The following is a 72,089-nucleotide window of genomic DNA, read 5'->3' on the forward strand; positions in this document are numbered from 1 at the left end:
ATTTCTTATATCGTTACATAATGTTGGGGCCATTTAAATATATTCTTACATAATAATATGATAATTTGCATAAAATTCATGCAAGTTTAGAGAAAAATATTGGGGTAGATGTATTTTAAACAAAATTCAGGCATTGAATGTTAAACGGAAAATATTCTTCATTGTTCTGTTGTAATCTTCAAGTGGTGAGTTATTATTATATCCTGAATTAGCGTGCGATTTCAAAAATTTCTCTAAGGTCTTATATTACCAGACAAGTATATTTATCTTTTTAAAACGTATACAAGTTGCCTAAAAAAATTATATATTAGCCTTGTTTTGAATAATTTGTATGCTATTTTAGACTAAGTTATTTTTTTTTCATGCACAATGATTGCATAGTAATTATGTAAAAACTACCTACGGGGAGAATATCATTTTAGCCTTAACATATAAGTGTAAAAAATTAACCAGATCCATTTTTTTAAATGTTTTTTGTAGATGCAAATTATAAGATAATTGATTTATATACATTAAATATGACAGCCTAAAAGGATCTAAGCTATAAAAAAACAGATTCATCTCAAAATAAATAGAAAGACGAGTAGACGCATAAAAATATATAAATCCTGTATTTGTAATAAATCATTTTTGTTCTTATTTTAATATGTGTAAGCCATATTATAAAAAAAAAATACAAATTGGGAATCGTACTTGCAAAAAAAAACAAACTTTTTATTCTTTTTTAGTTTAATGAAGTTATCTAGAAGATTTTCATTAGAATGCAATTTTTTTTAATCTTAGATTTTATAACAGTCGCGAAATGCATTTTCATGATAATTTGATTTTCTTTGCATACTAGATACAGTCTTTGTTCAAATGTTTTTCTCTTACTATACTACATTTATATCTTATACTTTACTGATTGTTTGATCTTATTTTAATTTTTTTTACAAAAAAATACCGCCTATATTTTCTAAAAATTGTTTTCTTTATTGTTATAATATGTGTATTCTACGTAATAAATCATGACTCATGCATATATACAGGATTAATTATTATGAAATAAAATATCACGCAAAAAACTGAGTATATCAATTTTTTTATTTATAATTATTATTTAAGTGAAATTTATATTGTATTCAATTTTATATGTTTTATATGTAGCTAAATACTTATCCATCAAAGCAATTATATTATTTGGTTATGATTTTACTCAATAAATGTTCAAGGCTAAAATAAATTAAAAAAATTATATTTACAAGAACACAGAATTAATAGAAAAAAAGAAAAGGCACACAAACAAACTATTTCATCCTGTAAAAATTTATACTATTAAGGTATAAAAAAAGAGTTTCTCATATAAGCAAGAATCTCAGTGTTAGTTTGAAGTGTTTATAGAATAGTTATAAGAATTTTTTTCGTTTCATAGATATAGACTCATACAATAGATTTTAGCACAACTATTAAAGCTGCAAATTATTTTTAAGATTGTTTTAAATTTAGAATACGCAGAACAACATTATGTTTGGGCTTGTGTGTCTAACAATTTTATACATTAGATTGAAATTTGTATTTTATAGCGTATTATTAGGAATTGAAAGCTTTATGATGCAAAATTTAGATTTAAAATATATTGTAATTAAATCCAAAATTCACCATAAAGATATGTAATGAGTAAAATATTTTTTTTGTTTATATTTAAAAAAAAATCATTTCTTCGCCATCTGTATGAATGAAAAACACTAAAATGTGTTTAGATGGGATAGAACATATATGATGAAAATCGCAATATCTCAATAAGTAAAAAATATTTCTTTACATTTAGAATAGCTTTGATTTTCTGCTTTGCAAATACAATATTAGATTCAACTATTATTGTTTTTTTTTAAAATTGATTTGTAAGCTGTTTGAACTAAAAATATAATTTATTGGTATAAAACACTTGAAATTTTATAAATACTGAAAATAAGGTTTTTTTAATAATTGTATTACTTAAAATGGGATTTTTTTATAGCGTCAAAAGACAATAATTTCAAATTTTATATAAAATCATGATAAAATAAATATATATGGTGACCTGCATTTAGACTACGAGTTCTCGAGCAAAAACTATATGAATGACAAATAAAATACAGTCTTGGTTTTTTGAACTGCAATATATAGATTAGAATCTTTTTTATCATTAGACATTCCCAGTAAAAAACGATAAACTGATTAATTAGTATAGAGATGTTTTTTGAAGCAGTATAAAAATATAATAATCAGCATATATTGTTTTTTTACTATGTATATTAATGCAATTTGCATATTCATCAGAACAGATTATAATTAATATTACCAAACGTATTCTAATATATCAGAAAGAAAATATCTTTATATAGCTGTGTTAATATGATTACTTTTATTTTATATGATTATCATAATTTTTAACCACAGATAAGATTTATCCCCTAGAATAATTTATGTTTTTGACATAAATTGCAATGCATATTTAGTCTAATATGTAAAAGAATATAGATGATCTTTACAGTAAAAGAGATTTAAGTACTAATATTGCTTTAATTATACATTAGATGTATAGATAATATTTTAAATGACTATTTATACGTAAAAATGAGCATTTCGTATATTATATATTATAAAAAATTGAAATCGATTTTATATTCTTATATAAATACTAAATTTTTTTTTTAAAATAAACGAAGAAATATGCTCCGACATCTTTATATAGCTTGAATAAATGATCATCATTTCATAAATTAACACAAAATATGAATTATAGCTGATGAAGCAAAAAATGTGACTATGAAAATTAAAAAAAAAGCTTGGAGTTAAACACTAAGAAACGCAGAAATAAAAAATATAATATAATATTCAAATTCATGTCGTAAAAATCTAAATATATAAGGTTTAAGTTCTTTATTTACTATCTTAAACATCTCAATTCTTTTATAGAAACTACGATTACGATTTAGAAATTAAGTTATAATATAAAGAAAAAAAATATGTGTTTTCCGTAATATAAAACATTTGAGAAAATATAGAATTTACAGGTACTGCTATTTTTATAGATTCTTTTAGATTAAAAACAATACAGTACTATGTATCTTTACTTAAAATAATAACACTGTTACAAAGTATCACTTAAAGATTATAAAACTTTCCACCCGATAAGTATCTTTTTGGTTTCAATATTATTACCTATTCTTATAGATTTAATGTCTCAAGCAGCATGATTTCTTTGTATTTATAATCATATTTGCATAAAAAAAGAAATGAAAAAAGTCTTTATATTTAAATTCGCAGGTGTATATTTTTGTCTCATGAAAAAAATAACCAATTATACTCATGTACTAATAAATGAAATTTAGCGAGAAAAAAGCATTTGACTCTATATTAGTTGTATGTTGATCTGACATACCATCATAAAAAATTTATATTTTATAATATCTAAGAAGGAATGGAAAAGGCTGCATTTATACGATTTAAATATAATTTATAGCTTTTATAACAAAAAAAATAATATTTTGATATATATCTGTTAACTTTTATATATTAGATTAATACTTTTTATGGGATAGAACTAAGAGTCACCAATGATCACAAACAATGTGTCCGTTATATATTGCAAAAAAAATAAAATATGCAATTATTGAGCTTAAAATTACATAAATTTATTATTGTATATGAAAATTCAATCATGTATAGCTGATATTTTACAGATTATAAATGATTTCGTTATCTAAGGTTGAGGCAAGGTTTATAGCATATTTAAGTTTCGCGCAGGAAATAATCTTTTACGAAAAACTGTAAGACTTAAATGTTACTTTGTTATCATAAACAGCCAAAAAGATACTTGAAATATCCGTATAAAATGAATAAAATATTAAAATATATTCAAAGTGCATATTTAACTTAAAAAATTGAAAAGAAAATTTCGATTGCTGTATTTATATGAAGAAGTGGATTTTATCAATTTATTTGATATTTTTACAGCTTAACATTGTAGGAAACGAAATAGAAAAATTTTTTTATCCCAAGAATAAAGCTAACCATACATTGAAATTATTTATAAAGTGAAATCACAGTAGCATACTCTGGTAACCAAAAAAAAATAGATTCCAATCAGCGAAGATTACATATAGAGTGCTTATATGCAATCATGTACTTTATTTAAAATATTTTATTAATCTATAACAAAAATTTTTCAATTTTATTTTTTTTTATTAAAGAAATTGATATTCACATATATCAACAGCTTTTATCTTATATAATAACTTTAAATTGGTAACGAGGCTGTAACTTTTGAATTTTAGCTAGATAATTGCGTAAAAAGCCAGGAAATTATTTATATGAACGCGATAATCTACCTCCTTATAGCTAAAAAATAAACTGTAGAAAGAATTATCTCCTAGCCAAATCTACATATCTAATAATACATTTGAAGTGAATATTATCTTATCTGTATATATGTAATACATAAGAAATCGATTTTTTGTTCATGATATTTTTGAATTTATACGAAATTTTTTTTTGAGGATAACTGTGATAATAGTTGTATTATGCTTTTAGTGGCATATATATAAAGTTATTATAATCATTCAAAAGAATACCTTTTATGTAACCGTTAAAAATGCTTTTAAATCTAAATTCATTTCTATTTTTTTTTGTGATTTGTAAACATTTTTCATATCGCATTCAACACAAAATGTTGTATACATTATTTTTCGATCTTTGAAATTACATTTAGCGATTAAATAATGATACCAAGTTGCAAAAACATAAAATGTATATATTTAATATCATTTTGTTATATTAGAAACTGCCTCTGCCTTCTTTAAGTCATTTGAACACAAAAATAGCGCTGTATTAAGCTTTATCATTTGAAGGTTATTTTTATAATGTATTAACCAATTTTGACATAGAAAGAACCTTTGATTTCCATTAAATGAAAAGACTTTCGAATAAATATTTTGACTGGTAAACATCTTACAGACAGCCTTCGGGTTTAAAAGATCGTAATTTATGTGATTTTATGAAGAAGAAATTAGCTTTCCAAAATTTACGTCTTTTATAGATTCCATAGGTATAAACATAAAAACTGTGAATCATCGGTAAATATTTGTTTATTATTGTAGAATAAAACTGTTGTTATGCAGTTTTATATGGCATAAATCTCTCAAACGTCGTATTTTTTAAATAGTGAAGAGTTTGTAATGATACAACGTCAGAAAACCGGAATATATAAATGTCAAAATTTGATATTTTAATAAAAAAATTAAACATAATTTCTTGGATTTAATATGTAAGTTTGATAATAAGCTGATATTTTAGGAAATTTTAACACTGATTTTTAGTACACATTCAATTGGCGCAAAAAATTCTACCAATGTACAATATTGAAAATTAAACGATGCGATTAAAAATCTATATAAAATCCTCCTGTTAAATAGAAAGATTAATAATTTATCTGTGATTTCACTTCTATACAACAATGAGTTTTTATAATCATACAAAATACTTAATTACCTTTTTATGCGCCACCTAACAAAGAAGCACAAACAGAAGTCTAAAAATATCACATCTGTATCTAAAAAAATAAATTTTAAGCTACCCTGAAATATTTTATAAAAATAAATAAATGCATAATTTCATGCTGAAACGTAAGATTCAAAGTATAAGATATTTTAAGTCAAAATTTTTGATTCATTCTTAAATGATGTATAATAAAAAAAATTGCGTTTCTTGCGGTCAATTCACTATTGTTGTATAATATATATAAATCAACTGCTCTTATGAAAGCAATAAATATATTTAAGACAAAATATGACCTATAAAGCATATTAAAATATTCGCTCTTTAGGGAATTATATCCAATAAAAAATATGACTAATTGATCGTTAAAATGGTTATTTTTTCTGTATGTAAATTATGCTTTAATAATGATATTTTGCTAAGTTTAATATATAAATCAATCAAATCGATGTATTTTCGCTTATGTAACCGAATCAAGTTCGATGCACTATTCATTATTGTTGTGGAAATCCTAAAAAGCATACAGAACAGTAGAATATTTCCCAATAATTAAATTCAACATTACATTAATATTATTTTTTTGGATTTGAAGACGACAACTTAAAAAATATATATGAGAAATATAGCAGTTAATGAAGACCGATCAGAAAAGGCGTCATGATATGTATCAAAGACTTGTGAAACTTACGCAGAGCTTCATTAATATAAACTGACAAATTGATAGGAATAGCCGCAACGAAACATATAAAAATTACTGTAACACAACAACGAAATTTGAAACAAATTTTCGAATTTGTTTTTTACAAATTTTAAAATAAAATATCACACATATAAATTAAAGCAAAGGAATTTTCGATATTAAAAGTATAAGAGATTTTATTAAAAACACAATATTATCCTTAGTTATATAAGCACGAATAATAAATAAAGTATACTGCAGATCATAACTTGTTAGTCGATCATCGCATCTTTTTATGCATAGAATTTAGATTTTGTTTGATTCTTTACACACAAAATGTTTTAGCTAAATAGAAATTTTATCTTTTTCCTATACTATGGATACTGGACATGAACTTTTTAACACATAAAAAATATTTGATAACATTTCGAATATAATTCACATAGGAATGCAAACATTAATTTTATGATACAAGCTAAAAACTGTTTTTTTATTATACTTCAATTTAGTAGCTATAATTTGCCATATTGTACATATTTTGTTTTTTAGCAAATAATTTATGCCATAAAAAAAAGAGGATGCGTTTTTCAAATACGCTCTACATTCTGTCACATTATGATCAGAATGGTCGCCATATAAGATACATAAAACATCTATTACGATTTTTTATGTAATTACAAATAATATAATCATCAATGTTATCTATCTTTTTACATTGGCGAATAATATTTCTTTATGGATATAGTTTATGTTTGATATTTTAAGTCAATTAGACAAAAAAGTAGAGTTCCAACCGATTCTTCTATATTTTAATTTACCTTAGTTTGATAACGCATTAATTTTTTGACTTAATAGATGAACAATGTTTCTAAGAAATTAGGAAAATAGATAACTTATAATTCGAACATTAATGGTCAGTTGAAGACTTAGAAAATAATACATAAGCGCCATAAGGTAGTATTAACATGTATACTTTTTTAGAAACATTATATGGAATACTAATGTCTTTTTTTTGTTTGGCTTTCGTCTCCGAGAACTATAATTCAAAATATATTTTTAAACTATATAAATTCAAGATTAGTGCTATTTCAGTCGAAGAAAATATTCTTTTGATATGTAAAGTTTACTTATTATACATTCGTTTTATGACTCGAATTTTTTCTTTATATGTAAAAGAATATGCTAAAAATTATGCTTATGTATATAGAGTTTAATTTTAGTATTTTTTTCAATCAAAGAATGTCCTATAAACAAATAACATTAAATTTTTTTTTCTAACATAAAAAAAATTTGTTAATGATACTTCCCTAATAACTTTAGACAAAAAAAACAAGCTAAAAATAAGAAATAAAACCTTTTCTCTCCGTTTTTTATTCTTTTGATCAACAAAAGATTTATATTTATTTTTTTGTATATGTTTGTGCAAAGGAGAAAATAACTTCATAGCGCCTTGACGTAATTTTTTCTATTCGTTATGAATTATCGTAAAAAGTAGATTTGATAGTATTTTGCAACAATTCTCGACATGTCAGCACAAAAATTTCGTTTAATAAGTATAATATAATATATATTTTCACTGTAAAAACCCAATTTGAAATATGAATTTGTGTGCTTGCATACATAAACTCTAACATTTATTAAATGATGATCTTCGCTGTAGCAATTAAAGCTAGACTGTAAATTACATCCTTAAATTGATGGTTTTTTTTCGTGAAAATAGGTAATAAAACGGCACAATATCAAATATATAAATCTTATATACGATGTGTAAATTGCAATTCGAATGATTTAAATCGGCTGCTATAGAATAGATATTTGCTCCCATACACATTAAGTGAGCTCATATTAACCGCGTCTATACGAGACATCATAAAAACTATTGTATGATATTAAAACGTTTTGCCAGGATATTTATAACTTGGATATCTAAACTTAAGATGATAACGCTTTATGTTATTTTAGTTTACAAAACCGATATCAAAAAAGACAGCGCCATTTTAAATAATGTTGAAGATTTTTTTGCAAGTAAAAAAGATATGTGATTTTTTTATTTAATTCTTATTTAAATTTAGTAATTTCATATGTTTTCTTACAAAAAAAAATACCGCCTCATTCGAAGATCTAAAAGAGCAAAAATATATTTTCAGGATTGCAAGTCTACAAGAATTTATCTGCTCATAACTAGCATATTTTGAAATGTTGAAATATGTTTAGATTTGTAAATAACGCAAAATATGATAGTTTACGTGTTAAATTTCCGCAAAACTAGGGTAAAATCTTATAAGTTTTTCAGAATATGTGTGGTTAGGAATAAAAAGCTGCATATAGTTTTACTTGGAATTTTGAAAATTTTAACCATGTTTTTTTACATCTTAAGGGTTCCTTTATTTAATTTCATTTAAAGATATACATTTTATATCAGTTCGCGGGAATAACGATATTAGAACACATGTTTATGATCAAACCTTTATAAAACAAATTATTAACATGTTTCACGTCAAATTAGTATATTTAATGTCGGCCCCATAAGTCAGTTAAACGTAAACATAAAGATTACGAACCGTAAAATTGGCGAAATAAATATAGTGTAACGCCGGAAAGAACCCATATGACAATATTCTTTCTTATAAAAATGTTACGTTTATCCAAAAAAAACACCAGCGTTTAGATTTTTATCAGATAAATTTTTGCCTGCTGATTAAATAAAAAAAAATAATATATTAAATATACTGTAATGATACATTATCATATATGAAATTTTATGATAAACAATGCAATATATTGAGAAAAAAGATTTTATATCAATAAATGTTTTTCGTATGTTTGTAAACTTTATGCCTAGACTATCATTTATAAACACAAAAAACTTAAAAAATGTTTGACCAACCCTGTGAATTGGAATTTTTGGAGTTTACTCTTATTTTAGCGGATATTTATTGTTAATTGCACACTATATAATATGAAGGGATAACAGGGGAATTATATCATTTGATAGGGTAATTTAGGTGATTTTGTATATACCAATGTGTATTATTGTATTCTTTATGCATAAAAAAATGATGACATGTTAAAATGTATATTTAATTTCTTGATGCTATACTTTTATCATTTATACTTATTGCAAATACAAGTAATATCATACTAATAGATTTATCTAATATAAAGCTCTATGATGACAGAAGATGTTATTTTATATGATGTTCATTTTATAGGCGCAGATTATGCTTTGGTCGTGGGTATAAATAGTATTTTTAATATATTATGTATATTACTTGTAGCTTTGTCGAACATAAAAAACAGTTTATATAACAATACTCTATATATTATTTCTTTGACACGGCTAGAAAAGATTCCAATGACTATTTCTATCATGGTAACAGCAATTTATATTTTTTTTCCTAAAGAAGTGATTGTATTTTGCCTTTTTATCTTATAGTAAAGTATGTTTTTTTTTGTGCAAATATAGCCTTATTTAAATTTTATATTATAAGTGTTTAAAAATACTAAAATATTGCGTTTAAAATTTCATTCAATTAAAAAATGAATGTAATTATTTTTTCATCCATTACTTTAGTATAAAACAAAAAAACGATCTTTTAATTTTTTTTCATATAGAAAATTTTAGTTCGCTATGACACTAACAACAATTACATAAATTCATTATAGATGAGAATTATTTAAAAAAATAAGAATAAGCTGTAAAAATTTTTTGATTCATGTAAGGCATAATTTTTTGTAATTTTAAATACATTATATAATATTTAATTTGAAATTATTCCATATGTTATAACATGGGACGGTGTGGTTACACGATATCATAGAAGGTACCTGAAGGAACTAGATGTCACGAACCAGGTTGAGGCATATATTCAAACATTGAGATTGAGAAAAACCCTTGAATTAATAGGTCTCGAACGAAGAAGGGGTATTGAAGAAGACTTTGGAGAGGAGAAGATAGCCTAAAGTATAAATACACTGTGTGTACAGAGTATCAAGCAAGCTGTGCCTGAGAACAAAAACTAAAATTACGACTATAAATATAGCCCATAAATAAAATTACTTAATATATAATTTGAAATTATAGAAATTTTTTTTATTAATGATTTTTAAGCCGATAAATCCTCGATAAATAAAAAAGAAAGATTATTTCTTCCTATACATGACGAGGTAAAATTTTTGTTTAATTCATTTATTCTATTAATCACTAATTCTTCTAGGACTGAATACTTCTCATATTCAAACTTTCTCAAATATTTTCTTATTTTTTCATCATATTCTTTTTTTGTTAAAAATCGAAGTGGAATGCTATCCTTGTCTACCAAAGCCTTAATATGGAGATCATAATTTTCTATTCTTGGACAAATTTGATTATTTTTGTCATAGAAATCATTATCCAGAACCAAGTCAAAGCTTCCCTTAACTAAATCATATTTTAAGTTGGAAATATTAAGAACACTGGCATTTTCAATATTTGCCTTTTCATTCCCAAAATATATTATCGTAGCACTAAGTTCACTTATAGTTTTCATTTTTGCATAATGAATAAAATCATTCAAATCATTTCTCAATTCTAAACTTTTCTGGTTGGTGTCACCTAGAAATATTTCAATTTCTGGATGATGGTTATGATGATATATCGGATTATCATCTTCGGCTTTATATGGCACACCTGCAGCAAAATATTCGAATTTTTTGTAATTCCTTCGAAGACAACTTCTTATTGAAGGATTTTCGCCTTTGTAATATTGATTTTCGAATAACTCAAATTTATTGATATTACCTTTTTCGACTTTATCGAGGCTATTAATAATATTATATATCCAATCCAATTCATTTTCATCTACATCATACTCACAATATTTTATTTTATCCTTATAATCATCTTTGTTTAAATTAACTTTAACATCTTCATCATCGCTATCGCTGCCTAGGACAATATCATTAATATTCGATTCGGTTTTTTCATACTTTTCTCGTCCTTTTTTTAGAGCATCTAATACATATGCAATTGCGTCTTTATTATTGCAGTAAGAATTTCCATATGAGTTGACCGCAGGACAGAAAGGCAATGATCCCATGAAATTGTTTATACTGGATGTAGTAGGATTAGTCAATGCCATATATGCAAAATCAAATGTAGAAAAAACAAAAACTAAATTCATCTAAAGATAGATTTTACACACTATAAATAGCTTGATGTCACAAAAGTATTTTCCTGAATTGTTAAAAATGGTGATAACATGTCAAAGATATTTACCAAATGTCTTCAAAATATATATTGCCAATATTTTAAAAAAGCACTCACCTGTCAACAATATAATATCATTTGTTTCAAAAAAAATTTTTTGTTTAATCTTTCAAATAATTTAAATTATAAAATTTACATTGTTTATCGCGAAAATATAATTTTAATTATTTATGGGTTAATTTTCTTATTATCTATTAAGACGTGGTCAGCCTATTGGAAATATTGCACAACTACTTGATGGATCTTTTGACACCTTCCCCTAATATATCTTCAACAACTGCTCTTCTTCTCTCAAATGGTATGAGTTCAAGTGTCTTGCGATTATGAGAAATAAGATATATTTCCATTAAATATATTTTACATATCCAATAGATTAAATTCAACCCCCAATTTCTAAATAGGATGAGTGAATTAAAAATTCATGAAAAAAAACTATTAAAAAAAAGTAAATTACAACTAATATAAACACAATAATACAACAAGAGAACAAAAAATATCATCTTACTGATAGAAACCAATATTACATCTATAATTGAATTATCGAAAGATACGCCGTCTGGCAGCCACATTTTCTAATCTAAAAGATAAGAGCCAACAAAGTTAAGCAAGAACGTAATTTGGTAAAAATATTTTACAAGATGGCCCATTTATATTTAAAAAATTTATTGTTTTAGCAAGATTTCAGTATCTTCGATTTGTATAAGAAGACTTCCATAGTTCATGGTAAAATCTAAAATAGTAGAGCATATGTGCGCAGTAATAACTTTTATAGAACAGGTAGATGTTAGAATTACCACAATAATATTGCCGACCTCAATATTCTAGTTATAGGTCGGATGGAAGACTTTGTTAGATGGATGGACGAATCTTAACCAAAATTAACAATGCGCATGATGATTAAGATATATTAAATATTGCATTGAATTTATTTAGTATTTATTAAAAATGTCATAACTTAAATTAAAATAAATAACTTAAGCTGTATCATAATCACAAACAATAGGATTGAGGAATACCCCCGTGCTAATAAGTCTTGAGAGAACAAGATGCATCGATTAAGATTGTAAAGACGATGGGGCAAAAAGAAGTATCAGTCAAATATTTTCTATAGAGCAATCACAAGTTTTGTTTGAACAATTACAAATAGCTAAAAATTAAAACAGCCCAAAAATCAACATTGATAAATTTTATAAATATATGTTTTTAGAATAGCCAGAAGCTTTGATTGGATAATTCTAAATAGCTTAAACCAAAATCACCGAATTTTGTATTTATTTAAAATTGGATATATTTATTTTTTTGTGTAATAATAAGCTTTGATTGAACAAATTTATAAATGATAAAAATCGGAAAATACCCAAGTTTGAATATGATTAAAATCAAAAAAACATAATAAACGAAAAAGCTTTCGTTTTCTGTACAAGAAACAAACTCTTTTTATGAAAATTAGATAGGAAAAAGGATCGACAAAAAAAAATATTTAAATATTAGACAATGTGGAATTTGAGAAAAAATAGTAATATATTTTCATTTTATTTTAGATTTAATTTTATTTTGGTGACATAATAAAAGAATATAAACAGAAATTGAATTTGGCATTCCAAAAAATTTAATAAATTATACTAAACGGTATTATCGACATCAACAGATAAACAAATCAATACCTAATTTCTCCCAAACATAATTTTCCCATTTCTAGAGCACTAAAAATATATTTGAGATGGAAAACTTATTTATATCATTTTAAAGTGTAAGATATGTATTAATAGTCTAATAATAGAATCTGAATCCCAAAGTACTTCCTATTATCTGTTTTATAAAAGCTTTCGCTAACTTTTGCTTTTTTAAGAATATCACGAATCAAAATAAGACATACCTATAAATAAAACCTCATTTTGAATTATGTATCTTTTTTCAAACAACGCAAAAAATTAATAATTATGTGTTATTTATAGAAAAATACAAGTAAACACATAGTATTATCAATATCTTTTTTTACTTAATGTTTAAAATATATATATGTGTGTACCTTATGAAAAAAAATATTTAAAAATATTGATACAACAATATCGTGTCTTTACATGTAATATTCAAAAATAAATATTAATGTTTTCTCCTGAGAAACACGTAAAATCACTTTGGATCACAAATAAATAATTTTTAATGTATGCTTTTTACAATTTTTAATTTGTTTTGCGATTAAAAAAATTTTCAATCATTAAAACAATATCAGGTCTTCTTCATTTTTTAATTTATCACAATTTTTTAAACAATTCAGTCTATTTACTTATTGATTACAGAATAACTGAAATCGCCTATATATTTTAAATTAAAAAATTATGAAAAAAAAATACAACTTTTTTGCTTCTACATATAAGCTTCATGCAAATTTTTTGTACAACCTAATTTTCCTGTTTTATTTCTCATAAATCATAATCAAATTTTTTTTATCTTTATTTTTTAGCTATTTATTCATAGTTTATATGTATTTTGAACTAGTTTAATTCAATCTATATACGTAGAAAACAAAGATTATTATTTTTTTGCTGAGACACTAAGTTTCTTTACTTAATAATACCACACTAAAATAATTTTTCTATTCATAATGTTCCGAAGCAGAAAAAATATTACTTGGATTCATGTTATGTTAAAAACATATTTGGTTCGAGGGAAAAAAATACAAAATTTAGTAAATTTATAAAGATAACTTATGATTTGCTTCATTTCGTATTATGTCAAAATGACACTTTGAATACAGAATGAAAAAAAAATTGTAAATTTATTATTGATATCTTTAATACATTTTCTTTTTATAAAAAAAAATGATATAAAATGATATATTAGATTTAAAAAGTGTCTATCAAAGGAAAAATTCAATTGTTTCTGCATTATAAGTCCAAAGAAGAATGAAACTATCCATAAATAGAAATGTCTATGCTGTTCTTGTTATAAACCCAAAAAATTACTTAGAATTTTGAATTTACAAAAAAAAAAGCACATTCCATATACGGTATTGTATGTGAATACATATATGTGATATTCTGAAATATGAAAATAAATTTCTTTATCTTATATATAAGAACTGTCAGTAAATTGAAATATCAGTATTTTTTGTTGCTCTTATTTAATGTTAATTGTTCATCACTATAGGTAATCTTTTTTCGCGAAAAATTTTTTGTATAATTGCCTAGTGCGCAGAAAAAATGTTGCCCTGATTGTAAAGAACTTACTTATACACCGAAAATTTTGATTTAGGGAATATTAGATACTTTAATGATATTGTGTGATTTTTAAAATAAAATTTTTTAACAACACATATTTCAACTTTATTCTATAATAAAGTTAAAAATGGATTGTGCTTAAATCGAGAAATTTAGTTCTACAAAATAAAATATAAATTCTAGACAATATATTATATTATATGTTCAAATCATGTATATGTCACGCAGAAAATTTATTTTCATGCCAATAATTCGCAAAAAACGGCATTGGCTAATTATAGTTTATTTTTTAGAAATAATATTTATGATACAAAATTTACATATAAATTTATTTCTTTTTCTATACATCCATACTATTACTATGCTGTGCTAGTTAGTTTTTTTAAATCAGTCACATTTCACTTATTTTAAATTCCATAAGTTATTCTGGTATAATAAAAAAAGTTTCTATAGATGGTCTGTTATGATGGAATAACTACAAAACTAATGCGAAATTTTTTTTTATATTATTTGGTTTGTGCTTCTTATCATGATATTCAAAGGCATATTTATCAATAAAAATATAAAATTTAAATTTTACAAAGTGAAAATTTATGGTCTTGTTAGATTTGACTCCGTATAGCCCAAAGTTATTGATATATGTTATTTTGCAATGTTTGAAACTATTACAACACATGCTTTAGAAGGTATTTTTTATAGCTGAACATTATTTTATTAGGATTAAAGCTTTACATTAATACCTATTTGTTTTTTTATATTTGCTGTAGAAACCTTTTCCCTCATTGCCATATGTATTTTAATAACCCATGCATGACACAAATTTGAAAAATATATGAGAATATGCGAAATTTTTATAGAAATCTGTACAAAAATGCTAAAAAGCATTTTAACATAAACCAAATGAATTTTTAAAACATTAAAGATATTCAATCAAAAGTGTTTTTCACAAAGAAAAATATTCGTATAACTATTATAGACATGCCAACAACTCGTAAGCTTTTAAAATTTATTCTTCTTGACTCTTCATATAATCATTTGGGCTTTTTAATTTAAATTTTGCATTCGTTCTACTTTGATAGAACTTATCCCCCTTCATATTCATATTACGAGAAAACATTATAAATGTAAGTCGCATTTTTGATAAAAATGCTAAATCTCAAATTTTGTCGGATATATATTTTAAAAACAGAATAAGCCTTTCTAAAGACTTGAACTATGCTTTTTCATGATCGAAAAATGCACATAATAAAATAAATAAATAATAAGTAGACTCAAAATTTTTAAATTATCTATTTATTAAATGGCAATTTACACAATAAAAACCTAATAAAAGGCAATACCAATATAAAATAAATTTAATGAAGGTTTTATAGAATCAATTAATAGGTAATCGTGCTCATAGATTTTAGAAATTTCACTCTAGCTTCTAAAATAGGTTGAAATTAGTTTTAATGTTGTAAAAAAATTAATAAACTGAAAATCCTACAATTCTTTGTTTGATTTTTTTTAAAAATTTATCATTACATTGAGGATACTTTTTACCGTCCATGGAGGATTTGTTTTATTAAAGTATGTTAAATCGTAAATAAAAATTTATAATTGATTTTTTATAAACATTTGCAGTAAAAATACAAAATTTTTATTGCTGACTAAGTATAAATAGTTATGCTTTGAATTTTCTAAAAAAAAGAAGCTTATAAGATATAGATTCGATATGTTGGATAACCACAAAATAAATGATCATAATTTATATTTTTTGATATGATTCAATTGTTTTTTTACATATAGAAATATATTCTGATAATATAAATCTGTTTTTTTCAAAATCGCTATAGTACATTAGATATGAAACTAATGATTATATTTTAAATCTCTTATGATTATCAATATATTTTATGAGATTATTTTTTTGCATAAAATAAGATTCTATTTCAAGATCGGCAATAAAACACTTGCACAACAAAATTAGATCTACATGCATAAAAAAATAGCAACAAAATTTAGTATGTACCTCTCATGTAAAAAAAAAGTGCAATCAAATAATAATACATTAAATTTATAATAATGCTATAAAAATTATCTAGATAAATGCTATGATAAATAAAATATAAAAATTAAAAATGTAAAAAAAAATATCTTCATTTAAATTTAAATAAGATAATTTAATTTCGATTCGACATATTCGTTTTTTTTCTTTATTAATATATGATAGAATTTAAGTAATTTTATTTTATTTTATAAGTATTTTATAATTGACAATACAAATAAAACAGCGAATCTAACGATGCAATCGTTATTTCCACTATTTTCTTCTTTGTGATACGAATCGACTTTAAAATACCATTGTTAATATTTTTTTATGAGTACCTATGTTACAAAGGATATAAATCTTGCAGTTTTTCCAACTTTTATATATAATACGAATTCTTACGAATTGTCAGGATTTTTGCAAGGAAATCCTACTAAAAAATTTTTTCTTGGCTGTAATTTAAAATGGTTACTAAAAATAATTAGTCTGAAATATTTAATACTGTATTTCTCTATGATTTTTCATGTCATTTTTATATATAGATATAAATTTTCCCTTGTATAAACATATACTTTATGGACATATTTAGGTTTCCGAGTTTCCGAATCTAAAATATTAAATCTTAAGCTGTAAATTATTTTGTGAGCGTTTAATTTTCTTATACTTCGCTTTATTTTAGTGTGCTTATCGATAATATTAGCATTTTTAATATAGGACAACGCAATATTTCTACTGATTATAAATATGTGTCGCTTATATAAGACATAAATGTATGCATAACATCGTACATTTTTTAAACTAATGTATTATAAAAGACAATAAAAATGAAATTTTATTAATTGTATACGTAGATAGAGAAAATCCGTATTTTAGTAGCAACAACATGTGTATGACGAATCATAACATCTGTCACGTTGGCTTCTTATTTCGACAAATTTATTACTATACTTAAATAGAAACAATTTGTCACATTTGCCATTCCAACTATCGAACAATTTTTATTTTCGTTATCCTAATTTAGATGGGCTTTAAAATCTTTATGATCGTAAAATAAACATTTATATTCTGTCTAAAATTACTGGAACAGAAATCATTGGATCATGAAAACTCATTATTTTCGGATTTTATATTTGTAAGTCTCATAGAATAAACTGTAAAGTTTTGCGCGATTGAAAATCTAATTCCGAACATATTTTTCTTACAACAGTACGAATTCATTCTGAATATAAGATCACTATAGTAGTCTATATATTACGCATCCTATTATTCAAGTAGATTTGATGATCGATTGAAGAAGTTATCTAATAAAATGGCGAAGCGTCAGAAAAAACAGCTGGTATACTACTGTTAGGGTCTAAATATCTCTCAAGACTAATGGTGCAGGAATCAGAATGAAGTTCTTATATATATCTTAATATATACAATGTTTCAAATGTTAATTCGTGGATATAAATTTCGAGACTTTTATCCTTTGATATAAATGTATTTTTTTTATCAATTTTCATTCTTTCAAATAATTTTTCTTGATACTTGTCTTCATTCTTCAAAATTATATGCTCATTTACTAGTAAGCTCAATCAATGCGATAATAAGTTTTAAGAATCTATTTTGTATTTGCTTTACGAATTTTGATTTTTTCTGATAATTATCTGCATTTAATAAACTTAGATAATATTTTTTCACAAGATAACACTGCTTTTTTAATGGTATCTGGTGCGAATCGTATGTTTTTTTTGGTTTTTGATTTGAAATGTGCATTCACATCGAAGTTTATTGATTATCATTTATTGCTTTGGATATTATTTATATGCCAAAAAATTTATGATCTCAAAATTCTATAATCTTTTGCATTTTCAACGCAAATTTCAACTATATTATCACATGCTGCTAAAAAACCTCTCCAATAGGTTAAACAAATGTACTAGATTTTGAAAAAGTAGATTTAGCATTCGAAAAACATAATTTTTCTATTTTGAGAATATTTTGAATCGATATTATTGATCTTAGATACATGTTATTTTTATTTAATTATATTATCTCGAATTTTTTTTAATTTCTTAGATTTTATTTTTCAGTGTGATCAGTTTGCATATCTAACCTATGTTTTGATTCGACCATTTTCGTATACACGTCTTTAATTTATTTAAGCGAAAAATTCTTTTTTGTTGGCGTGGTGATATAAAATAAGATTTTAAAACTTACTTTGTATAGTTTCTTTAACGTTGCTTATATGTATTTTCTTTTGCACCGTATGTTTATTTGCTGATTCTTCTTCGTAAAGCTTGTTCTTGTTTTTTAACTGTAAATTTTTTTCTCAACCATTCCTTGTCTGTTTTTTATGCACTTATCAGCCCTAACATTTACATCGTTTTTTTATTTTTGGTTTTATGATATATTTTGACTATGAGAAGAACTTTTTGATATACTTCTTATTTTCAATCTTTTTCTTCATAATTTAATATCCTCAGGTGAATCTTTTGCTGCTTCAGTATATGAAATTTGAATATAATAATGCAGTATTTATTCCCTTACAGTATCACAGCAAGAATATTTATTTTATTCTTTATATATTCTCCATGTATTTGTTTTATTTATGAATTTTATTCAACGACGATTTTTATCTTTCGGTTATTTGCTTTATTATTGGCCGCAGCGTAATCTTCTTTTAATTTAAAAGACAGATTTTCGCCCCCCGCCAAAAAAAAACATTAAATTTATGAGAGTATCATAATATAGAGCATCTAAATCATATAATTTCGTCATGGGGGCATCAATAAAAAAATTTAAATCCATTATGCTCATAAATGAAAAAATATGTAGCATAACTTTAATGATTTCATCCTGAATAAATATTCTGTGAATTTTTAAAATTGTATATGAATGTTGGTTATACCGGCTATAATTGTGTGTTTTTAAATATCAAACCTTAGATGCGGATATAATTCATTGATTTTATCGGTTTTTTGTTGTAAATAAAAAAAAAAATTTGTGAGTTATTAGTTTGATCTAAGCATTCAGTATTTCTATTTTGATTCCTATCATAAATATTGAAATTTATAAGTTAAGAAACAATATTATCTACAATGAAAGTTTTTTGCTAAATTTTGTTTTCTGTTTTTCTCGTTTTTAACTACAACAAAATTCAAATCTTTCATTTATCTATACTTTTTTTACATAGAGTAGATCTTAAAGGTTCTGAACTTCATAGAAAACTAAAAATGTGTTGATAATCACCTTATAAAAAAATAATGATATGTGCACTAACAATACTTTATTTGCATCTTTTCAGTGTTTTCTATTATTTTTGGAATAAGCATTCTTTTCTGTTCTATTTCTTTCGGTGATTTTTTTTAGCTTTCTTGTTCAATGACTCATGTAAAGAACTTCTCAGATCATCAAAATAAATTTTTAGTTTATTTTTTGAAATCTTTCGCAGTTATATCTTGAATTGTGAAAAATGCGCAATTTAAAAATTTCTTGAAAAAATAATACTTTGCGAAATGGATTCTTTGATAGTAATTTATTCTTTCCGATTGTATTCTTGATTAATATTGCAATAAAAGAAGGCATGGTTGATTTACTCTACGCATTAAAACTATCGACTTTGACCGTTTGTATAAAAAACAAATTTTTCATTCATTCCTTCTTTGATGCACAATATATATAAAAAATTACAAAAAAATAAGATTTATATATTTTTAATTGTCTTATATTTACCAGAAGGTTTTTTTTGAATTCGTTGATGTTTTTGACATTTTATTTTTTGGACTTGATTTTTGAGAGTATAAGACTTTCATTTTTACAAGCCTGTTTTGAACGGCTTCAATGATTTGCTGTTCGTGCTTAGTCTATTTATTGATTTTTCATTCTAAAATAATTTCCTAATTGTAATCTAGTATCGTGTTCATCATAAAGTTTATCTATGTTCTTGTCAATAAAAAATAAAAATAAAACTACTAAATTTTTGTTTTTTTATATATGGCGAAATTTGCCTTTGGCTTTTTTTTCTCGGTTGCGCATAATTTTATATTGCTCTAAAACACAATATTAATACTTTTTATTGTTTTTATTTTTTTAAATGCTTCTATACTGCTTTTATGTATTTTTACTAAAATAACTGTTAATTTACATCCTGTTCTTCTGCGTATGCACACTTTGAATTTAAATCCTAACTCCATATATACCCCATATGTCTAATTTTTTAAAATGTTTCAAAATATTTTTAGTTAATTTAATTATCTTGCAAAAGTAGTATATCTTTCTAAAGAACACATTTACTAGTGTATTATCTCATTCTTTTGAGAATATAAATGCTTCTTATGGGTTAATTTGATTTTTAGCTATAAATATTGATCAAGTAGAGCTTCAGAATCCTCTTTACAACAAATTAAGCAGCATACAATATATCATGTAATCTTCAAATCCAACTTTCCCGACATATTGTTTGAAGTTTTTCCATCTTTTTGTTTGTGCCTTTGTTGTGTTGAAATTACAGACTTCTGAATATGACTTATGATATTTTGTGACCATATAATATCCTGCTATTTTGTATAAGTTTAGATGGTTGCTATAAATAGGAATAATGGCTAAAAAAAATACCTCAAGGATGATTTTGTTATGGTTCAAAATTTGTGTAACGCACATTCTAACCAAAAGCAAAGAATATTAGAAACTTTTTTTATGAAAAGTTATGTTCGTCTTGAAGAAATTACATAACTAATATGTTTTTAATATAGCAATTAGTAATATCTAAATATTTCAGAAAAATATAATTTTCAAAAATAAAATTGACGAAGCAAAGAAAATAAAATCTAAAGATAAGAAATGGCTGTGTTTGCTAAAAAAAAAGAACTAAAAATATATTTTTACACCATACACTATTAAGTATTTGATTTTATCTATGTTATATTGATCTGCGAGCTTCTATTGTTTGCATACAAGTTAAGTATAAACTTTCTTTTTAAATTATATGACAAAAAAATATCAAAAACATCGATTTTTAACAAAATCTGGTCTTTTCATAGGGACAATCTTTAAGTCTAATTATTGAATATAAATCCTAGTTTTAAACAAACATATTTAAAAAAAAATTGTAAAAATCCATATGCTCAATTTTTTAAATTAATGCTTAAACTATGGTTGTTTGTGAATTTTTTATTATTTTGTTTTGGTGTGATACGAATGGAACCATTTGAAATTTTAGTTATATTCGATTTTTTTCGTTAAAATTCTACGCCGAAGAATATAACTGCGTACCATTAACAGCAGGATTAGCAATCGTTCAGAGTAAAATGATATAAAACCATATTAAAAATTACAAGCAGAATATGTGGAACAGAAAAACCAGAATCAGAGCACTAAAAAGACAATTCATTCGAAACTCTTGCAGTAATGGAAAAAAAAGATGAGGTGGTATTAGAATATGCGCAATTTACCATAAAAAAAACAACAGGACAAGTGTTAAAGAATTGATATAACAACAACAGAATGTTCATTGGAGAATGGTAAAAAATGTGTATACTGCAATATTAATACGCATCCATCGTATGCCGTGCTTCGGATATTGAAACTCCAAAAATATGTAAAATGATCAATTACAATGTAATTTGTACCAATAGGAACATAAAGAAAGAGATGAAAATATTAAGGGACTAAAATGGAAGGAATTCGGTTGTCAAACGATTTGGTGCCGAAAACTTCAAAAACCACATATAGAACAAAATTAAGTGAACAATCAAATTTTGAAATTTAAGAGTTGAATTATCTAAAAGGAATATAAAGATACACAAAAGCTTAAAAAAGGCAAACATGTTGTATTTTCAAAAGGAAACGAAACATTCCATACTAAAGTTGAATTTTATATTCTCTAAACAATATTAAGAAATATGGGGACAAGTAAATCAAAACAAGAATTCCAGTTTATTGTCAGATGTTTTAGTCTTGTTAAAATCCGCACAACAGTCTTACAAACGTGTCACAAAAAAACCAAATAAAGACAACCAATATATTTTATAAAAAATTTGTTAAATTAGGCTTTTGCATTGAATAAGAGATAGACTAGAATTGTACCATAAAAAATGCTGTGAAGGTATCAAGAAGAAGATAAACAAAGTAAGAAAAATAATGTGATCAAGAAATATGATCCTAACATAGATGATCATCTTAAAACAACGTTTAATGAATCTACAGAAAAAATCATAGCAGTGAGAAAAAAGATGTTACTTTAACAGAGAAAATAACTGCTTTGTGCAAAATTGCGACTTTGTAACAGAGGGTTGATTAAAACAAGAACTATAAAATCAAAGCGTCAAATAATCAAATCAAGTACTTTTATATGAAAATGTACGGAAAGGGATAAGGAAAATTTCGAAAGGAATAGTTAAATCGCTCACCTATGCTCATTTCTAAATGTAAAAAAACAGAAAAATACGCTTCTTAACATAATTTGATCTTGAAGACAGAAAAGCACCGTTGAACTGCAAAGCTGCTGGACCGATGAAATTACAATTTAAACATTGAAAAGATGAAATAGGTATATAAATTCAATCTTCAGATTATATCGACCGAATGTTTGGAAAATAAATATTAGGAATTATGTCCTACTCTAATACGACTTATCTTATACCTTAAGAAACTTTACGCAGATCAATCATAGCATGTCTACATTTTTATAAGTGAACGACAATTGCGGTCGTGAAAATATTTAAATATGAGGTGGAGACAAGTGAATTGATTACGGAACTAGCGATTAACAATAAGGCGCGTTCAAGGAGCAAAAGAACAGACTTCTTTGCATATTGCGATAAATTAAGAGTATCAAAACTATCTATATACAGTGTTGATTTATGTAAAAAAGGCATATTTTTGTAGAACACACCTACTTGCAATCATGTAACAGAAATTTGAATTTACCAACATGGAAAACGTCTTTTATAAAAAAGATATCACGTAAATGAAGTATATAAATAAAGTTAAATGATGAACAAATTATATTTAAAAGGTTGATTTAATGAATACCGAGAGGAGATAATCTTACACTTTTTAGATCGTTCTATGTATAGATTCCTTAAGCAGAAATAAAATAAACGCTTTCCGGGGGTAATGTAATGAGTGCTGATAACTCATATACAACAAACCATCTACTGTTCACAGATGACTTTAAATTTATGTTCAAAACTCTAGAAACACATAAACTCAATCGGATAAAGCAATAATCTTCTTTAATGCAGAAGGTATACAAATAAACAAAAATAAGCTTGCCATAACCATGAAATATGCGCAGAAGTAGCAACATTCACTGAAGAGCCGGCAGCCTATAAAAAACACAAAGAGCTTGAGATTAGTATATCTGTGCTATCAATTGTAACTTATGATAATATTGCAGATAAAATATAAATCAAATAATAAATTTATGTATGGCTAAAAAAATATCGGGGTGAATTTTAAGCCATTCATAAAAATGCAACCATACACATAAATTACATTTTTAGCACATAAAAATTAAAACCAAAGAATTCGCAAAACTTTATGACAAGATAAAAGATATTTTAAATGTGTTTGTTATTCACATCAGCCTAGTAATAAACAAACATTATATACGCAGAGAAATGAACACAGACGTGGAAAATTTTATACAGGTTAAGAAGCTGAGAAGATGATCTACCAGATAAAAAATTGGCTTTAACAAGTAAAAACAGTTCACAGAGGAAGCTGAATATTTAAAGTAGAAAAAGATTACAAGAAACATCTCTCACCATATAATAATATCATAAGTAAAATATCATGCCAATATCACCATTTCCGATGCATTGAAGAAAAATTCTGAAGAAAGTCTATTGGGTAAAATAAAGGCAAAAACAATACACCAAAAAAATTTGCAACCAATAATAATGATGTGGTTGATGTTGTTGGATCATCAAGATGAGTAGTTGACGGAATTTTTAAACCAAGTCAAGAAAGAAACTCTGTTTTTATCAAGACAGGAATGAGATTCTCGGTGAGGACATAAAATCTTCACATTGTAATCAAATCATGAAAATAATCGACCATCTTGCAACGAAAATATACTAAATGTGCACAATATTACACACGAAGGCATAATAAAATCCAATGACTACGCTATTGTCACCTTTCAAGACGATACAGATTTAAGAAAACCAAAAAAAAATCAAGACTCACTCAGTACAAGAGATCAGCGAAAACGAAAATGTAGAAATAAAGGTTGATAACAGAAAAAAAACAGACATATAAATCAATCAAAATAAGCCTGAAATTTCTTTATACGATAAAAAAGGAAATATGATTACGTTGATTGAAATAGACATAACATGCTTTGACGATTATACTGAAGTGGAGTATGAAAAATATTAAAAGTATGTCATCTTGGCGAAACAACTTGATTTAATACACAAACATAAAACAAAGATAATACCTTATGTAATAACTTGGGATTGGGTGGCCACAAAATTAATAAAAATATGCTAAGGAGTTAAAATATCATATAAAGTGGAAGCCACATGCACGCTCATACGCTTCGCAAGACACTCGAACTCATAATATTTGACAGAATAAGGGTATTTGACGAAGAAAGATCTGGGGGAGGCATTAAAAGATGCATCTAAAGTTGTTCAATATTCCTAATTGGCTGTCTACATCACAGTAGATGGAATTCTTGAAAAGAAGGAACATAGCCAATAAATACAAAATAGTAGTATAAATTATACTAGAGCCTGGTATAAATAAATTCGTGGCGTAGAAATTCTAATTTAGAATATATATTTCATAAAGGTACTAAATTTATTGCTATGATTTTAGTTTTTCTTCATGAGCACAACATGTTTGATTTCTCGTGTGCACAGCATTTTTATAATTTATGCTATCTTATCCCCTTTGAAGTACTCTTCAACTCCTCTCCTCGTTTCGAGATCTATAAATCCTTGGGTTTTTTGAATCCCTATGTTTGCTCATATGAAACGTTCTGGTTTGTGACTTCGAGTTCCTACTAGCACGTTTTATGATACAGTGTCGCCACCTCGTCTCAAGTTATAACATATGGGATGATTTTTATCTTGCACTTGTATATTAATGGCATTTCAAATTTAGAAGTCTATCATTTATAAACAAAAAATTAGGTCATGTTTTAAAATAAGTGTAGAGATTACTAAAAATGTTAAAACCCTTCCCATTTTAAACTATTAAATAGATTTAAAATTTACATCAAAAACCTAAAATGAATCTTTATAAATTACTTATTGAAACCTTACAAAAAGAATTTTAAGAATCTTCCTTATATTTATAAAAGGTTTTACTAATTTATCAGCTAAACATATATTTTAAAATCTAGTTTAAAATAAGCTTACTAAAAATATCCAAATAAAATAGAAATAAATTTATTTGTTTAAAAAAATATCCGATTAATCGTATATAAATATATTTGTTTTAATATAAAATATAAAAATAAATCTTAGATAAGTAATTTGTTTTAATAAAAGCTACTGAAATAAATCGCATATAAAATTGATTTGTTTTAAAAAAAAGGTATCGAAATAAATCTTATTTAAATGAATTTGTTTGCAAATAAAGATCGAAATGAAATTTATTTAGTTGAATTTGTTCGAGTAAAAGTTATCAAAATATATCATATATATATAGATTAAACTGTTTTAAGAAAGGTATTAAAATAAATTGTAAATAAATAATTTTTTTTGTAATAAAAAAGATCGAAACCTATGTTTTTAAAGTATTTAAATTATATAAAAAGCTTTACTCTGCATAAGAACAATAAACTTTCTTGTATTTCATTTCACGCATTCTTTGACCCCAGACCTGTGATAGCTTTTGGTTTCGTGTAAGTTCAAGCCTCTGAGATCGTGTTAAATGCTTCGGTCTCAAATCGTTTGACAATTTTTTAGCGGATTTATATTTTTCAATAGCTTCAACTAACCTTTTCTCACGTATCTCATTCATTACTCTTGTAATGTTTTTCTTCTCGTTTTTAATTTCGGAAGGCTTTACGGTAGTGCTTGATTTTTGCTGACATTAACTTTAAAGACATACTTTCTCTGTCTTTAGTGTTTCGAGAAGTTGTGGGATGGTTTGGGCCTTTAAATCAGCTGATGCTAATTTTTGTGACATTATGGGGGTAATTTAAATTCAACTTAAAAATCTGTCGTATTGATAAATAAGAAAATTAATAAACGAAGCGAATTAGGAGGTAAAAAAAATATAATTTATTATGAAAGTTTAATCGGATCTCAAAACCAAAATAAATTTCTTTTTGTAATGTTTAGAAATAACAAATACGTTAATAATCTAATTCTATCCTGCTCATGCATTTTGTCATATTCTAAATAACATTAATCTTATTTATGTCTTAAAATTTGTAAACACGTCTATTCTTTTATGTAAAACGTAGTTTGCTAATTAGAAATATTTTAAGACTCCATAATGTGCCACATGAAATCACACTCTGCTCTATTCTTAACAAAGCTCTGCTTCCTTCACCAATTAAACGTTTAAATAATTTTCAAAGTGTATTAGCACGTAAAAATGCATCTAATTTCTCTGATATTTTCACCACCTTAATATATTATTTCTAAATAACTAGCAGTAAATCTACTATATATTTTTGATAACAAAAGACCGAATAATAAAAAACAAAAATTTATTCATTGTGATCTGATTAAAATAGTGCAATTATATATTACACAATAAAAAATTCATGTATTGCGAAGATATGGAATGTAAAATACCACAAGTCTGTAATTAAGGAGTTAGAGATGTCGACAGAAGAGAAACGAAGGCACAAATATTAGTAATGAGGAAGACACTTGAACTAATATGCCTGTAAAGAAGAAAGTGTAATTGAGAGGATTCCATATATGAGAAGTCCAAAAGATTATTAACAATTCCGATTTAAAAGGCATTAAAGGTTTTGTTTGAATAAGTTTTACAGGCTAAAAATGAAATTTTCCTATAAATAAAATATATGTTGTAATCTAACATATAATTTATATCTAACGCAATGAAACATTTTGGAAATGCAGTTAAATATATACTTTTTATCTTATAATGAATTTTCTGATGCATTTTAAACCTCTAACATCCGCGTAAAAAGCATAATATACCTTTATGTTATTTTTTGATTTTTTTTGGAGCTGTCATATATCTAGAATATTGGAAATCGATTTATTTCTAAAAATGAACTTGATCCTGTGCATTTGAGCAAGTATAAATCAGCATGTAAGAATCCATTAATGATTCACAAACAAAATTTTTTAAAAAAATCAGCAGTGCTGAATACTAGAGCAAAATATGAATCACGATATCTTGACTATAAATGTTAAAACCATCAAGTTTATATAATTCAGTAGATATACACTCATCAATAAGAAATAAATTTTTTATTTTATCTATTTAAACTTACAAATGCAAAGCTAATGTAATATATCAGTTTGATATAAAATATTTTTTTTAGCTATATCATGAACAAAAATTCATAGAGTAATTAGAATATTAGACATATTTTTAAATATGCAAGTGATAGTGAAAAACTCACAAGCACAAACTATACCTTAATCATAAAAAAACTGCTTAGGCATATTTTTTGATGTTCTTCATATTGTTTTTGGCCAATTTAATTTTCCAGAAATGAAATTATGAGATTAAATCTAATATTAAGTCTTTGCTGATATAGGTTTGCAAATATATAGCGGGATATGGTTTATTATACTATGTTGATAATTGATGTTGCCAAATATACTAGCAGTATATATTTCTCTTAATAGCCCTATTTGAGTCTATAATATCACTAAATAGTAAAACCAAATTTATTTATAATCTACATAACAGTAAAAACCAAAAAGTTATTCTTATCGTACTTTAAAATATAAATAAATGGTAATAAATTCATTACAGAAGGCAAAACTACGATTTTGAAAACGATAAAACCTTTTTTTATGGGCATTTATCCACCAATACGTTATTTCTACATTACTGTGACCTATTTACTAAATTTTTAAAAATTTTTTAATGTCAATTTATCTTCTTCTATGTTTAGGCTTTTTAACAGCTTCTACTTGCAAACGCGATGAATTCATGTGTCTTGGGTGTGTAGGAGCTCGTGTGTTTGGCTCTAAATCTAATAAAATTTATAATTCAAAGCATATTTAGCATGTGATATTGTATGGATATTTCCTTGTAATCTTATATATATTCGCTTTAGGACATATAAAGTGGTGATCTCTCAATATTCTTTAAAGATGCGACAATTTGAAATCCGGAATTAACCGATTGTTTTATTATAAGATTTGATAGCAATTTCCCACATTTAATACATGCGAATGTGTAAATATGAAAGTATAATAAAAGAAATTTTAAAAACAAAATCAAGTTAATAAATAATCCCCATGAAAGCATTAGCTTATCAAAAGTCTTTATTATTTTATGTAAGCAAGAAGGGATAGATATATAATATTGAAATTAATATCTAGTTATATTGCTTTCTTTGAATTTGAAAGCTTTATAATACATTTTAGGAATATTTATGTGAATTTTTTGGTAATCTCAATACAATGATCATAATGTACTTTTACAAAAGAAAATCACGCGGTTTATAAAATATTTATAGAAATGGTTGATAAATGCGCCTTTTGCATTTCAATCTTCTAAATTTAGAATCTTGTGATTATTATAGAATTAAAGGAGAGATCATTTAAATTTTGATACTTTCTGTAAGATTACTATACATAACCTGTTAGAAAAGATTTTAATAACAACATGAATTTGAAATCAATCTCTTATACACACAAAAGAATCCTATCTTAAGGGAAAGGTTAAAACTGAATTTGAAGTATTTCTTAGTTGAATAATTTGTCCTTATGGGGCTAGAAATTTCAATAAAATTGTTTTAAACATATTTCGGTTGGCGTATTAAAAAAAAATACAAAAATGATATGACAAATTTGACTTCTATCTTATTCCGAAAATTTAAATATATATTTTTGAAGCTTCAATTTAGATTATATTTTCCACTTCTTAAGGAGTTAAAAATTTAAACGAAGCATCAGCATACATGCAAGCTCACACACTCCGCAAGACACTTTAACAGATATCTCATATGGAAAAGAAAAAGGTTTGATGGTAAAGAATAATTAAAAGGTGTTGTAAGATGCTCTAAAAAATATGAAGCGTTCCCAATGTGCTGACCACGTCTTAATAGAAATTCCGAAAATATACCCATAAATAAATATAAAGTATTTAATCTTATTACAGTATTTTATCTTATTAAAGTTTTAAATCTTATTAAAATCACAAATTTCATTAAATTCGTAACATAAATCTTTTTGAAACAAATGATATTATATTGTTGACAGGTGAATACTTTTTTGAAATATTGGCAATATATATTTTATAGACATTTGGTAAATATCTTTGACATGTTATCAACATTTTGCACAATTCAGGAAAATACTTTTTTGACATCTAGGTATTTATAGTGTACTAAATCCATCCTTAGATGAATTTTGTTTTTGTTTTTTCTACATTTTATTTTGCACATATGGCATTGACCAATCCGATTACATCTAGTATAAACAATTATATGGGATCATTTCCTTTCTGTCCTGCGGTCAACTCATATGGAAATTCTTACTGCAATAATCAAGACGCAATAGCATATGTATTAGATGCTTTAAAAAAAGGACGAGAAAAGTATGAAAAAACCGAATCGAATGAAAATGATATTGTCCTAGTCAGCGAAAGTAAAGATGAAGATATTAAAGTTAATTTAAACAAAGATGTTTATAAGAATACAATTCAATGTTGTAAGGACGATGTAGATGAAAATGAACTGGATTGGTCATATATCACATGGGATAACCTCGATAAGGATAATAAAGGACTTATTTTTGAACTTGAGTTATTTGAAAATCAATATTACAAAGGCGATAATCCTTCAATAAAAAGTTGTCTTAGGAATAATTACAAAAAATTCGAATACTTTGCTCCAGATGTGCCATATAGAGCCGAAGATAATAATCTGATATATCGTCATAACTACCATCCAGAAATTGAATTATTTCTAGGGAATGCCAACCAGATACGCTTAGAATTGAAAAGCAATCTGAATGATTATATTCATTATGCAAAAATGAAAACTATAAGTGAACTTAGTTCAAACATAATATATTTTAGGAATAAAATGGCAAATATTGAAAATGCCAGTGTTCTTGATATTTCCAACTTAAAATATGATTTATGCAATGGAAGTTTCGACTTGGTTATGGATAATAATTTCCTTGTCAAAAAGAAACAAATTTGTAATGCAAATTATCCTAATTGTGACATCACTGCTTTTTTGGAAAATGATAATGATCGGATTGCCCTTCTATTTCTAACGAAAAATGAATATGATGAAAAAATAAGAAGATATTTGATGGATTTGAAATATCAGAAAGATTCAGCCCTAGAACTTTTAGTCATCAACAGAATAAGTGAATTGAGCGCAAATTTTACCTCGTCATGTATAGGAAGAAACAATATTTCTTTTGTATTTTGGGAGAACTTATCGGCTTGAAAATTCATAATAAAAAATTTTCTATAATATCAAATTATACATGTGTTTTATTACTTATATATTAAATAATGTATGTAAAATTGCAAAAAATAATGCTTAACGAGGATCCGAAAAATTTTAAAACGTATTCTTATGTCATGAAATCGTTGTTATTCATAGTGAATTGGCTGTTATTATCTTAAGTTCTATACCGAACTTATAATCCATATGTAAAAAAAACATAGATCGTTTTTTGCATAAATATAGATTAATGGTCAGTAAAATGTGATTTAATGTATTTTTATAATGAATGAAGATTAAAGAGCCGTATAAAAGTACCACAAAGCTCATAACGTACAAAATTGTAGTAAGGGAATCTTTTAACTTAAGTAAACATAATGTACTAGACGATATAAAGGCAATATACAATCACTGATTTAAGATACTGTAATAAGAGATTTCATTACAATGATGGTAATAAGCGTTTAAATATTACGAGCCGTGTAAAAGAAAAAATATAAAGAGAGTTAAAAAAACTGTTATTTATACTCGAAAAAACTGCAAGTATATAGATAATATATAAGAAATATATTTTATAACGTTACTAAAGTATAATATGTGCCTTAATAATAAAAATCACACAATTATAAATCTTCTGCTATCACAAGGCTTTATAAAGATATAAATCCATTGGTATAATACTCTTGTATATGCATACGGAATTTATAGTAGAAGTGAAGCTTCAAAAAAACGAGTTTATTCTTATTTATTTATCGGTTAAGTTTTTTTTTTCGATTTTATCTATTTAGACGTGTTCGGCGTGTTGGAAATATTGCACAACTCTTTGATGCATCTTTCGACACCTTCCTCTGATCTATCTTCATCAACTGCTCTTCTTCCTTCAAATATGATATGTTCAAGTGTCTTGCGGAGTGTGAGAGCTTGCATGTATGCTTCTTCTTCGCCCGGGATTTTTATCTCATTAACATATTTTTCTATGATATTTTGTGACCACCTCATCCCAAGTCATCACATATGGTATTATTCTTGTTTTGTATGTAAATTAAACTAAGTTCATTTGCCAAGATGTCATACTTCCTATATTTTTAATTCTCAACTTCAGTCAAGTTATCAAGGCTCGTTATGCCTATTTCGATCAGCGTAATCATATTTTCTTTTTTATTGTATAGAAAAATATCAGGTCTATTTTGTTTGATTATAATATCCGTTTTTAATCATGTATCAACTTTTATTTCTGCGTTTTCGTTTTCGCAGATCTCTTGTACTGAGTGAGTTCTGATCTTTTTGGTTTTCTTGTAATTTCATCGTCTTGATAAGAGAATATAGACAATTAAATATTTCATTTTGTCTTCGTGTATAATCATGCCTTAATATGTTCTTGCATCTTGTTGCAAGGTGATCAATTGTTTTCATAGCTTCATTACAGTGTGGGCTTATTATCCTCTCAGCGAAAAACACATTTCTGTCTTGAATAAAATAGAATTTTCCTTCTTCACTTGGTTATATGTTCCCATCTTTTATCCATCTTGATGATCCAACAATAGCAACCATATCATTATTCTTAGCTTTTCAAGATTCTAAATTTACATTCATACATGTTTATAATCATTTTTTTTTGCATAAAAAATACGATCAAGCACATTGGTGTGTTAAAAATCTTGGCAATAACCCTGTCAAATGATTTAAATGCATTGTTATTTTTTTATAAATTTTTAAATCAAAAATAAACTATCCGCTTATATATAAATGAACCGAAATATTTAAGGCTTAGAGTTGCTAAAACTATTTATACGTTTTTTTTTGTTTAGAAATGATAGTCTGGCATAAAGTAACAAACATACAAAATACATTTATTGATATAGAATCATTTTCCTAAATATTATACATTGCAAATCAGATAATTTATTTCAAAATAATGTGATATTACATTATATTTTTCTATATTAATTTTTTTTATTATCAGTATGTAAAAAGTATGTGATTAAAATCATAAAGGTGGTGTTTTAAATTGATAATAGTTACATTTTAAATATAAATTTTATTATCAAGTATTTTTTTTCCCGGCGTTACACTACATGTAAATCGAAAACTTTTAAGTATGTAATCTTTATGTTTAGGTTTAACTGACATATGGGTTCGAAATTAAAAATAAAAATATGACGTGAAACATGTATAAAAATATGTTTTATATAGATTTGATAATAAAAATGTGTTCATATATAGTTATTTACGCGAACTGATAGAAAAAATATATTTTGCAATTCTATTAATAAAGGGATCCATAAGATGCAAAAAAAACATGGTTATATTTTTCAAAATTTAGAGTCTAACTTTTTTTAGCTTTTAATCCTTTAACCAAACATACTCTCACTACTTTTAAAGTAATTAAAAAATTTTATGGTCATTTAGAATGGACATAAAAAACATAAAGATTTTACCCTAGTTTTGCAAATTAAACTTGACGACTATCAATTTTTGCCTTATTTGCAAACCTTCAATATATCAAAATTACAAAATATGTTTTTTAATAGCAGATAAATTCTTGTTGCTTACAATCCCGAAAATATATTTTTGTTCTTTTAGTCCTTCGGATGTGGCGAAATTTCTTTTATAACTCGACATTTGTAATAGTAAATATAAAATAAGAAAATTAAAAATAAAAACATATCTTTTTTACGTGCAAAAAAAAATCTTAAACTTTTATTTATTATAGCGCGAGTTTCATTGATATCGGTTTTATAAACTAAAAAAACCCAAAGCGTTAGCATCTTTAGTTTGGATTTTCGAGTTTTAAATATCCTAGTATAAGCGTTGTTTTATCATTATAATCTTTTTCATGAGTTTTCGTAAGTAGCGGTTAATATGAGCCCACTTAATGTGTATAAAAGCAAATATATATTCTATAACAGCTGAAGATAAAATACATTTGATTATTTTTTCAACAATTCGTATGAAAGTTTTCAATTTTGGCATTGTACCTTTAATTACGTATTTTCGAGAAAAAAAACTCTCAATTTAACGATGACATTTTTCGTCCAGCTGTAATTGCTAAACGCCGTTCATACAATTATAAATACAGCGTTTAGCTATACAAGTACACAGTTTATACATGGAATTGGGTTCTTTACACAATAAATATAATTTTAATTACACATTTCCAAAACATTATTTTATAGCTGATATGCCAAATAATGCCGCAAAATAATAAGATTATACTTGTATATTATATATATCTTCTTGCATAAAATATCAGAACATTCGATTCTCAACAAAAAAAAAAGTTAAGGCGGAAAAAAGTAAATTCACTTTTGCACAAACATATACAAAAAACATGAATTTATGACTTTTGCGTAGCAAAAATGTGTTTTATCATTTTTGAATAATTTTTCTTGCTTATTTTTGGCTTGATACTGCAATTTTGTCTAAAGTTTAAAGTAATTGAAATTTTTAAATAGAAATAAAAATCGTGATATTACTTTCTATACCCAGATATACTTTCTTAACACATCAATATACGTTAGAAGAAAAAATTTAAGTCAAAAACGGATGAATTTAAAACCAACATTTCTTATCAAAATCGACACTTATATCTATTAAATAGCACTTACCCTAATTATGTAAATTTAAAAGTTATTCTTTGATTAAGTTCTAAGAGACGAAAAACACAATAAAAAAATCATATTATATTTCTTTATTGAGTTTTAACTGGTTTCTCACGTGTGAGAACTTTAAAATCAAAATGATTTATAATCTTTTTTAATAAATTTGTTCTTAGAATTATAAGTTTTACTTTAATTTTTCTATATTTCTTAGAAACATTTTTTTTTTATATCAAAAATTATAGTGTTCTATAACCAAAGTAATTTATAATATAAATAATCGCATAGAGCTCGCCAGTTATTTTTCTAATAGAAATAAAAAGATCGAATTTCTTTTATATTTTAAGACAATAAAATTTGCTACTGTAGTAAGATGTAAAACATTGAGTTTAATAAGATTTGATTTTGTATAAAAAATCCAAAAAATACTTTATGCATCTTATATGGCGACACTTCACATCATAATGTGGCAGAATTACTAGAAAAGTGTTGGAAAAAAACACTTTTATTATATTTAGCAAATATGAATATCATGTTTATAACGAGAAACAACTATCAAAATAGCAACTTTACGATATAAATTAGTTTGGTTCTTGCAAAAACTGGTATCGTATTGTATCATAAAATTGTTGTATGCATTATATGTGAGTTTCTTTCTGAATTTTATAAAATTATTAAAATGTGGTTAAAAGTCCATACTCGTATACATAGTATAGGAAATGAATATATGGTCTTTCTAGCTGCTAAATCTTATATATAAAGAATCAGAACAAAATCTAGTGTCTATTACGTAAAATATAGCGCCGATCTACTAACAGGTTATGATCTAAAGTATATTTACATTACATATCGTGCTTTTTCATTAAGGATTAATTATTGTACTTCAAATCCATATGTTTACTTTTAGTACCATTTTATGCGTTTGCTTTTATTTTCATCTGTGAATTTTATCTTTAAATAATGCTAGCAACAATTACGATAATGTGGTTTTTATTTCTATGTAGATATTACTCTATAATAAAAATTATCCGCTTTATGCTTTTTTTCGTTGTTGCCTTATTTTTTTGATAAATAATATCTTTTAAGGCATAGTCAGCCCTTCGGAATATTTCACGGCTCCTTGTAACACCTTATGATGTTCTTCTCTATCAGTATTTATGAACTGCTCTCCGTCTCACACATATTAAAATTCAAGTCTTGCAACATCTTTAAAAACAATTTTTAGATAAAATGTTATATTAAAATTGTTTTTTTATAATTTTCTTTTGTGTATGCTTTTTAGATTTTTCTCATCATGAATGCATTGTGCATCGAACAAGATTCGCTATACTATCTTTAATACATCGAGTGGCTTTATTAGCATTATAAATATATAAAAAATCATAATAAAATAGTTTTGTGAACGAAAAATAAATACCCTTGCCGTTGACCAATTATTTCTATTTTTATTTGGAGTAATTTTTTAAAGATATTATTTTAATATGCTTTATAGATCATATATCAAGTTCAAAATATATTTAATGCTTTTATAAGAACAGATAATTTATTTATATCATATAGCAATATAGATGAGACCGTAAGAAATAAAAATTTTTTTATACATCATTTTAATCTGAAAAAATTATTATACATAAAATATCGTATATTTTAGAATATTATGTTTGGCATAAAAAAATACTGCTTGCCAATATATTACTGATATCCCAGATTAAGGCTTATAACTAATTTTTATCTTTGTAGATGTGATTATTATATAGTTCATTATGTGCTTACATGTTCGATGGCATATAAAAAAGTTAATATGTATTTTGTATGATTATAAAAACTCGTTGTTGTAAAGAAATATCATAATATCAAAATTTATACTCTTTTTGTGTAACACGATGGATATATTAAAAATTTATATGTCGCTTCATTAAATTTTTAATATGTATATTGCTAGAATTTTTTACGCCAAATATAAGTGTACTAAAAATCAGTTTTATAATTATCTAAAATATTATCATATTAACAAACATTTTATGTAAATCTAAGAAATTGTATTTATAAGTTTATATTTAGGATAATTATACAACTGATTTTTAGTACACTTATATATTCCGGTTTTCTGGGATCGTATTATTACAAACCCTCAACTATATAAAAAATACGAAGTTTATGTGGTTTATGACGTTTAAATCTGGTCATAATACAGTTTTATTTTACAATAATATACAAATGTTTACCGATAAATCACAGTTTTTATGGTTATACTTATAGAATTAACATTAGACGTATATTTCTAAAGTGATTTTCTTTTTTACAAAATCACAAAAATTGCGATCTTTGAAACACGAAGGCTGTCTGTAAGATGTTTAACAGTCAAAATATTTATCCAAAGTCCTAGAATATATTGGAAATCTTAGGTTCTTTCTAAGTAAAAATCGGTTTATACATTTTAAAAATAACCTTCCCATGAAAAAGCTTTAAACAAGCTGTATTTGTGTTCAAATAACTTTAAGAAGGCAGAAGCAGTTTTTAATTAAAAAAAGGTTTCAAATCTTAGAATTTTATGTTTTTGCAACTTTGTATCATTATTTAAATGCTTAATGTGATTACAAAGATCTAAAAATAATGTATACAACATTTTGTGTTGAATGCTATTGGAAAACTGTCATAAAATTACAAAAAAAATTAACGAAATGAATTTGAATTTAAACGCATTGTTCATTGCTCCTAAAAAAGTGTTCTTTCGAATGATTTTAATATAATTATATATTTGCCACATAAAGTATAATACAACAATCACATACAGTTATCTCTAAAAAAATATTTTTCGCTCGTGTTTAATACTTAAATATCAACAAAAACTAGATTACACACGTATTGCATAAATACATATAAGATTTAATTCACTCAAATGTTTTAACAATTTTGTGAATTTCACTTCTATATAATTTTCTTAAGTCAGTTATAATAAAATCAGGACAAGCGTGGCACATAAATGATAATTTCTACCTTTTTAGACATATATCTATCTTAAAATTTTAATTTATGGTCATATTACTAACACAAGTAGATAAAAATATCATAAAAGCTTATTTTCGTCCAAATATCTATTTTTTTTATATTAAAATGTAACAAAATACACATAATACTTTTTGTTATAGATTCGAACAAATATTTCATATATATAACAAAATTGTATAATATTTTACTATATATAATTATCTCTGATTGGAATCTAAATTTTTCAAGTTTCCAGAAGTATGCGACTGTGATTTCACTATTATCATATATGTCACAGTACATATTGCTTTGTGCTTAAGATAAAAAAATTATTCAATCTCTTTCTACAATGATAAGCTGTATGATTTATAGATAAAAAAAATGTAATTTTTCTCTAAATATAGTAATCTAAATTTCACTATATTCATATTGGAGTTTAAAATGCAAAGAAAAATATTTTTAAATATTAAATATATCTTATAGGATATTTCAAGTGGTCTTCTACTTTATATAATTAAATCAAAATATGAGTCTTGCTGTTTTGCGTAAAAAATTTAATTCTGCGTGAATTACATATATATGCTATCATCCTTTCCTCAACCTTAGATGCCCAAATCACCTATTATTCTGTAAAATATCGGCTATATATTTTTAAATTTTTTTTTGATGCATCATTAAAATTTTGCTTGTTCTGCTCCATAATTCCATATTTATTATATTTGTAATAACTAACGGACATATTGTTTGTGATCATTGGTGACTCTTGATTATACCGCATAAAAAGGTATTAATCTCATATCTATATAAGTTATAAGATATTTAACATATATTCATATTTTTTTTGTTAAAAGCCTCAAATTATGTTTAAATGATCGTATAATGCTGCCCTCTTTATTCCTGCTTGAGTATTATAAAATATATATTATTTGTGTTAGTATGTCAGATCAAAATTTAACCAATATAGAGTCCAATGCTTATTTCACGCATAATGTGATGAATTTATAAATGTGTATAATTGGTTATGTTTTTTATGGGACAGAAATTATAACCTGCAAATAAAAATAAAGTCTTTATTTCATTATTTTTCGGAGCAAATATGATAATATAAAACCAGAAAAAATGCAAACTTGCATTATTAAAATTAAAAGAAAGGTGCATATTTCTGATACCAAAAAGATATTAAACGGTCGTTAAATTTTGATAATGATTTATTGATACAGTTTTACCTGTTTATACATATATATTATGATACAATGTGCTATTTGCTTTTTTTAAATAGAAATTGGTAATATAATGCAATATTTATTTTACAAACGATCATGTATATGGAACACACTTAATTATTCTATTAACATATGTTAAATTTTAATTTCTGAAATTTAATCGTAGATTTGTATATAAAGAATCGAGATGGTGTAGATAGTAAACATAGACCCTGATCTTTTCAACTTTTTCCTGATGTTTACGACATGGATTTGAATAATATATTTTTTATTTTACAAATTTCTGCGTTGCTTAGTTTTTTAATCCAAGCGCTTTATTTGACTTCTTAACATACTTATAGCACTTCACTACGTCTCCTTAAAGTTTTTGCTATTTTAATTATGTAAATCATATATTAGAGTCATCTAAAAATGATGGAAGATATTTATTGATTTATTTTAAAAAAACAACGTTATATTTTTATAAGAATGTAAAATCGACTTTATATTTTTTTATTTTTTATATGTTATACAACGACTTTTTTTTTATTTGTTTAAAATGATTTCTATAAATCTGTTGTATAATGAAAGCACTATTTGTGCTTAAAACTCTTTTACTGTAGTGATTTTTTATATTTTTATACATATTGGACTAAATATGCATTTTAATTTATGTCAAATACATATAATATTGAACTGAGTAATTCATATTTTTAGTAAACTATTCCCTTAATCATAATAAATAAAATTAGAATTCATATCAACACAGCTATATAAAGATATGTTTTTATTCAGACATATTAGAATGATTATGGGAATATATATATTCTTTATCTTTTCTGATATATTTAAAATTTAATTCTTGTTACATTTAGTTCTATATAATTCAATCGTTTTTGCAGGGTATTTCTACTGATAAAAAAAATTCAAATTTATGTCTTACAGGTTATAAAAACCCAAAATTGCATTTTATCTGTTATTCTTATATTTTTCATATGATGAATCATAGTCTAGCTGACGGTACAATATTATTTATTTATGGGTTAATTTTCTTTTTATCTATTTAGACGTAGTTAGCCCATTGGGAACCCATCATAACTTGTAAGAGCATCTTATTACACCTTACTAAATTTTTCTATAATAAACATTATTTTTTATCAAATATGATGAGTTAAAGTGCTTTGCGACGTTTTAAAGCTATTATGAATCTTTCTACTTCGTCTGGGTTTTTTAACTCTTTAACATATAATTTATGTAATTTTGTAACCAACCCATCTTAAGTCATCCCATATAGTATGTTTCCTGTTTTTAATGAATAAATAGAACCAAGTTCATCTGACAAGTTGTCATCTCTCTATATTTTACATTTTCCACCTCAGTAAAATTTTTTAATCTATTTATGCCTTATTCAATCAACGTTATCATATTCCCTTTTTATTGGTATTTAAGAAATATCCTGTCCATTTTGTTCGTTAAAATTTCTGTTTTTTTTCTGGTATCAACCTTTATTGCTACATTTTAATTTTTACAGATTTCCTGTTCTGATGAGTTCTGATCTTTTTGGTTTTCTTGAAGTTTTATCGTCTTGATAGGAGGAAATTGAGACATCTTACACTTTCATTGTGTCTTCGCGTGTAATCATGCACTGGCATTTTCTTGCATCTTGTTTCAAAGTTAGCATTTGTTTTCATCGATTCGATACAATATATGCATCTAATCCTCTCATCAAAAAAATTTGTCCAATTATATACATTTAAAAGTAATTTAACTTTTGAGTGATTCTGGTCATTATAATTTGAAAAATAATGCTATAAGATTCCAAGACTATATACTAATTTTCTGGTATAAAAAGTGTGAGATAAAAAACAAAAATAGATTACATTGACCTTTTGTACGTTATAATATATGAATAAAACAGGCGAATCAATAAAAAAAAAGGAACATTAAATATATTTAAAGTGAATTTATTTCATTATCAGAAAACATCAATTTTATTTTTATAAAGTATAAAAAAATTTAAACGTTAGAAATGTTAATTATTTTCAGTCAAACTTTTTTTCATACATTCTTATACCATAACCTTATCAAATAAATTTGGCATAAAAAAGTATAACCTTTACATTTAATTTTTTTCAACCATTAAAAAGACATTAGTTTTATTTACACGATTTAATTTTATGGATCGAATTGAAATAATTACAATGATATAAAACCTTTAGTTAGTTAGGGATGTATAAATTAAGTTTAGTAAGTATATAATTATAGCCATAAAAGCAAGTAGTATAAATTAAGAGTGTCTTATATGTATAAAATAAGATTAGATTATTTGATTACACACTACGCTAATAACTAGTGCTAGTTAACATAGATATAATATACAGCCTAAATATACATAAAATTGTTATAACCTTGATAAAAAATAAAAATTGATATTTTTATTTGGAGGATTTTATAAATTCTCAAATCAATATACAATTTTGTTACTTACCGAATTTTACTATATAACCTTTAGAAAAAAATCGGATTGAACTGTTTATGTAGTGTATATATGCCTATACGTGAGTTTCAGTTTTACATTACCCTTATAAAAAATAATGTATTTTTAGGGTAGTTGGTGCAAAATTTATATTATTTTATGTATTTTATTGTTGTTTTATTATCTTAAACCTCATCCAATAAAATACGATTTATACATTTGCATCTTTATTTTACTTAATGTACATTTCGCTCTAATTTTATATATATAAAACTATTTGCCACATGAAAAACAGTGTTTTGATATATTTCATTGACCAATTTTCTATTTTTATCCATTATCAGCAGGATTTGTGCAAAATTTTTATAAAAGCTACGAGTGGTAAAAATAAAAAAAAACATATCAACGTAAAATCTCAAACAGGATCGCAGGCGATAATGTGGTACGAATCGCATCGCGCACATTTAATAATTTATATTATTTTTAAGTTGCAAAAAATTAGGGCGATTGAAATATATTCTTTTAGTAATATAAAATATTTGCATAAAATTCATGCAAGTTTAGAGAAAAATATTAGGGAAGATGTATTTATAACTAAATCCAAGTATATAATGTTAAACAGAAAAAATTCTTAATTGTTATTATGTTTTATACAAGTTGACGAGTTATTAATGAATCCTGAATTAGCGAATAGTTATTAATTTTTTTTCGAGAGTCGTCTATTACAAGTCAAAAATTTTTTTTCATATAAAATGTTACAAATTGTCTTAAAAAATATCGTAAATTGGCTTTTTTGTACTAAATTTGTTTGATATTTTATACATAGTTGTTTTTTTTCATGCACAATTATTAAATAGTAAAAATACAATACCAACCTGTGAGGAAAATATCATTCGAGGTCAGAAAATATATTCAAAATTTGTACCAGATTTATTTTTTACGATTTTTATGCAAATGCAAATATTTAGATATTTGATTTTTATACATTGAATATCACTGCCAAAAGGGATCTTCGCTATAAAAAAACATTATAATCTCAAAATAAATAATAAGACAGATAGACGCAAACAATATACATTTACTGATGACCAGCTGTAGTTTTTTAATAATATATAAACTCTTTATTTGTAATAAATCATTTTTGTTCTTATTTTAATATATGCAAGCCATTAATGATACAAAAAAATAAACAGGGGGCATTATACTTGCAATAAAAAAAAAACCAATATTTCTTTTTTTTTATTTTATGCGTAAAACTTTAAGATTGATTGAAGTAATGTAATTTTTGTCTCCTAGATCATGAAACAATTGTGAAAAATATTTTCATAATATTTAAAAAAATATATTTTATTATACATTTTTGCCTATGCATAAATTTGCTGTTCTCGCTTTAATATATTATTAATCTCCTTAAACCGCGTATATTTTCTAATTTTTGTTTTTTTTATGTTAAAATACATGCATCTCACGTAATAAATTATAACTCATGTATATTTATTTTAAATACATGAAATAAAATATCAAATAAAAACCGAACATTTCAATTTTTAAAATTTATTATTATTATTTATGCGTTGTTTAAAGGGATGGGTGAAACAGAAAAATCCGAAGCAGAGCACTATAAAGACAAATCATGCGAAACTGCGGCTGTAACCGAGAAAAAAGACGTGTTGGCATTAAAACATGCGCAAGCCTATTGATTACAAAATTAACATCTGACATTTTAATAGATCTTTACCGCAACAGAATCTTCTTCGGATGAATGGGTTCAGGATGCCTATGCGGCAATACTAATACGCTTTCATTGTATGCCACGCTTCGGATGGGAGAAACACCAAAAAATATTACAACAGAAAATTCCAATGTAACTTGTCCCAACAAGAACTCAAAAGAAAAGCGATGAGAATATTTATAGACGAAAATGGAAGGAAGTCGGTTGTAAAACGATTTGATGCCGAAAACGTCAAAAACACAAAAAGAGCAAAATTAAGTGATCCAGCCCATTCTGGAATTGAAGAGTCTAGAAGAGTCGACTTATGTAGAACGGAATTTGATGAAATTTACGAAAGCTTAAAAAAGGCAAATATCGTTTCGTTGAATTTGAAAGAACAAGAAAAATTACATACTACAAAGATGACACCAATATTCTTTAAACTATATATGTAAAAACTGGGACAATCACATCGACCTAGAATCCCAAGAATATGTCTGATGTTGCAGTACTGCTACAAACCGCACAATAGACTTACAAACGCCTCACAACAAGACCGAAAAAAGACAGCCAATATATTTTGGAAAAAATTGAAAAATTGAGTTCATGGAAAGAATAAGAGATAGACTAGAATTATATAAAAAAAAACGCAGTGAAGTGAAATAAGAGGATGTAAAAAAAATAAGAAAAAAAATGAGATTCAGAGACATGATCCTAGACAGAGAATTATAATATAAAACAATGTATAATGTATATACAGAAAAGATCAATATATAAGAAAAAAAATAGAGTAGTACAAAAAAAGATGTGACTTTTCAGAGAAAATAACTGCATTGAGCTTAATAGAAGACTTTCGTACAGAGGATTGACCATGCAAAAAATTGCTACAATCGAAGCTTCTATCATACAAATCAAAATGTTTTTTATAAAAATGCGGGGAAAAGAAAACGGAAAATCACAACAAAAATAATTATGACGATGACCTATGCCCATTTCTACCTGTATAAATACAGGAAAACATAAGCTTCATAACAGAAGTTGAATTCGATGATTTAATAAAATCTACGTTAAACTGGAAAGCTGCTGGACCAGATGGAATCTTTTATTTCTTCATTAAAAAAAAGACGAGTCTCGAAAAGTTCATATATCAGATAATTTTTTGTATTTAAATTTCAGAAAGAATGGTTTTACTAAGGTATGACATATCAAATACCAAAGAAAACATCAAGATAAGATCTGAGTTTAAACCAATCACATGTATGTATAATTGATTCTAAATAACGACAAAACTGTCACAAATCATTCAGTATGAAGATAAGACAAGAGAATATTTTGCAGAAAATTACTCAGGGACAAAAGGCACGTTCAAAGAGCAACAGAACAAGCAATCATAATTATTGCGATTTATAACATTCATTATAATCATTTTAACCGACTTGGAATGACGTTCATAAGTATTTGACACAATAGAATATAACTTACCACATGTTGTATGTAAAATTTTGATATACCAGTGTGGAAAGCGTCTTTTATGAAAAAGATTACAAGTAAATGGAGTATATATTTAAGGTTTAATGGAGAAGAAATCATGAACTAAAAAATTTAAAAGCGAATACTACAGGGAGACATCCTATGTCCTTTTTTATTCGTTTTATGTATTGGTCCCCTAAGCAGAAATAAAAAGAACGCTTTCCAGGGGTAAGTGTATTGAACGATGAAAACTCATATACAACATATCACCTACTTTTCAAGGTTGACCGTAAATTAATATCAAATACAGCTAGAACACTTAAACTCATTACGGACGAAACACTAACCTTCTTTAATAAAGTAGGCCTTAAAAAGCAACAAATCTGCCACTAACCATGAAATATGTGCAGATATAGCAACATCAATAGAAGGCCCGGGTGCAAATAAATATCTTGGGGTAATTGAGAATAGCAAAACGGAGCTAAAGCAAGAAACTATAGATATAATTGCAGAACAAATATTAAATCGAATAAGAATTTTATGTAAGACTAAACTTAATGCCGGGAATTTATTTAAAGCAATTAATGAACATGCGACGTCACACATATATTACCAGATAGGCGTATTTAAATTGAAAACTATAGAATACATCACACTTGATGATAAGATAAGAGATATTTTAAACGAATTTTCCATTCTTCTCCAGCCTAGTAATAAACAAAGATTATATATAAAGACAAATAACTAGGACGTGGACTATGTAATATCGAATTTAAAGCTGAGAAGATGATCTACCAGCTAAAATATCTGCTTGAAAACAGTAAAAACAGCCTACCGAGGAGGGCCGCGATTCTTAAAGTAGAAAAAGATAAAAAGACACATCTCTCACTAATTGAAGAATATCTTAAAAATAAATATCATGCTAATATCACCGACTCCGAAACACTGGAGAAAAAGCAGCAAGAAAGTTTATTGTGTAAAATAAAAGAAAAACCATTACACCAAAAACTTTTTGAAGCTAAGGATAATGATATGGTTGATATTGTTGGATCATCAAGATGGATAAAAGATGGCAACATTAAACCAAGTGAAGAAGGAAAATTCTGTTTTATTTAAGACAGAAATGTGTTTTTTGGCGAGAGGATAAAATGCCCACACTGTAATGAAGCTATGAAAACAATTGATCACCTTGCAACAAGATGCAAGAAAATGTTAGGGCATGATTACACGCAAAGACATAATGAAATAGTAAGATGTCTTCATTTCCTCCTATCAAGACGATACAACTTCAAGAAAACCAAAAAGATCAGAACTTATCTAGTACAAGAGATCTGCGAAAACGAAAATGCAGAAATAAAGCAGATGCCCGAATAAAAACGGATATTTTAATCAAACAAAATAGACCTGATATTTTCCGTACGATAAAAAAGAAAATATGAGTATGCTGATTGAAATAGATATAACTAACCTTGATAACCTAACTGAAGTTGAAAATGAAAAATATTCATAATATGTCATCTTGGCGAATGAACTTGGTTAAATTTTCAAATGTAAAACATGGATAATACCATATGTGATGACTTGGGATAGGGTGGTCACAAAATAATAATAAAAAAATGTAAAGAGTTTAAAAATCCTAGATGAAGTATAAGCATACATGCAAGCACTCATACTTCGCAAGAACTTGAACTCAACTCATTTGAGAGAAGATAAGCAGTTGATGAAGATAGGTCAATAGAAGATGTCAAAAGTTGCATCAAAGAGATGTGCAATATTCCCAACACGCTGAACACGATAAAATAAATAAAATCGATAGAAAGAAAATTAACCTAAGAAAAAATAAAATAGTATGTGTTGTTTATATTTATTCAATTATATATGATTTATGTAGCTAAATACTAATTCACTAGAGCAATTTAATTATTTGGTTATGATATTACACATGAAATTTTCAAGGCATAAAGAAAGCAAAAAAATTATATTTACAAGAACACCGGATCATATAAAAGAAAAACAGGCACACAAACAAGCTTTATCTCCGATAAAAATTTAAACGATGGAAATTTAAAAAAAAGTGTTTCTGATATACTCAAGGACCTCAGAGCTAGTTTCAAGTGTTTATAAGCTTTACTTTTAAGAATTAACGTTCGTTTCATTGATATAGACTAAAAATAATAGATTTTTACCTAACTTTTGAACTTATAAATATTTAAAGAATTTTTTTTAATGATAAATTACATAACTTTATGATGTTTGGACTTACGCGTTAAAAAATCTTATACATTAGATTTTAATTTGTATTTTATAGCGCATTTATTGCATTGAAAGCGATATTATGACACACTATTATTTTAAATAAATTGTAATTAAATCCAAAATTCAAAATAAAGATATGTAATGCGTAACATATTGGTTTGTTGTTTATATTTTTAAAAATCTTTTCTTCGCCAACTGTACGAGAGAAATTCACTATTATGTGTTTAGAGGGATAGAAAATCTGCACGAAAAATAAAATATCTCAATAAGTAAAAATATTCTTTACATTTAGAAAAGCTTGTTTTTATGCTTTGTAAATACAATATCAGATTTAACTATTATTGTTTATCTTTTAAAACTGATTTGGAAGCTGTTCGATGCAAAAATGTAATTATATGGTATAAAAAGCTAAAAATTTAATAAATACTGAAAATAGTGTTTTTTCATGATTTTATCACATGAAATGGGATTATTTTATAACGTAAACATATTATCAAATTTTATAATAAATCGTTGATAAAATAAATAATTATAGTGATCTGCATCTATACTACGAGTTCTCTAGCAAAAAGTATATAATTTACAAATAAAATCAAGTCTTGGTTTTTTGAACTGCAAGATATAGATTAGAATCTTTTATATCAGTAGACATTGTAGTATAAAACGAATACTCTGATTAATCTATATAATGATGCATTTGTTAGTAGTATATATAAAAAGGAATCTGCATTTATTGTTTTTTTCAATGTATACATAGATTTAAGTTGCAAATATATTAGAACGAACTAATAATATATATTACTAATAGTATTATAATATATCAGAATAAAAAATTATCTTTATATGCGTGTGTTGATGGGAATTCAACTTTTATTTTATATGATTAAGGGAATAGTTTACCAAAAATAAGAATTACTCATTCAATATTATATGTATTTGACATATATTACAATGTATATTAGGCCTAATATGTTTAAAAAATAGAAACTCAGCACAGTAAAGGGGTTTCCGGTTTAAATCTGGTTTTTGATTATAAAACAGGTTTAAAGATGTTATTTGATAAGTTTATAACACAAAATAATGCAATAATTTATAAAATATTAAATTAAAAAAATTAGAATCGATTTTTTACTCTAATAGAAATGTGCCGTTTTATTAAAATAAAGAAAGAAATGTGCAACAACATCTTTATATTGCCTGAATACATGATTTTCAAGATGTTCATGAGCACAAAATATAAATTTTAGCTGATGAAGCAAAATATGTACTATGAAAATTCAATCAAAACGCTTGAATTTAAACACTAATAAACGCAGAAATTAAAAAATATAAAATATAATATTTAAATTCATGTCGAAAACATCCGAAAAAAATTTAAAAGATCAAGGTCTATGTTTATTATCTAAAAAATCACAAATCATAAATAAGAAATCATCGATTAAGATCCAGAAATAAAATTTAGCATATTAAAAAATAAGAATTATGTGTTTTCAGCATTATAAATCGTTAAAGAAAATATAAAAATCATTTGTTCCTATGCAAAAACATACAGTGCTAAGTATCTTAAATAAAATGTATACACTTGTACAAGAGTATTAATTATTCATTTTAAAAACCTTTCACCCGATCAGAATCTTTTCGGTTTATGAAATCTGCCAAATTCTTACGACTGTGATCACTATTTTTGCAATACTTAGTTTTTTTGCATCAATTTTGCTTTAAAAAATAGTAATCTTACATTTTCATTCGTAGGTGTTATTTTTTGACCCGTAAAAACAGTATTAAATATACGACATGTTACTAATTTATAAGTTTATTTTCTAAACCTGCATTGAACTTTATATTACTCCTTATTTTGAGCTGTCATAATATCCCAAATAATATATATATACATTATTATGCCCAGGAGGAGTGAAAAAGGTTGCATTATTTTATCATTAGAACATATTTTAAGCTTTTGTAAAAATTAGAATATGATCATATTTTTAAGATCTTATAAATATTTATATAATATTTTTTTTATATGCTTAATAAAAAATCGCAAAAAATAGGTTTTTTAAGCATTTTAAATTTCATGAAAATACTTAATTATACAACTTAACATTGCAAAATTATAATAATACATCATTTTTTATTCAATTGTATATATCTGATATTTTACAGAATAGAAGGTGATTTGGGGATCTAAGGTTGAGGCAAGGATTCAAATAGTCATATATTTCACACAGGAAATATTTTTACAGGCAAAAAAGTATGACTGCAATGTTTATTTGTCAATATATAATACAAAAGCACTTGAAATATCCGTAAAAGATGAGTTCAATATTCAGAAATATATTTCAGTGATTATTAAACCTCCAATGAGCTCAAAATTAAATTTTAACTGCTGTATATACTAGTAAAATATATAATTATGCATTAATATTAAGTTGAGACAGCTTCTAAATATATGAAAAGAGTGAGAAAATTTTTTATTTGAAGCACAAAGCAATTTATACTTTAACATATAATATAATGGTGTATCACAGTAGAATGCTTTGGTAGCTTAGATAATACATTGAATAGGGATTATTATATAAGTTGTTGCTTTTTTTAAATCTGTTATTCATTTGAATCATTAATAAAAAAATTTTTTGTATTTTATTTAATTTTATCAATAAATTTGACGTGCATACAATACAAGCTAAAGATTTGTTTTCTATTTACTTTAAGTTAGTAAGGATGCATATTTAAATTTAAAATAAATATTTAATCTATGCCTATTAATACATGAAATTGTATATACATGCGGGATAATCTAGCTCCTATTTTCTCAAAAAACAAACTTTTAAAAAAATTATCTATAAGTAAAAATCGCAAAATAATTATATTATACATTTGCAACAGCTTTTAAAGACTTTATATCATTTATAATATTTTTGAATTAAATTAAGTCTTATATGTTTTATTGTAATACGTATGAAATTAATTTTTTCGTGTATGAAAAATTATTGATTTCCAGCGAAAAATGATTTTTTATATAGAAAATATGTATTTTAGAATAATATACTTCAGTGAGCTATTTCTAAATCCTCTTAGCATTTAACAAATTACTTTTTTTGCAACAACTGTGATAGTACTTAAAGATTTAAATAATATCTCAATTCTTTTTCTTAATTTTATATTTTACTCCGCTCGTTTGACATAAAATGTTATTTAAATCGTTCTTAATTTTTGGAATTGCATACAGGTATTAAAATTTTGGGGTACTTTGTTGCAAAAACAGAATTTTTTGATATTTTAATTTTTTTTTTGATGATAGAAACAGTTTCTGCACACTTAAAGGGATTTTGGCACAAAAAGTGTGTTTAAAAAGTTTAATCACATGAAATTTATTTCTTAATGATATAAACTATATTCTACAAACAAAGGTACCATTATTATCATAAATTAAACAACTATATATCACATATTTTGACCGTAAGACATCGTGTAAACAGCCTACAGGATTTAAGTTCTGTCTATGTAAATCATATTTAAAAGAAAAATAGCTATCATTGTAAGTTTTTGTAAATTAAATTATATAGGTATAACCAATTCAATTGTGCATTCCATCAATAAATATTTGTATATATCGTAAATTCTAACTGTTTTTAAAATAGATTTATTAGCGATAACTCCTAAAATTGATTTTTTTCGATATGTATATGATTCGTAATAATACAATTCTAGAAACCTAGCGAGATAAATATTGAAATTTAAGTCTTTATGAAAAAAAAGTAACTAACACGATTTTTCAAATTTACTAAATTAAATTGGTAGTAAGCTGATATTTTAGTCCATTTTAAATAGTGAGTTTTATTCATGATCTTTAGCGCACATCTCTTTGTCTTAAAACATACTATCAATATACAATATTGGAAATTTTAACATAGCGAAATAATATATATCAGGCAAATCTCATAGTTACACAGCTAGATTTAACATTTTAAAGTGATATAAGGTACCATTTTTTCAAACAACCAGTCTTTATAATCTCAAAATGCTTAACAATCTTTTTTTATTCTACAGAAGAATAAAGCAGAAAAAGATGATTTTAATAATAACAAAAAATTTTAAAAATAATTAATTATCGAAAATTAGTATAATACAATACACGATTGTCGATGAAAAATTAGTTTTAATCCTAGCTCTAGGCACTCTTAAAAAAAATAAAAAGTGGCATTTTTATATACTAAAACATAATCTTCCATACATATTACATTTTTGTCTAATTTTTAATGCATATAAAAATATTGTATAATAAAAAAATACACGTTTCTTACGGGCTCATCTAAATATGTTTCGTATACATAATTTCTCTGTTCGCATAAATGCATTTAATGTATTTACGACTTGATATATCACTACTGAAGCATTTTAAAATGCTCTATCTTTAAGAGAAATTACCAAATATAAAATAGAACTGATCGGTCAACAAAATTTGTTATTTTTTTCTTTTAATTGGAAATTTTACCATGGTTATCAATAAAGCTATAGTTTGTAGTATTTGAAAGATTTTTTTGTGTAAATATAACCGAATCTTGTTCGATAAACAATAGATTATTGTTGAGGGTATCCCAAAAGCAAAAAAATATATAATTATATAAAAAAACTATATATAATTACACATAAAATCTATATAATTCTATGTAGAACTGTAAATTTTATATCTAAACCCTTAGTTTACTATATTTCAATACAATTCATGTTTTTATTTCATGCATATCTGAATTTTTTATACGAAAATAAGCTTTTTAATATGTTCTATTTATATCAGATAATGATATATAAAATTTCTATATATAGATGACTATGTGAACTCATGTATTGCGCATGCTAATAATAAATAACATAAATAAAATATTATCATCAGTTTGCTGGTCTGTGGAACATTTTTCTTATAAATTGAAATAATTAAATATAAGCCTATTGAATTACGCGGGCTAAATCAATTTTTATGCAGTCGGAAGAAGTTAATTTTATTACTGCATAAGATTCCTTAATTAGAATTTAAATAAACGTTAAATTTATTTGTGTGTAATATTATACGAAAAATCTAATTTTCACACGTTTTCAATGTGCTTTATAACTAAAAACTGTCAATTTTCATAATTTTTTCAATTAATGCAGAAAAAAAATTATAAAGCTTTGAGAAGCACAATATCAAATAAATAATGCGGCACCCGCAAGATGTTGCATTCCAAATTTTTAATTGACGTAGATATGTATTAGAAGGTGCAGAAAAGGTTATAAATAAGTGGACGCTTTTGATTTTTGGTTCGAGTTTTAAATTATAGTCATAGTTTTGCATATTAAAGGTCCAGAAATTATATCAAATTTCTGTAAACTGTTGGTTGAAATGTAAAATCGCAATAATATATTCTTACCATGCATAATTTTTTATTTTGTATCGATTTTTTAGATTTTAACATATTGTTAAAAATAATAAAAAGACAAATAGGATTTCAAACAAGCAGTAATTTAAATTTATATAGTTAAATTAGATAATTTATAATATTTTAAACAAATAAATTGCACGACTCACGTATTTATACGTTAAAAATCCTCGAAAATTACAACTGCACCATTTTAATCATTTTAAATAAAGGAAAAATTATAACTTGAATTTAGTAACTATTTCATTTTATAAAGATGAAATTGCAAATATCAGATAATCAGCCGAAAATAACACAAATACATGCAACTAACTGTCACTTTACATTAAAATGAATAATTAAATTAGTATTGCAGAAAATTAGTATTTGAAAAAATTCATAATCTAAACCCAGTAATTTAATTTTAAAAATTACAATCCTATATGAAAACCAAAAAAATTAGGAAATAACTATACCCGAATTTATATACATATTATATAAATGTATCACCCATTTGTATTTAATGCCTTTTTGCTAATATAACCTGCAAAATATTAAAATACTAAATTTCAACGGATTGAATATGAAATAAATTTCTCGTATATATCCTTATCACTTAAACTCATAATTACAACATTTTACCGATGACTTTAGTGGCCTATTTAGTACGAAAAATGTGTTCTTAGTCTCATTTGGATTTTGTTTGTCACATCAGTATTCGTATCGTTTATTTTTAAAGCGGCGTATTTATATTATTTTAACGCCATAAAGATTTTACGATTGTTAAAAATAATGAATTATATTTTTATCTAGTATCTTTTTTTTGCGAATATAATTCTTTGAATTTTTTTTTTAATTTAGATAATTTATATGCGTATATAATATTCAAAGCCAACGATTTTTCTCAAAATGGTGCGCTTACACCGTGGAAGAATCAGATAAAGGCATTAAACTCATCCATTGGTCATGTTTATAAGGATTTACTCATTAAATTAAAAAATGATATTGTATTAAACAGAAAAAAAATGAAGTATAATAAAACACTGAATTACGTTAAAAAAATGACAGCAACAAATATGTAAGGGATTATGTAAGAAGAAACAAAGAAATACATCTGTATTTTTATACCATTAAATCTTGCAGGGCTTAAATAAACTGAATGTATTCACTACGATCTATTCTATCATTACTTAAGTATTTTTTAATGCATAAAACATCAATACTTCACTCAAAAATAATATTTGAAAGGCTGTTTTGAACTGAGATAAGAATATCTTAAAATATTGTGTGATTGACCTGCAGACATCTACAGTTTTAATTAACACTGCTGTTTAATCATATAAAATTATTTTTCAAAGTGAATTCTATGTATTTTCGAAAACAGATTAAGAGATTTTCGTATAAAAATATGTAGAGGAATAAAGATATAATTCCAAATGTATTTTTACGAAGAGAGATCAATAGGTTTAAAAATTATAAGTAACGTTATTAAGAGATGTATAAAGGTGATTTGAATCAAGCTAAGACTGCCATAAAAAATAAATTTGTTGTATGTAGTGCTCACAACAAGTCTAAATACCCCATGAACATTTTTAAGCAAAATAATCTAATAATTTTTGAACTTATACTTTCTGTATATGTGAAAGCAATTGTATTGTGATGTAAATATGCAAAAAAAATTATTTGAGAACATAGTGAATGCAGAGAAAATAATAACAGATATTATAAAATTTAAATGAAAAACGACATTTTTCACGTCTTTCGAAATACTAATCTTTTGGAATCTTTTTCATGCAATTCAAAATATTTTTCTATGGTAATAAGTATTTATATTTACACACTTTTTTATCGATCAATAATTATAAATGTCAAGACAATACTCACATATATATTTTTCCTTTTTAAAATACAAAAAAAATTGGAATAAGATTTGTAATTTTGAGGTTTTAACTGTATTATATGGTTTACATTATTTCAAAACAATATATTTCCAAGGAAAAAAAGATTAAATCTTATAATTTTTAAAACGCTATGAGTATAAAAACAAATATATGTTGATATATTTAAAGCAACAATTTTATGTATCTCACAGCTATGATAAAGTTTATAATAAATTCATGATTAATATGCAACACAGGTGAATTGAATTATTACTGAGCAAACATAATTGGCCCGTAAGCTTTTTTCTTGCCAGTTTTAAGCTTTATAAACATTAAAGACCAAAGCTCGAAGTCAAATTAAAAAAATTTTTATTTAAATTAAAGTTCGACGAAAATTATAAACCTTATATTATCAATATAATCAATAGATGAATGCCAGAAATTAATATAAATAAATTATGCAGATACTTGAAAATCGCAGATCTATAGATAAAACTTTTTTTGGTGGTATTTTTTATTGCATATTAGTAATTTTACGCATTACAAAAATTGAAACTTTTATTCGATATAAAAATTATACACACCAAAATTATCTTCTTTTTTCTTAATTGAAAACATCTTTTATAAAAATTTACAAAAAGTTCAAATTATAAAGAAAAAAATAATTATAGAAAAATAAATAATATTCATGCGAAAATGATTTTTTGATCTAGATTGAAAAATTCCTGTATGATATCTATTTCACACATCGAGTTTTTAACGTTTGTTTGTATAACGCTGATTAATTATGCATTTGAAAGTATATGCTATTGTTTTGTGATTTACAGATACTGATTACTTCTACGATTTTTAATTTTAATAATATTTTTAGATGGTATAGTTTTCTAACCCCATTAAATAAAAGCTATATTTATAAAAAAAAGTAAAAATAAAATAAATATTATTTAAAAACAATATATGTTATCTTAGAAAAAAAAAATATATTTCAAAAGTACTGAGGATCGCAAAGAAGCTTTAAATAAAAAAAATGAATGTTTTGCATTTTAAACATTTAAACTTATCCACATATCTATCATAGTTCTCCAATTTCGTCAAAATTAAGTTTAAATCTGAAATAATATAGTTCTTATTGCTCAAAAAAGGCATTGTATAGAGATATTTTTATTTTATTTTGTAAATGTCTATTACTTATATACAAAATAGATTACGCAAATGACATGTAGCTTAAGACAAAATACACGGAATTAAAAATTTTGGTCCAATCTAAGTAAAAATTTAGATATAATTAAATAATACTTGATCAATTATAGATGTTATCAAAATTTAGTATGTTTTAAATACACAAAAAAATTATAATAAAGCTAAATGGGCAATTGTTTGAAAAATTATTATAAAACAATTAATCATAATAAAAATCCCAAAAAAATGTACGTAGAAAGAGAATTTCAGAAAACATATTAAATTGAATAAATAAATAAAATATTCTGCAACATATAAAAACTAATAATAAACATATGTGAATCTGCTAATATAAATTTTATATATGATTCCAATTAAAGAACTATTTCATGGGATTACTATTGTTTAGTATTACATATGATACAAAATCTTTTTTTTTCAAGCTACATTAACATATATCATTGTTTAATTACATAGGTAAGACTATATCTTATACTTGAATATAATCATTTTATGACTTAGAAAAAAATGAAAATTTTGTTCATTAACCATTCACGTAATTTTTTTAATTCGAAATACTTGATCCGGTGTAAAATTCAAAGCCTTTTTCATATAAATTTTTCAAGAAGTTTATGCATTTAGATATATTATGTGGAACGAATTTATTTTTTTATATCACTATATGAATAAGTATTAATTAGTAAAACCAAGCGAAAGATGTCTTTTATTTTTAAAGTCATTATATTTGTTTTTTTTATGAAATTTAAAAGCGCTCATATAATAAATTGATTTAGAAGCGAACATGATAATTATTTCGACTAAATCAAAATTTATGATCACCTTAGTTTTGTTACATGTAAAAATGCCTTCATATTTAAAACAAACATTGGCGGTCTTTTCTATATTTTAAAAAGTATTCAAACAAATTTTTCATAAATATTCCCTCACCAGTGATTCTTTTTAAATAAAAAGTACCTTTTTTTGTATTGTAAAATATTAAAAATAAATTTTCTGATTCGATTTTACTGATTTTTCGACAGGTTAATATATACCCTTTGTACGTTCATGTATTTATTTTTACTAAAATTTTAATTATATTAAAAACAAAACATAAATAATATCAAACATCATAAGATGTGAAATCGTGGTCATAAAATATAATAAGACTTATATTTAAAATCTAGGAATACCGCAGTAGCTTTACTAAACGCATATAAAAATGATTTTGAGGAATTCATTTGCAGTTTTCGATCTTGAAAAAATAAAAATAAAATTATATAACTTAATTGGAAGGATTATGTAAAAAGAATTTTATATGTAAAAATTTTTAGAGCCATTAAGCTACCGTTGTTAAATATATAGTAAAAGAAAGAATAATATAAATTATAAATAGATTAAAAATTTGAATTGTATTCAAATTGATTTTTACACATATATTTTACGAAGATACATTATAAAATTTAGCCCTTTATAATTTTTTCAATATTAACTTGTATTATATATATCACAAAAATTTTTTTTTTCAATAAAAGCCTAACTTAAAAATGATTTTATTCTTGTTTATTAATGTGTTAATCAGTTTTGTTCTATTTTTTATGCTAATATGGAATTATTTAGTAATATTTTATGTTTTAATTTTACGAATATAGCTCAAAATAATGGCATATTCGCGTTTTTAAACATAAGATCGTTATAATTAAATTCATACTGAAAATTACTGTAATATATAGAAAACGATATTATATGCCTTATTTTATCCTCTTGCACATATTAAATCGACTTTTATAGTAAATAAAAAGATTAATTTTACGTAGTTAATCGGGATTAAAAACATAAAAATACAATGACCACATTTATATACTAAATACATTTTTGTTTTTGACTTTTCGCTTTTACTTGAATTTTTTAAAATAACCAAGATCACATAATTGCAATGTCGAACGTTTTAAGTATCTATTGTATTACTTTATAAATTCAAGACAAATTTACCTGTTTTATTTATTAGCTCGTAATCTCGTCTTTTAAGATCGTTTCTATAACTATACGAAACTTTTCTTATCTAAATCAACAATATAATTAAAGATTGAAATTTCTTCTAACCGGTTTGATAACCGTGAATTAAACCTGTAATAAACGTGGTTGTTCATATTAAAGGAGGAACAGGATTCTATCTACATACCATCGAAACATTATTCTACCAACACAATGCATTTACATATATCTTTGCAGGAAGAAGCTGGTTTTTTACTTTTTTTTATACTTTTATAGCGTCTTACACTTTTACCATCTAATCTATTCTCGGATCGCCGAACTTGTTATGGTTTTATTATAGTTTAAATAGATTACCCTCTTAGGTTATTCTCGTTTTCAGTAAATTTATATGAATCCCGGAGGTTCTTTGTGGTAAGAAATCGGGCCACTTATTAAGCTCTTTCAAACCAACTGCGCTAGCACACCCCTTAAATGTTTAATAAATAAACGCAGTTTATAGAGATAGATCAGGAAAAACGTCAAAAGATGTATCAATGAGTTTCGAAATATCTCCAATGTGATGACTTACGTCTCAATAGATAGAATTGATCAAAATAAATATATAAAAAATACGATTTTATCTACATAGGCTAAAGAAACTTATTCAAGAATTTTAAAATTACAGAATGAATAATAAGGATAAATAACACAAATAAAAATTTAATCAAAGACTTTATTTGGTTTTTAAAGCATCTAAGATCTTATTTGACGTATAATATATAATCCTGAAATTAAATTTGCACGAAAACTTTGTAAAAGTACTACAGATCAAAGCCTAGTAGCCGATCGGCACATTATTTTATATAATAGGCTTTAGGGAATGTTTTGATGCCTTATATAAAGATGTGGTAGCCAAAAAGATCCTTTATCGATTTCTTATACTATGTATACAAGAGAATAAAATTATAAAGAAAAGAAATATATTTTCTAAAGATCCAGAAATGTAATTACATATAATGAATTTATTTATTTTTCGAAAAAGAAGATTCCTGTTTTTTAAAGAGCTAAACATTTTTAAAGATAAAATTTGCTATTATAATAGTATTTTCTTGTGTACAGCAATGAAATATCAAGTTATTCTACAATTATATATGTGTTTTTTCTTATACTTTGCTTGAAATCCAGCCGCAATATGATGTGAATAGTTGCTATATAAGATTCTAAAATATTTTTATTGATTTTTTATATCGAGTCAAACCCTATTCTGCCAATGTTATATATCTTACTACATTAGTAAGCACAATTTCTTAATAGATATGCTTTATATTCAATTTTTTTAGTGCTGTATAAAAAATTTCTTTCGAGCACGAATCGACTTTTCTGAACTATTAATAAATTTTTTTGTATAAGAATCACTCGAATTTATTTTTATAATAATAATAAAAAATTTTTTTATGAAAAGTTAAAAATTGTGAACTCGAAATTATAACCAGAAAAGGCCCAGTAGAAGAACAAAATCTAAAATATTGCCATTTTTTGAGCTTTAACATAAGGAAAACTCTTTAAAAGAGCATATGGAATTAAAATATGAATTTAGTTGTGTGTTTTATATTATTGTAGAATTATAATTTATAAATTACGAAAATCGAGAAAGCTGCTATTTAATATATGAAAGTGCTCTTTTATTATATAATTTTTATTTTTCTATACATAAATTTCTGTAATTTTTCTATATAAGAATGACAATATTTTTATTTCATTAGATACAATTTTAGAAAAGCTATAGAATTTCGATCTCATTTTTTCCATAAACTTTTACGCAAGAGCAAGCCAAAAATAAGCAAGAAAATTTTTTCTCACGTGATAATTGTCATTTTTATTCAACAAACGATATATATTAATTTTTTAGTATATATTTGTGCAAAGAGGAATTTTCGACGTGCTGCCTTTACCTTATTTTTTGTTCGAGGAATTTTTCGTTATTTTTTTCATTAAGAATGGTCCATATAATATTAAAGGTGATATTTAAAATTTTTGCGGCAATAATCGGCATATCAGCTAAAAAAATAACCTTAATATGTGTAATTAAATATATATTTTTATTGTTTTGAACCGATATCGGATAAGATACCGAAGTTTGTTATAATCAAATTACAAATTTATATATTTATGACCATGCTGCATAAAATAACAGCTACACTAAACTGTCATCTTAAAATTGAGAGTTTTCGTTTCCTTAAACTATTTAATTAAAGGGCACATTGCCAAATGCATAAATCTGCTATCGTATGTCTAAAAATAAATTTTATTCATATAAAATTGCTGTTTTAAAACAGATATATGCTCATATACACTGTAAATTAGCTCTTATTAACCGCTACATTGCAAAAACCCCCGTTAAAGATTATAAATACTGAATACAAGCCTTCGCTGGATGTCATAAATTCGAATATTTAAACTAGAGATAGAAACATACTAAATCATTTTTTATTACAAAACCGATATTTAAAAACACAGCGCTACTTGAAATAAATGCTGTAGATTTTTTTGCAAACAAAAAAAATTTTGGATCATTTTATTTTTCTGATTTTAGATATAATATTGCAATATTGAAGTTAAAAAAAAATACCGCCTCATTCGAAGCACTAAGAGAAAAAAATATATTATCGGGATTGCTTGTCAACAAGAATTTATTGCTGAAAATTAGCATATTTATAAATGTTGAAATATGTTGATATGTGTAAATAACGCAAAAATTGGTAGTCTACAAGTTTAATTTCCGCAAAACAAGGGTAAAATCTTTTTTGTTTTTTATGCCCATTCTAAATGTAAATTAATATTTAACATACTATTCAAATTAGTCTATCATATAACTTTTGCATAGCTATACTTCAAATTTTTTATATGTGTCATGTTTTTTTGCATCTTAAGGGTTCCTTTATTAATTTCATTAAAAGATATATATTAGAAATTAGTTCGCGTTTATCAGCAAAATAAGAAAGATATCTATCATCAAAAACTTTTAAAAACAATTTTTTTTACATGTTTCACGTCAAATTAGTATTTTAAATTCGACCCCATAAGTCAGCTAAACGAAAAATAAAGATTACGAACTTAAAATTAGCGAATGCACTTAGATAAACGTCAAAAAATACCATATTACAATATTATATAATTTTTCTTGTAATTATTATCTAAGAATACACCAGCTTTAGATTTTAATCAAATATAATTTTGAATACTGGATAAATAAAAATAATAAAAATAGAAAAAAAAATTGTAATTGCACATTATTATAGATATAATTTGGCAGAGCAAAGACTTTTTATTGGGCAAACGATTATACATCAATAAAGATTTTTCGTATGTTTGTAAATTTTATACCTAAATTATCGTTTAAAACTCAAAAAACCAAATGATAAATTTAGCAACACTATTCCTTAGAATATTATGGTTTATGTATATTTTAGCGGATATTTTTTTCTTGATTTAACAATTTATAATATGAAAACATAACAGGCTTTTTATTATTATTTAATAGGGTTATTTACATTATTTTCAAAACACTAATTTGTATGATTGTGATCTTTATGTACAAAAAAAAGTTTAAAAACATGTTTAAATGTTATTTCGTTTCTTGATGCTACACTTTTATTATTTTTCCGTATGCATATACAAGTAATATTATGCTAACATATTTATTATAATATAAATCTCTGTAATAGCAAAAGATTTAATATTGTGTGATTTTCATTTTTAAACAAAATATTTTGCTTTTTTCGTGGGTATTAATTATATTTCTTCTATATTTTCTATAATACTTGCAGTTTTGTCGAATATAAATTGCAGTTTTTACAATGATTTTTATATTATTTCTGTGTCGCGCCTAGATTTTATTTCCATGCCTATTCCCATCATCATAACTGCAATCTTATAAATTTTTTTCTAAAGCAGGGACTTTACTCTACCATTTAGTCTTATAGTACATTATGTTTTTTAGAGTAAAATATAGCAAAATTTTAATTTTGTAGGTTGATGGCTTTTTAATACCAAAATAGTACCCTTAAAACTTCATTAAAGAAAAGATACATCATATCATTCTTATTTGACCATTACTTGATATTTATACAAATAAAATCTCTTTAATTTCTTTTCATACAGATCATTATAGTTCTTTGACACTAAGGACAATAACAGCTAATTCGCTACAGATGAAAAAATTTTCATAGAATAAGAATAAGTTTAAAAAAAAATTGTATCGTCTTTAAGCATAATTTTTTTATTTTTATATGGATTATAAAAAATTCAAGTTTAAAACTAATACAAAAATTTGACATACTGAAAAAATTTTTATTTATCATTTTCATGCCGATAAATCCTCGAAAAATAAAAAAGAAATTTTGTTTCTTCCTATACATGACGAGGTAAAATTTTGGTTCAATTCACTTATTCTATTGATGACTAATTCTTCTAGATATGAATCCTTCTCATACTTTAATATTCTCAAATATCTTCTTATTTTTTCATCATGCTCTTTTTTCGTTAAAAATCGAAGTGGAATACTATTTTTTTCTAACAAAGCTTTAATATGGGGAAAAAAATGATTGTTTCTTGAAGAAATTTGCTTTTTGTCATGGAAATCATTATCCAGAATTATGTCAAAACTTCCATTAACTAAATCATATTTTAAGTTAGAAATATTAAGAACACTGACATTTTCAAAATTTGCTTTTTCATTGCCAAAATATATTATCCCTGCACTAAGTTGACTTATAGTTTTCATTTTTGCATAGTGAATAAAATCATTCAAATCATCTCTCAATTCTAAACATATCTGGTTGGCATCCCCTAGAAATAATTCAATTTCTGTATGGTAGTTATGACGATATATCAGATTATCATCTTCGGCTTTATATGGCACTCCTGATGCAAAGTATTCGAATTTTTTGTAATTACACCCTTGACAACTTCTTATTGAAGGATTATCGCCTTTGTAATATTGATTTTCGAATAACTCAAGTTCAAAAATATTACCTTTATCGACTTTATCGAATCTATTAACAATATTATATATCCAATCCAATTCATTTTGATCTACAAAATACTCACAATATTTTATTTTATCCTTATAATCATCTTTGTTTAAATTAACATTATCATCTTCATCATTACTATCGCTGCTCAGAAGGCTTTCATTCATATTCGATTCGATCTTTTCATACTTTTCTCGGCCTTTTTTTAGAGCATCTAATACATATACTAGTGCGTCTTGATTATTACAATAAGAATTTCCATACGAGTTAACTGCAGGACAGAAAGGCAATGATCCCATCAAATTGTTTATACTGTGTGTAATCGGATTGATCAATGCCATATATGCGAAATTAAATGTAGAAAAAACGAAAACTAAATTCATCTAAAGGTAGATTTTCCACACTATAAATAGCTTGATGTCAAAAAAGTAATTTACTGAATTCTGCAAAATGGTGATAACATGTCAAAGATATTTAATAATGTATTCAAAATATATATTGCCAATATTTCAAAAATGGTATTCACCTGTCAACAATATAATATCATTTGCTTCCAAAATATTTTGTTTGATCTTTCAAATAATTTAAATTATAAAATGCACATTGTTATACACGAAAATAGCATTTTGCTTTATTTATGGTTTAATTTTCTTATTATCTATTTAGACGTGGTCAGCTTATTGAAAATATTGCACAACTCTTTATTGCATCTTTTGACACCTTGCCCCATTCTATCTTCATCAACTGCTCTTCTTCTCTCAAATGAGATGAGTTCAAGTGTCTTGCGTTTATGAGAAATAAGATATATTTCCATTAAATATATTTTACATATCGAATAGATTAAATTCGACCCCTTTAAAAAAAGATGAGTGAATTAAAAATTCATGAAAAAAAGTAAATTACAACGAATATAAACACAATAATACAACAAGAGAACAATAAATAACATCTAAATATTCGAAACCAATATCACATCTATAATTGAATTATCTGAAAGATACGCCGTCTTTCAGCCCCATTATCTAAGCTAAAAGATACAGAGCCAACCAAAGTTTTGCTAGGCCGTAATTTGATAAATAGAATATATTTGATAGCCTTATTGATTGTAACAAAACTTATTATTTGTAGCGAGATTTCGGTATCTTCGATTTGTATAAGGAGACTTCCATATATCATGGTAAAATCTAAAATAGTAGAGTATATGTGCGTAGTAATAACTTTTATAGAACAGGTAGATGTTAGGATTGCCACAAGCATATTGCGGTCCTCAATATTCTGGTTTCAGGTGGGATGGAAGATTTTGTTGAATGGATAGACGAATCTAGATTAAAATTGACAAATTTAGCAATGCGCATGATATTAACGATATATTAAATATTTCATTAAATTTATTTGGTATTTATTTAAAATGTAATAACTTAAATTAAAATTACCAACCTAAGCTGTAGCATAATTACAAACAAAAGGATTGAGGAAGACCCCAGAGCTAATAAGTCTTAGATAAGAAGATGCATCGATTAAGATTGTAAAGACGATGAGGCAAAAAGAAGTATCAGTCAAATCTTTCTATAGAGGAATCATAAGTTTTGCTTGAACAATTAAAAATAGCTAAAAATTAAAACAGCCCAAAAATAAACATTGATTAAATTTTATAAATATGTTTATAGAATAGCCGGAAGATTTGATTGTATAATCCTAAATAGCTTAAATCAAAATCACCGAATTTTATATTTATTTAAAATTGGACTAATTTATTTTTTTGAGCAATCATAAGCTTTGATTAAACAAATTTATCATATAAAAATCGGAAAATATCTAAATTTAATATTACTTTAAATCAGAAAAACCAAATAATCTTAAAAGCTTTTATTTTATGTACAAGAAACAAACTCTTTTTATTAAGATTTGAAGAAAAATAGAATAGGAAAAAGGATCGAACAAAAAAAAATATTTGAATATTAGACTATGTGGAATTTGAGAGAAAAGAGTTGAAAATTTATATTTTATAATAGATTAAATTTTATTATGGTGGCATATTCAAAGAATATAAATAGAAATTAAATTTCGAAAATGTTCATAAATTCGCGTTAAAACTTAATTTGCCATCCACAATATTTTATATAAATTGCTAAACGGTATTATCGACATCAGCAGATAAACAAATCAATGCCTAATTTCTCCCAAACATTTTTTTCCCATTTCTAGTGCACTAAAAATATATTTGAATAGTAAACTTTAATTTATATGTTTTTAAAGTGTAAGATATTTATTAATAGTCTATTGATGAAATCAGAACTTCAAAATACTATTATTATCTGTTTTATAAATGTTTTTGCTAACTTTTGCTTTTTTAAGAATATCACGAATCAAAATAAGACATACCCATAAATATTAATACTTGTGCGTTATTTATAGAAAAATACAAGCAAACACATAGGATTATCAATATTTTTTTTTACTAATATGTTCAAAATATATATATGTGTGTATCTTATGAAAAAAAATATTTAAAAATTTTGATACAACAATATAGTGTTTTTAAATGTAATATTTAAAAATAAATATTAATGTTATCTTCTGAGAAACACATAAAATCAGCCTAGATCACAAATTTTTAATTTTTAATGCATGCTTTTTACAATTTTATATTGGTTTATCGCTGTAAATAATATTCTATAACATTAAATTAATATCATATCTTCTTCATTTTTTTTATAAATCATTTTTTCTATAACATTGTAGTCTATTTGATTTTGATTACAGGATAAAAGAAATTCGCCTAATATCTTTTAGATTAAAAATGTGAATATTAAAAAAAAAATTTGCTTCATATATACGTCTATGCATAATTTACATGTATAGCCTGAGTTTAATGTTTTTTTTTACTTATGATCATAATTGAAATTTTTTAGCAATGTATTCATAGTTTATGTGTATTTTGAACTAGTTTAATTTTATCTTTATACGTAGACAACAAAGATTATTATTTTTTTGCTGACACACTAAGTTTCCCTCATTATATGTACCACATAAAAATATTTAACGCTTTTATAATGTGCCGAAGCAGAAAAAATATTACTTAGATTCATATTATGTTTAAAATACACTTTTGGTTCGAGCAAAAAAATTCAAAATATAGTAAATTTATTTAAGATAACTTATTACTTCGCTTGATTTCGTATTATTTCAAGATGACACTTTAAATACAGAATGAAAAAAAAAATGTAAATTTATTATGGATATCTCATATTAATTTTCTTTTTACAAGCAAAAAATGATATAAAAACATATTTGAGAATAAACAGTGTCTATCAAAAGAAAAAGTAAATGTTTCTGCATCTTTAGTCCAAAGAAGAATGAAACTTTCCATAAATAAAAATGTCTATGCTGTTCTTGTTATAAACCCAAAAAATTACTTTTAATTTTGAATAAACAAAAAAGAAAAAAAAAGCAAATTCTACATACGGTATGTATGCGAATCCATATATGATATTTTATAATATGAAAATAAATTTCTTTATCTTATATATAAGAACTGTCAATATATTTACGAATCTGTATTTTTTGTTGCTCTGATTTATTAGTAAATGATCATCACTACAGTAACACTATTTCGCGAAAACTTTATTTGAGTAATTACCTACTGCGCAGAAAAAAACGTTGCACTGATTGTAAAGAACGAACCTTCCTCGGTTAGAACTTACTTATACACCGAAAATGATGATTTAAGGCTTCATTAGAATCTTAAATGTTATTGTGGGACTATTAAAATAAAATTTTTAACCATAATATTTCAACTTTATTTTAAAATTACGTTTGAAATTGGATTGTGCTTAAATAGAGAAATGTAGTTCTACAAAATAAAATCTAAAATTTTGAATATAATGTAATATTATCTGTTCAAATCATGTATCTTACACGCAGAATTTTTTTTTTCATGCCAATAATTCTTAAAAAACGGCATCGCTAATTATACAATATTTTTTAGAAAAACTATTTTTGATGAAAAATTGAAATATATATAATTATTGGTTTTTATTTTTAAATTTATACTATTACTATGCTGTGCTTGCAAGTTTTTTTAAATCAGTTACATTTTTCTTATATTTTAATTCCATAAGTTTTTCTGCTAAATAAATAAAATTTTCAATAGATGGTCTATTTTCATAAAAAAAATACAAAAATAATGGGAAATAATTTTTTACTTTATATGTTTTGTGTTTCTTTTCATGATATCCAAAAGCATGTTTATTTATCACAATATAAAATCTTAATTTTACAAAGTTAAAAGTAATTGCCATAATAGATTTGACTCCATGTAGCCCAAAGGTATAAATTTATAATTTTGCAATGTTTGAAACTATCACAACACATGCTTTTATAGGTATTTTTTTATAGCTTAAACATTTTTTTATTGGAATTATAGCTTGAGTTTGACTTCCATTTGTATTTACGAATTTGTTGTATAAACTATTTCTTTCTCTGCCATATGTTTTTTAGTTTACTCATGCGTGCCACAAATTTAAATATTTTATATGGATATTAGAAATTTTTACAGAAATCAGTAATAAAATGCTAAAAAGCAATTACACAAAAACCAAATGTAATTTTTAAAGACTTGAAGATATTAAATCAGCAGTGTTTTACACAAAGAAATGAATTCGTATGACTAAATACGACATGCCATCATCGATCGAAGCTTAAAAAATTCATTCTTCTTGACTCTTTATATAATTATACACCCTTTTTATTTTAAATTTTTGCATTCGTTCTACTTTATAGAACTTTTTCCCCTTCATATTCATATCAATATATAACATTATAAATGTAAGTCACTTGAGAAATAAAAATCAAATTTCGTCGGATATATATTTTAAATACAGATAAAGGCTTCCAAAAAACTTGACTTATTCATTTTCGTGATCAAAAAATGCACAGAATATAAAAATGAAGAATATAAAGAATCAAAATCTATGAATTTTCTATAGTTATATGGTATTTTATACAATAAACACATTTTAAAAGGCAAAAGCAACATTTAAATAAATTTAATGAAAGTTTTATAGAATCAATGAATAGAAAGGCGTGCTCATAGAATTCATAAATTTCTTACTAGCTTCTAAAATATGTTGAAATCTGTTTTTTCTTGTAATAAAATCATAAAACTGAAATTCCTACAATTCTTTGTTTGATTTTGTGCAAAATTAATCATCACATTGAGGATACTTTTATCCGTTCATGAAGAATATGTTTGTTTAAAGTATGTACCATCTTGAATAAAAAAATTTGTAATTGATTTTTATTTAACATTTGCAGTAAAATTACAAATTTTTATTGCTGACTAATTATAATTAATTATGCTTTGAATTTTTTAAAAAAAGAAGCTTATGTGATATAGATTCGATATGCTGGATAACCATAAAAATTATTTTGAGGTAAAAATTATATTTTTTGGTATGTTTAAATTGTTTTTTTTACATATTAAAATTATATTTTGATGATTTAAATTAGTTTTTTTAAAAATAGCTATAATACAATAAATATGCAGCTGTAAATTACTTTATTACTCTTCTTGTTTATAATAATATATAGCGAGCATATTTTTCTTGAAATACCTAGATTTATATTTCAAGATCGGAATAAAACATTTACGCGACAAAATTCGTGCCACATTTATAAAAACATTGCCAAAAAATTATATAATTACCTCTCTTGTATATAAAAAAAAGTGCCATCAAAAAATAATACAGTATATTTATGATAATTCTATAGACTTTATGGCGAAAATGCCATGGTAAAAAAAATATAAATATTCTATCATAAAAATTAGAAAAAGAACAAACATTTTCATAATAAATACAATACAATAATTTAAATTACGATTCGACATATTTTTCCCATTTATATACGTGAGGATTTAGGGAATTTTATTTTATGTATAATTTATTTTGACATTGCTAATAAAACAGCGAATCTAACGACGCAATCATTATTTTCACTATTTTCTTTTTTGTGATCCGAATCGACTTTAGAAACCATTGTACATATTTTTTCAATAGTACCTTTGTACAAAGGATAAAAGTCTTGTAGAATTGCTATTATATTTATATAATACGAATTCCTACGAATTGTCAAGATTTTTGCAAAAAAATCATACGAAATACATTTTATCTTATCTGTAGATTCATAATAGTTAATAAAAATGATTAGCCTGAAATTATAATACCTTGATTCTATTATAATTCTCCATTTAATTTTTTATATTTATATTACTTTTCAATTGTATAAACATATACCTTATTCAACATACTTAGGGTTCTTTGAATCACGAATTAAAAACATAATAGCTTAAGCTGTAAATTATTTTGAGAGCGTTTAATTTTCTTACAATTTATTTGTTAATGTGTGCTAACAATAATTATAGCATTTTGCATAAGGGACTAACACAATATTTCTACTGATTTTAAATATGTATTTCTTTTATAAGACATGATGAATACTACACTTCGTACATAGTTAAAAACAATGTATTATAAAAGACTGTATTAATAAATTCTATTATTTGTATAGTTAGATAGAGGAAATCACAGTTTTTGTATGCAACAACATGTGTATGACGAATCATAAAGTCTGAAGTGTGGCCTTATTCTTTCGACAAATTTACTACTATACCTAAATAGAAATATTTTGTCTCATTTGCCATTCAAACATCGAAAATTTTTTATTTTCATATCTTGATTTAGATGGGCTTTAAAATCTTCATGATCGTAAAATCAACATTTATATTCTTTATATAATTACTGGAACAGAAATCAACGGATTCTGATAATTCGTTGATTTCAGATTTTGTGTGTACAAATCTCGTTGAATAAACTACTTAATTTTTTGGGGTTGAATTTCTTATTCTGATTTATATGTCCTACAACATTGACATTTTTTTCTGTTTATAAGATTACCAAAGTAGTCTGAATATTCAGATATCCTATTTATCATATAGATTAGATGATCGATTTTAGAAGTCATATAATAATATGGCGAAGCGTCTGTAACAACAGCAGGTATACTACTGTTAGAGAATAAATATCTGTAAGAAGTTTGGTACATGGATCTGAATAAATTTCCTATATATATTACAAATATGATCAATGTTAATAGTCGTAAATTCGTTGACATAAATTTCGATCTTATTTCCTTTGATGTAAATGTATTTTAAATATCAATTTTTTTTCTTTTATATAATTTTTAATAATTTTTCTTGATCCTTGTCTTCATTCTTCAAAATTTTATACGTATTTATGAATGGGCTCTCTGAATGCGATATCAAAGTTTTTTCTTTAAATTTTGTATTGGCTTCACGAATTTTGATTTTTTCTATTGAGAGATCTTCATTTAATGTATAAGTTTTCTTTTTTTCACAACATATAACTTTAGTTTCTGCTGTTTTAGATGGTATCTGGTGCGAATCGTATGCTATTTTAGTTTTTTATATTGAATTCGCATTCACATCATAGTTAATTGATGATTTTTTGTAGTTTTTTGGGATTCCTTCACATGTTGCAATATTTATGATCTCTAAATTTATAAAGGCTTTTTATTTAAAACGCAAATCTTTTAGTATTTTCACATGCAGAAAACACCTTCCAATAGGTTTTACCGTTGTACTATATTTTGGCACAGTAGATTATTCATTCGGAAAATATACACCATCTATTTATAGGGTATTGATGGTTGTTATTATCTCGCTTAATTCCAAATTCTTTTTATTTAATTATATTATCTCGACTTTTTAACATTTTTTGACTAAAATATTATCTTTTTTATATTTGCCTATGTGATCTGTTTGCATATCGTACCTTTTTTTAAGTTCGATCATTTTCGTAGTGACTTCCTTTCTTTATTTAAGCGAAAAATTCATTTTTGTGTCCGTGGATTAATGAAATAAGATTTAACAACTTACTTAGTATAGTTTCTTGTTATATTCCTTATATGTATTTTCTTTTGCACTGTATATTTAATTTGCGATTCTTCTTTGTAGGGCTTATACTTGCTTTTTAAACTGCAAATTATTATTCGCAATCGCTTTTTTGTCTGTTTTTTTTACATATCAGCCATGACATATATCGTTTTGTTATTTTTAGCAACTTTCGAAATTTTTTGACTATGAGAAGAAATTTTTGATGAACCTTTCACTTTTTTTCGCATTTTATTTTATGATTTAACATACTCATGTAGAAGTTGTGGCGCTTCTGAATTCAATATTTGTATATCAAAATGTAATATTAATTCCCTTACAGTATCACAGCGAGAATATTATTTACATTCTTGATATATAATGCATTTATTTCTTCAATTATCGAAGTATATTCAACGACAATTTTTATTATTCTAATATTTGCTTCATTAATAGCCGCAACGTAATCTTCTTAAAATTTTCGACACAGTTACCCCCACCCAAAAAAAAATGCTCTAAAATTTTGAGAACTCTATAATATAGAGCCTCACAATCAATATCTTTCGTTCTGGGGGCATCAATAAAAAATAATATTATTCGATTTTCATCTTTATTGAAAATTTTGTATCATAACTCTAAAAATTACATCCTATATATATATTCTGTGAATTTTTGTAAGATATTATATGGATGTTAGTATATCCGGCTAAAATTTGTGTTCTTTTGAATCACACCTTTATTGCGGATATAATTACTTCGTTTCCTCGCTTTGTTGTTTGTAAAATATAAATAACGATTTTAGAGTTCGTTGTTTGATCTAAGCATACAAAATCTTCTATTTTGTTTCCTTCCATAAATATGAAATTTTTTAAGTTTCGAAACAAAAAAATTATCTACAATAAAAGTTTCTTACTTAATTTTGTTTTCTATTTTTATTCTTTCTTAGCTACTTCAAAATTCAAATCTTATATTTTAACTATAAATTTTCACACATAGAATAGATCTTGAAGGTTCTGAGCTCCATAAAAAACTAAACATGAGTTCGTGATCACCTTCTAAAAAAATCAATGATATGTGCACTAATATGCTATATTTTTATTATTTCAATGTTTTCTAATATTTTCGGAATAAGCGTTCTTTTCTGTTCTATTTCTTTCGGTCATTTTTTTTTGTTTTTTTTTAGCTTTGATATTCGATGAATCATGTAAAGAACTTCTTGGATCATCAAAATAAATTTCTAGTTCATTTTTTATAATCTGTATGTAGTATTTTCTTATTTTGTGAAAAATACACAGTTTAAAAATTTCTTTCAAAAATAATAGTTTATCAGATGAATTCTTCGATAGTGATTTAATTCTTTCCACAGACAGTCAGGCACTTTAATCCGAATCAAAAGAAGACATGGTTGATTTTAAATATGCGAGTTAAACTATCGACTACGACCGTTTGTTTTATAAACGAATTATTCATTCATTCTGTCTTTGATGCACAAAATATATATAAAAATCTCAATAAAATCATGATTTAAATATTTTTTATTGATATTTATATTTACTAGTAGGTTTTTTTAGAATTTTAAGATTTTTTTTAAATTTTAGTTTTATGGACTTGATTTTTGAAAATATACGACTTTAATTTTCACAAGCTTATTTTAAACGGCTTAAAGGATTTGTAATCGTGAAAAGTCTATTTTTATAGGATTTTTTCG

This window comes from Rhyacophila brunnea, unplaced genomic scaffold (genome assembly GCF_057557595.1).
Source record: "Rhyacophila brunnea isolate RB1 unplaced genomic scaffold, BYU_Rbru_1.0 scaffold_58, whole genome shotgun sequence".
Lineage (NCBI taxonomy): Eukaryota > Metazoa > Arthropoda > Insecta > Trichoptera > Rhyacophilidae > Rhyacophila > Rhyacophila brunnea.